Source organism: Gopherus flavomarginatus, chromosome 15 (assembly GCF_025201925.1).
Source record: "Gopherus flavomarginatus isolate rGopFla2 chromosome 15, rGopFla2.mat.asm, whole genome shotgun sequence".
In the NCBI taxonomy this organism is placed as follows: Eukaryota; Metazoa; Chordata; order Testudines; family Testudinidae; genus Gopherus; species Gopherus flavomarginatus.
This window is the reverse complement of record NC_066631.1, coordinates 14,303,922-14,364,748: the sequence shown is the minus strand read 5'-3', so window position 1 is coordinate 14,364,748 and position 60,827 is coordinate 14,303,922. Positions and strand designations below refer to the sequence as shown.

The 60,827-nt window shown below is 49.6% G+C and overlaps 1 protein-coding gene and 6 gene segments (V, D, J or C); all 7 read right to left on the bottom strand.

Moving 5' to 3' along the window:
- Positions 1–18,640: 18,640 nt before the first annotated feature.
- On the bottom strand, positions 18,641–22,611 carry LOC127034973 (immunoglobulin lambda variable 5-37-like). The segment is given in 4 exon segments: positions 18,641–18,645; positions 18,807–19,153; positions 19,277–19,339; positions 22,559–22,611. Coding segments are annotated over 4 exon segments (468 nt in total).
- Positions 22,612–24,815: 2,204 nt separating this feature from the next.
- On the bottom strand, positions 24,816–25,569 carry LOC127034972 (immunoglobulin lambda variable 5-37-like). The segment is given in 3 exon segments: positions 24,816–24,844; positions 25,006–25,359; positions 25,476–25,569. Coding segments are annotated over 3 exon segments (429 nt in total).
- A 6,688-nt stretch (positions 25,570–32,257) lies between these two features.
- LOC127035046 (immunoglobulin lambda variable 5-37-like) lies at positions 32,258–33,030 on the bottom strand. The segment is given in 2 exon segments: positions 32,258–32,805; positions 32,936–33,030. Coding segments are annotated over 2 exon segments (447 nt in total).
- Positions 33,031–36,216: 3,186 nt separating this feature from the next.
- Positions 36,217–36,853, bottom strand: LOC127034971 (immunoglobulin lambda variable 5-37-like). The segment is given in 2 exon segments: positions 36,217–36,641; positions 36,768–36,853. Coding segments are annotated over 2 exon segments (471 nt in total).
- Positions 36,854–38,816: 1,963 nt separating this feature from the next.
- On the bottom strand, positions 38,817–42,169 carry LOC127034970 (uncharacterized). Its single transcript, XM_050924380.1, has 5 exons — positions 42,096–42,169; positions 41,661–41,987; positions 39,808–39,824; positions 39,345–39,444; positions 38,817–39,217 (listed from the first exon to the last, which is right to left on the bottom strand). Exons 1-5 carry the CDS (start codon positions 42,139–42,141, stop codon positions 38,817–38,819), a joined length of 891 nt encoding a protein of 296 aa, XP_050780337.1. The 5' UTR covers positions 42,142–42,169.
- A 6,298-nt stretch (positions 42,170–48,467) lies between these two features.
- LOC127034969 (immunoglobulin lambda variable 7-43-like) lies at positions 48,468–49,082 on the bottom strand. The segment is given in 2 exon segments: positions 48,468–48,907; positions 49,015–49,082. Coding segments are annotated over 2 exon segments (486 nt in total).
- A 7,695-nt stretch (positions 49,083–56,777) lies between these two features.
- LOC127034968 (immunoglobulin lambda variable 8-61-like) lies at positions 56,778–57,440 on the bottom strand. The segment is given in 2 exon segments: positions 56,778–57,193; positions 57,310–57,440. Coding segments are annotated over 2 exon segments (462 nt in total).
- Positions 57,441–60,827: the final 3,387 nt, after the last annotated feature.

Here is a 60,827-nt window from a genome sequence, read left to right as displayed (position 1 = left end):
GGAGAATGTCAATAAGGAAGTGCTATTTGCCCTGTCCCATAACAATTGAACCAGGGGTCACTCAATGAAATTAATAGGCAGCAGATTTAAAAGAAACCTATGTGCGTACTTCTTCACACAACACCCAGTCAGCCTGTGGAATTCGTTGCCAGGGGATGTTGTGAAGGCCAAAAGAATAACCGGGTTTGTAAAAAGAACTAGATAAGTTCATGGAGGACAGGTCCTTCAATGGCTATTAGTCAGGATGGTTGGGGATGTAACCCCAAGCGCTGGGTGTCCCTAAATCTCTGACTGCTGGATGCTAGCACTGGACGAGAGGGGACGGATCACTCAGTAGTTACTTTGTTCTGTTCATTCCGTCTGGCACCGGCCACTGTCGGAAGACAGGCTACTGGATTAGATGGACCATTGGTCTGGCCCAATCTGGCCGTTCTTCTGTTCTGTCCTGGACCCCAGCAGAGAGAGTGTGATGAGAGAACAGGGAAGACTAGGGAAATGCTGAGCAACTGCTGAGAGTGGGGAAATAAGCTCCGCTGCAAAGAACAACTGTTGTGTGATGTGTTACAGGCAAAACCCAAACACTGCAGCTTGTGTGTTTTTGTTCCCCCCACCACAGAACCTGGATGGAGGAAGGGGAGGGAGGAGTTTGTCTCACTTCCCCATCTGACTGAGTCACTGCAACAGACCCTGCTGTGCACCACAGTACAGTAATAATCAGCCTCATCCTCTGCCAGGGCCCCGGCTATGGTTAAATAGCCGGTGTTACTGGACGTATCTTCAGTTCAGCTCAGATCGAATCTGAAATGTTTTACATGCTTTGGAGTGTTGTAAAGTCCGGCTTGGAACAGGTGCAGAGCGAGGAGCTGAACGTGGGCTGCCCCTGGTCTAGGTGAGCCCCATCCCCACCGGGTAAATGAAGCAGTGTCAGGAACAGTAAGAGCAGTACCAGCCCCACCTCTGGCCAGTTTGTGACTGGCCATAACCAGTCGGGTCCAATTTGTGCGTCGCTTCGGTTGGATGGAAACTGCACCTTTTGCTGAATAAATTATTTGTCTGAAACGTTTGGAGCAGCTCTAGTTACTTGGAACCCACTTTGCTTTCGATGCCTCAGGTTGCACCCACAGGGGACCCTCAGCAAACCCTCTTTTGGGGGTGAGATCCCCCTTGGAGCGCTCGATCCCTGCTCTGCCCAACTCCAGTACGGCAGGAGCCCATCAACAACCCTCCAGACGCTCGTTAATGGCATCACTGCCGTGTTTACCCCATTCCCCCGAGGATTCGATTCAAAGAAGAGCAGCTGGTGGGCTACAGAGTAACCTGGCCACCTCCTGAGAGGCAGGGGTGTGTCCCCTCTCCCTTTCCTCAGCACCCCCTGGGATTCTCAGTAGCCATGCCGGCTTGGCCAGGGCAGGAGCCACGCGAGAGCTGTCTGCTGGGGGACTTTCCAGTGCTCAGAATGGGCCTCTCAACTCATTGGAACACAGAGTCTGGAGCCTGTGCCAGGGGAGGGAGGACTCAGCCCATTCCCATCCCAGGGGTTACTACAGAGACAAACTGTGAACCTCGGCTGCCAAGAAGGGTTTGTGGGCAGATGAAATAAGAAGCCTCCATTCCCAGCTCAGAAATGGCCCCTCACGCTGTCACAGAAAGAATGAGAACAAATGATCCCCCGTGTCAACGGGCAGTTTGTGTCTCACTTCCCCATCTGGCTGTGTCACTGTGAGTAGTGATTAATGTTACTACTGTCTTTGTGCCACCGCTCACAGTAATAATCAGCCTCATCCTGTGCCTGGACTCCAGTGATGCTTAACGTGGCCGTGTTCCCGGAGCTGGCCCCAGAGAATCGCTCAGGAATTCCAGAGGGTCTCTCACTATCTTTATATATAATGAGTACCGGGGCACTGCCAGGTTTCTGCTGGTACCAGTGCACATACTGCTTGTCAATCTTTTCTCCTGTGCAGGTGAGTTGAGCATTTTGTCCTAGAGACACAGACACTGAAGGTGGCTGAGTCAGCACGTACTGGGCGAGAGTACCTGCAAGAGGAGGAGAAAACATGGGGATAAAATCATGATGATTAAAGCTCTGGGCCAGAAGCCTGGGGAACCAATGGGAGAAATGTCACTGAAATCAATGTCCCTTTTGATTGAAAGACCGAAATAAGCCCCATTCCTTCCCAGCCCCCTCGCCACACCTGAGCAGTAAGTGAGCAGCGTGAGGAGCAGAGGGACCCAGGCTATGGTGGGAATTGAGACGAGCTCCGCTTCCTGAGGTCTCTGGCTGAAATCCTCCAATTCTCTCTTATATCCCCACAGCTGGAGAATGGCCCCTTCATGCAAATCTGCTCCCTGCTCATTGGCTGCCAGTGCCAAGAGACATACCCCATCCACTTTGGAAGAACAGTGACAGGGTGAGAATTTCTCTCTATATAGACCCATAGTTACTTAGGTAGGACAGAATTGTTTTTCCATTTGCAAGGGGACAATAGAGAGAATCCTGGAGCTGAGGAGCTCCCAGTCTGCACAACCTGCCCCACCATTTAGGTCATGGAAGGGAGAATCTTTAACTGTCTGCACTTGGGGCAACCAAACCAACTGAGGTTTGTTGTCATGGCCCCAACCCACAATCCCTTGCAGTCACATCCCACAGTTCTTTGGATCATAACCAGAAACAGGGCTAGGTTCAGGGTGATCACTGGTGGCATGCTGCCTGGAGTGGATGATGCTGAGAGGGGTGGGGGTTGGGAGGAGTGGAATCTGGGGCGGGGCCATGGTTTAGGGGGTGCTGGCTGGGTCTAGTGGCTCAGATGAGTGAGGAGCAGTGGGGTGCTGAGATGCTGGTAGAGGACTAAGATGGTGCTTCCAGCTGCTTCCTTTTCACCTGTTCTTTGGGTCAGGGTGGCACCATTTGAAGGTGGTGAGGAGCCCGTTAGTCACTGAGTCGTGGGGCCTGCAGGTGGCCAGGGGCCAACTGATCACTTCCTTTGCACACAGGTCCCTGGGGCAGAGCACGGAGTGACAGGGGAAGGGAGGAAGAAGGAGGGGCTGCAGGCGTAGGCAGCCCCAGTGCTTCTCCCCCTCTGCCCTCAGGGTTTGGGGATTTCATCGTGCCCTGAGGGGAGAGCCCCTGCCTTAAAGATCATGGAGTAGGGAGGGTAGACTGGGCTGGATGAGAAGCTCGGCCCCCAGAGCTGAAGACCCTTAGGGGACCTCATATGAACCATACGTCTAAGAGCCGTTAGGGTATGAAAAGCCCCTGAGCCCAGACACGACTCTACTGCAGCAGCTGGTAGCTGGTCACTGTGACCTGCACACCCTATTTCGCGCCCTGCTGCAGCTTGTGGATGATCAGCTCCCCCTGCTAGCTAAACCAGCATATTTAGATTCATAAAAATATTCCCCAAGAGCAGCTTTTGCCTTTTGCATACCCTGGTCTGTGCACAATGGGGCTGTCAGCAAAACCTTCTTTGGGGCACATTGCCCCCCAGCCCCTGAGGGCTCTGTCCCCTCACTGCACATTTCAAATCGGGGGACACATGTTGGTAACCCTTGGGGTTGCTGGAGTATTTCCCCTACTCCCCAGGCTGTCTGACTGTGAAAGAAGAATTGCAGCTGTTGTGGAAACTACTGGGGGGTGGAGCAGGTGGGTAGCCCCTCTCCCTCTTAAGATCCCACTGAGTTGAGCATTGTGAGGGGGATACCAGATGCGGTGAGAACACAAAGCCATTGCACCAGAATCGCTGGTGGGCCAGTTTATGAGTCGAGTTTATTCCTTTAGTTGCAATGAAATTGCTCTGAATTGTCCTTCTTCTCTGGAGCCCCCAGTGTCCTGGAGTGACAAAGGGTGTCACTGAGGCAACATACTTTGACCCCAGGCTGCCTGGAATCAGTGCTGGGTTGAGTGAAGAGGAAATACCTTCCCGCCCCCTGCCCTCCAACCTCCCCCCAAAACAAAACATCCCCTCGCCATCACAAGATGATATAAAATGTTCTTTCATAAGGGGAGGTTTGTGTCTCACTTCCCTGTCTGACTGGGTCACTGTGAGGCTAAGAACTGCTGCTGTGCCACACCTGACAGTGATAATCAGCCTCGTCCTGTGCCTGGACTCCAGTGATGGTTAACGTGGCCATGTTCCCGGAGTTGGACGCAGAGAATCGATCAGGGATTCCGGAGGGTCTCTTGTTATTTTGATAGATAAGCTGTAGGGGCGTGCGGCCCGGTTTCTGCTGGAACCACTGCACATAGTAGTTCCCAATGCTGCTCCCTGAGCAGGTGAGTTGAGCATTTTGCCCTGGAGACACAGACACTGTAGACGGCTGGGTCAGCACGTACTGGGCGAGAGAACCTGCAACAGGAGAAGAGAACAGAGGGGTGTAAAATCAATAATTAGTCATTTGTTGTGAACTTAAAGCTCTTGGCCAGCAGCCTGGAACCACACAGGGAAGAGTCTCTGAAAGCAAAGACCCATTTGACTAAGACAGATAAACCCTCCCCCATGCCGCACCTGAGCAGTAAGTGAGCAGCGTGAGGAGCAGAGGGGCCCAGGCCATGGTGGAAATCTGACGAGCTCGGCTTTCTGAGACAAATGGGTCTTTGGTTGTGACCCTACAATTGTCTCTTAAAACCTCAGAGCTGGAGAATGGATCCTTCATGCAAATCTGCTCCCAGCTCATTGGCGGCTGCTGCCTGTCACACCCCTTCACTGGGGTGGGAAAGGGTTCTTTTGTTTTCCATTTGCAGGGAGAAAATAAAAAGTATCCTGGAGGCAAAGTGCCCTCCATGTGCACAGGCTGCTCCGGCAGGTCCTTCTCGGAGTGCTCTCCCCTGGAATAGGGCAGTCACACTGTATCTGCACCCGACCCCCAACACTAGCTGGTTCTTGCCATGACCCCAACCCACAATCCTTTTCAGTCACATCCCACAATCCTCTGGGGGTCACAACCACAAACCAGGGTTGGTTGGCGGGTGAGGATCTGTGGAGTGGCTGCTGCTGGTGGGGCTCGTGGAATAGCCAGCTGCTGGTGGAGGGAGTTGATCACTGGGGTGAGCACTGCTGGGCTTGGTGGGTGGTTTGAGGCTGGCTGGGTGGGGGAGTTGGTTTGGCTGACTGGGTGGGTGAGCAGAGGAGGTACCAGGGCTGCTCTCACAGGGGGTAGGAGTGGTGCTTCTTCTCCTCTTTCCCCGGCCCTTCTCCTCAGGAGAAAGCCCATTCAGGATGGTGAAGAACTGTGTGTGTGTGGATCAAGCCAGCTCACTGCTCCCACCGTTTCCTGGGTGCTACTCTGTAGCACAGAACAGTGCAGGTGGAGGCAGGGAGGTGTGAGCAGGTGCAGTGCAGGATAGGCAACAGCAGCAGGAGTAGAAAGGAGCTGAGTGTCTCCTTCTCTCTCTTTAGTGGTTGGTTTATTTTGTCACGACCCCCATTCCCCAGCCCAATTTCTCTTTGAGAACCTCGTCTGCAGAGAGGGGAGGTAGAGAACAGGGAACTGGACTCCCCAGCATAATGTCCCCTGGGGTAGTTTATTCATATTTTCGGGAGTGGCAGCAGCTTTGTCCCACTAGACTGGGAATCAGGAGACCTGGGTTCTAATCTTGGCTCTGCTACTGACCTGCTTCATCAGCTTGGGTTGGTCACGTCACCTCTGGGTGCCTCTGCTTCCTCTTCGTCTGTCTCGTCTATTTAGATTCTAAGGTCTTCTTAGCAGAGACTGTCTCTCACTCTGTGTTTGAACAGCACTGAGCATCCTGGGGTGCTGGAGCTTCTAGGCACCACCACAATGCAAATAATACATAATTAGAGCTGGCTGAAAATTTTCCAATGGGCTGTTTTTCGACTGCGAAAGGCTCTTTCATCAAAATGGAAACTTTCCGCAGGAATCTGTGGCTTTGCACCGAAATTCTGTGTAGGAGAAGAATCAAAACAAAACATTTCAAAAATATCAAAACCTTCTGAGTCCACATTTTCCTAACGGGATGGTTTGATTTTTTTGTTTCAAAATGACGTTTTCCTAACTTCATTTTATATTAGCATAGTAAGTCTCAAACATTGAGATAAAAATATATTATTTTGATTTTATTGAAACGAAATATTTCAATTGACCCAAAATGATTTTTTGGGGGGAAATTTTAAAATTCAGTGTTCCATTCTCATTTAGAGCAAAAACACATTTTGAAATTGCAGGGTTATCCATGCATTGGAAAGTCTGGTGCCTGCAGAGCTCCAGCAGTAATCACAGTATTAAGGTGAGAGTTAGTAGTAGAATAAAAAGACCATCATACCCAGAAACCTCTCAGTCCCAAATGTTGTAAGCTAGTACTCTACCGACTGGAGAAATGCACTGCAGGGTTGGTGAACATATTTTGTACTAAAAGTTTTCTCATTGACAAAAAAAGGCTTTTAAAACATTTTTGTGAAAACTTATTGGCATTATCTAACTATTCTGGTTTTTAACATTTTCTGCACTATTAGCGACATTTTTATTGAATCACGCTCAGAATGGTTATCGTTTTTCCAAAAATCCATATTTTCTTACCAAAACCTGTTTGTGCTAACATAAACACCACTGATAGAAATTTAAGCTGCAATGGCTGTGAAAAAATATAGCAGAAAACTTTACCAAAACTTGAAATCTGATCCATTCTGAGCATTACAAAATGGCAACATTTTTGAAACGTAGAGATTTTTTTCAGATCAGCACTTCCCCAACTTCTGCCAAGCTTGTTTGTTCTCCCACTTTCAGCACTTTGTAAACAAAGAGTTCCCTCTAGTGGCCAATGTCAGGCTTCCTGAGATCAGGTGTAAGAACCATCAGGACACAATCATGCGGTGCTCAACTTTTCCAGATTACTGTACCCCTTTCAGGAGTCTGATTTGTCTTGTACACCCCAAGTTTCACCTCACTTAAAAATGACTTGCTTACAAAATCAGACATAAAAATACAAAAGTGTCACAGCCACACTAGTACTGAAACATTGCGGACGTTCTCATTTTGTCTGTATGAAATTTTAGTTTGTACTGACTTTGCTTGTGCTTTTTATGTAGCCTGTTGTAAAACAATATAAATGAGTTGAGGATAGACTCTCAGATCCCTTCCCTGGCCCCAGGCTGTTCCTGAGGGGACTCAAACAAAGACCTGACTCTCCAGTTGGGAATGTTCCCCAGCCATTTATATTTGCGACATTTGGCAGGGCCACTGCCTATCGCCACTGAAGTGCCCCATGCTCAGCAGGAGCCACCTGGCAACACCCTAGCCACAGCAACTGATCTCTTCTTCCTGTGCTGGGTGACCAAGTGAGATACCGCATCACACACAGCTGCACAGGGGCACAGAAAGGGTGACCAGCACCTCACATAGATAGTGGCAGGGGCGGGGGGAACTGACAATCTTCAGTCACTGGCTGACAGCATCAAGGTTCCTCTCCAGCATTTTGTTTAAATGATTGACAATTAACCTGGGAATCCGAGAAACAGAGGCTGTGATGCTGCTCTGATGCCTCTAGTAACATTGGTGAAAGCCCCTTGTGCGTTATCACACCAACTAAACAGTGTGGAGCTGACGTACGTCTCCCAGAACAGGGCTTTGGGCCTTGTCCGTTTCTGAGAGACCCTGGAAATGCTTGTGTGGAGCAGACAAAGGCAGAGCAGGGTGCTGAACTCTGGTGCGTGGGGGATAACGTCACTGTCCTGTTTCCTTTGGTTGCTCAGGAGATGCCGGGTGGAAGAAAGGACAAGCTGTGGCCCCGCAGGAGTAAAATGTTTGGTGTTTATGTTACCAATGTCCTAAAACATCCAGTAGAACTTGTCTGCATACATCCAATGATGCTTCACAGACCATGAGTGGCCAGCCAGAATCCCTATCCCACAGCATCCGTGGGAGCCACAGGAACGTAGTGGAAAGGTGAGGAGTGGAGACATCAACCTCTCAAGCTACTCTTCACATCACTTCAGCCCCACGTCTGGGAAACACTTTGTGGCCTGGAGAATTTAGAGTGAGCACCTCTGGGTGGTCCTAGGGGGGCACTTTTTTACTAATCTAGTATGTAATTCTTTGCAATAAAATAAGCCTAAAACACCACCTTTGGGCACATGTCTGTGCTGTTCAATACCACAGACAATCAACTGGCTACCATAGAAATACCATTAAAACTGAACTCTGCCCCACCTATCCTCTGAATAAAGTGGGGGTAAACATAAAGTGTGAGAAAAGAGCGGGGCCTTGCTCAGTGACTCAACGTCTGCAGGACCAGCAAGTGCAGTGAATGCCAACATTGAAGATCCCTCCCTGAAAATACCTGGCCCTCACCCCTGAAGCTATGGACTGCAATCAGCAGTGAATCTGCTGACCACAGCAGCCACAGCGTGCACAGACAGACAGGCACTTCCATTTAGATCCAGGACCAAAAACAACTGGGCGTTAAAGCGTGTGTTTCAAATGTACCTGAGACGGTTTAGCTTGTCCATGCAGTGCTGGGGAGTCAGCCAGCCAGTCATTCTGAGAAAATCTAACCCACAACAATGTTTGTAGGGAATCTGATTACATTTACTAATACACTCACTGTGGGGCTTGGGAAAAATGGTACAAACTACAGACAGCAGGAGAGTATGCGAAATCCTCATTCCTAACATGATTGCTATTATACCTTCCCCATCCTGCCCAGACCTAAAGGGCATAAAGGAGATAGCAAGCAACTTACAAGATACAACACAGCCACATATATACTCTGCCCAGTGATATCTTTGACTAATGTTTGTACTGTGAATCTGATTTTACTTGTGTTTGCTCAGTTTCAGAGTTAAGATGCCATTGAGATGAATGGGACAGTTCACACCTCCTTAAGGAAGCTTTTGCAAGCTGTTACTTGCAGATATATTTTGGCAACTTTGTACCAAGTCACATTCACCTTTTGGAAGGGCAAGAAAATGTAAATGTACTAAATTAAAATTCAGACGCTGCACAAACAGGTTTACCCGTGAGAAAAATACTGGGATGATGTTTCAGCCCAATTCAGCGAACTTTGAACCCTGAGTACAGACAGAAACCAAACTGCAGGTCATGTACTTCCCAGCCGAGCACAGGCTGCAGGAGTGAGGGGGGAGATTTTTTTCTTGCTTCCACTGCTATACTCCACAGCACAATAATAGCATCATCTCCACCGAGTGCCTTGGAGAGGGCTAAGCACCCAGTGTTACTGGATATGTCTTGGTACCCACAGGCTGAAGCAGAGACTCTGGCAGCACCCCATTTTTTCTCAGCATCTGAGAAGTAACTAAGGCCTTGTCTACACCACAAAGTTGCAGCGCTGGTGAGGGGGTTACAGCGCTGCAACTTAGGAGGTGTACACATCTGCAGCGCTGCAACTCCCTGTTTGCAGCGCTGGCCGTATACCCGGTCGAACCTCGGGTGTAGAGGATCCAGCGCTGGTGATCCAGTGCTGGTCATCAGGTGTAGACACTCACCAGGGTTTTTCTTGACCTCCGTGGAATAAGCAGGTATCCCAGCATACCTGAGGAAGCCTCTCTGGTAATCAAGCAGGTATCCTTCCCCGCGGTTTGCTCTCGCATTCCCCGAACCCCCTCGCAAGCAGGTCTCCTTCCCCGCGGTGTGCTCTCGCGTTCCCCGAACCCCCCTGCAAGCAGGTCTCCTTCCCCGCAGTTTGCTCTCGCGTTCCCCGAACCCCCCTGCAAGCCGCCCAACAGCGCTGCAGTGTGGCCACATCTAACACCACTTGCAGCGCTGGTTGCTGTAAGTGTGGCCACTCTGCAGCGCTGGCCCTATACAGCTGTACTAATACAGCTGTAACAACCAGCGCTGCAAAATTGTAGATGTAGACATACCCTAAGGTATCATGGAGAACCCCCAAGTGCATACTGGGACCAGTATTCACTGTAATCTTTGAAGCTGGTCCCACTGTTCACAGTGCAGGAGGGTTTCACTGTGTTTCCTGGGGACACAGGCAGGGAGGGCATCTGAGTCCTCAGCTCAATCTGAGATGCCAGCCATGTAATGGAAGCACTTCCCAAGTTCTATGCTGATCGTCCATAGCGCCCATAGCTCGTCGCCTAAGAAATGCAGATTCAGGCAGTGTGACATATGTAGAGCAGTGATGAAATTTCAGGTGCATGAGTTGTGCTAGCTGAGATACATACCCTAGACTGTAGAAGTGGCTGGGTAAGTGAGGTAACATCTTTCATTGGCCCATCTGCTGTTGGTGAGAGACAAGCTTTCAAGCTACACACAGCTCTCGACTGAGGAAGAGCTCTATGTAGCATGGAAACTTGTCTCTCCCTCATAGAGAGAAGGTGGTCCAATAAAAGACAGTACCTCGCCCACCTTGTCTCTTTAATATCCTGGGACTGACAGAGCTACACCAACACTGCCTGTAGAAGTGCTGTGAATTCTGTCAATCTCTGCTCATTAACAGAATCTCTGCCTTAAACAGTTTCTAGGGTGATTCTATATGAAAGCCCCCTTCCCCGCCTCTGAAATGAGAGACTCTCCCATATCACAAGAAAGAATGTTAAATGTGGCCTTTGTTAAAGAAGGGATTTGTGTCTCACTTCCCCATCTGACTGTGTCACTGTGCATAGCGTTACTGTCCCACACTAGACAGTAATAATCAGCCTCATCCTGCGCTTGGACTCCAGTGATGGTTAATGTGGCCATGTTACCGGAGTTGGCACCAGAGAATCGATCCGGGATTCCGGAAGGTCTGCTGCTACTATCATATATAACACGTAGTGAAGCACTGCCAGGTTTCTGTTGGAACCAGTACACATGCTTGCTACCAATGTTGTTCCCCGAGCAGGTGAGTTGAGCATTTTGCCCTGGAGACACAGACACTGAGGGCGGCTGAGTCAGCATGTACTGAGCGAGAGACCCTGAAATAGGAAAACAAAATGCATGGGTGAAAAATACCTATTTTGTCATTTGCTGTCGCGTTAAAGCTTTGTGCAGGCAGAGCCCTTTAGAACTAGAGACAGAAATAAACCCTTCCCCTCACAGCACCTGAGCAGTAAGTGAGCAGTGTGAGGAGCAGAGGGGCCCAGGCCATGGTGGGAATCCAGACAAGCTCGGCTTCCTAGGCAAACGGGTCTGTGACTGGAACCCTCTGATTCTCTCTTAAACCCCTAGTGCTGGAGAACGGCCCCTCCATGCAAATCTGCTCCCTGCTGGTTGGTTGCCAATACGTATGATCACCACCCCCTTTTGGAGATCGGTAACGCAGGGAGAGCTTGACTTTATAAATCCCCGTTGTAACTGAGGTAAGAAAGAATTCTTTTGTTTTCCATGTGCAGGGAGACAATAGAGAAAATCCTGGAGCAGAGGAGTTCCCAGTCTGCACAACCTTCTCCACCATTTAGGTCATGGAGGGGAGAGTCTCTAACTGTCTGCACCTCGGGCAATAAAACCAACTGAGGTTTGTTGTCTTGGCCCCAACCCACAATCCCTTGCAGTCACATCCCACAGTTCTTTGGGTCATAACCAGAAACAGGGCTAGGTTCAGGGTGATCACTGGTGAGATGCTGCCTGGAGTGGGTGATGCTGAGAGGGGTGGGGGCTGGGAGGAGTGGAATCTGGGGCGGGGCCATGGTTTGGGGATTGCTGGCTGGGGGTGGTGGCTCGGCTGAGCGGGGAGCAGTGGGGTGCTGGTAGAGGACTAGGATGGTGCTTCCAGATGCTTCCTTGTCACCTGCTCTTTGAGTCAGGGCAGCACCATTTGAAGGTGGTAAGGAGCCCGTTGGTCACTGTGAGTCGTGGGACCTGCAGGTGGCCAGGGGCCAGCTGATCACCCCCTTTACACGCGGGTCCCCTGGGGCAGAGCACGGAGTGACAGGGGAAGGGAGGAAGAAGGAGGGGCTGCAGGCGTAGGCAGCCCCAGTGCTTCTCCCCCTCTGCCCTCAGGGTTTGGGGATTTCATCGTGCCCTGAGGGGAGAGCCTCTGCCCTAGAGATCATGGAGCAGGGAGGGCAGATGGGGCTGGACGAGAAGCTCGGCCCCCAGAGCTGAAGGCCCCTAGGGGACCTCATATGAACCATACGTCTAAAAGCCCCTGAGCCCAGACACGACTCTACTGCAGCAGCTGGTAGCTGGTCACTGTGACCTGCACCCCCCATTCCGCGCCCTGCTGCAGCTTGTGGATGATCAGCTCCCCCTAGTGGTCAAGGTCACACACTTCTGGGTCCTGTTTCTCTGCAGGGCTGTGGAGCAGCATCACTTCACAGTCATTGCAACACACAGGCTGTTCCTTCGCAGCTCGTTCTTCTCTGGGTGTCCAGGCTGATCACCCCATCGCCTTCCTCCCATCTTTGGGGAGATCAGTCATTTCTTCAGACAGCTTGAATTGCCTTGATGAGGTTTCCTCCCAGTTTGTGTCAAAGCCAAAAGTCCAGGAGGAACGGAGCATCTTCAAACCAGCATATTTAGATTCATAAAAATATTCCCTGCAAGCAGCTTTTGCCTTTCTCATACCCCAGTCTGTGCACAATGAGGCTATCAGCAAAAACCTCCTTTGGGCCATGAGCCCCCCCTCCCCACCCAGAGGGCTCTGTCCCCTCACTGCACATTTCAAATTGGGACACATATGTTGGTAACCCTTGGGGTTGTTGGAGGATTTATCCCAATCCCCAGCAGGTTGGACTATGAAGGAGGAATTGCAGCTGTTGTGGAACCTGCTGGGGTTGCGGGGGAGGGGCTAGGTGGGTGGCCCCTCTCCCTTGCCCTGCACTCCGGATTCCTGGGGGTGCTCCGTCAGGACTGTCATTCCTTTACATTCTGATTCATCCCGCTCCATCACCCACCCATGGGCTGGTTTGTATCCAGAATGTCAGGGTCTTGCAGCCCCCTCTTTGCTGCAGGCCCCTGGCGAGATCTCTGGAGCCCTGAATGGGGATGTCACAGGCGGCTGTAACTAGGGCTGCTCCTCTCACTGCCCACGTGGAGGGGATGGTGACCCAGAGACAGTCCCTGTCCTGCAGGAGGAGAGGGAGGGGGGAGACCGGATGCTGTTCACCCAGAGCAAGGATTCCCCCACCCCCAAAGAGAGAGAGACTGAGCAGGTGAAGGGCAGAGGTGTCCGGCAAACCACAGCAGTGACAGTGTGAGGAGGGAAAGAGCAAGGGCCGCACAGAGCTGTGTCTGTTAGAGTCAGATGGAGACATTCTGGGGCCCTACACGTCTGCCTAGCACAGCCCCCTTGGGTTCTGGCCTTGTCCTCACACCACGTCCCTTCTGCTCCTTGGCTTGTCAGGGACAGGGGTCATCCACACAAGAGCGAGCGCCGCCAGTAACTCCATTTGGTGCAGCAGGGGCTTCCCCACTCTCTGGAACCATTTGTTCTGTCACCAGGGCTCCGTTCCGGCAGGGAGAGGCATCAGCACTCACCCAGGCAGGCTGAGGATTCCTTGTGGGGTTATCTGCTGACACATCCCCAGCAGAGCTATGATGGGACAGCCTCAGTAAAGAGCCCCTCAAACAGCCAGGGTGGTGTTGTTAGGAGCTCCCTGAGCTACACTGTTCACAGTTGAGGGTGAATAAGGCCATTCCCACGTCCTGTCACCATTGTTTCAGGCTCTCTGCACATTCAGGCAGACACTGGTTACATTCAAATCACATTTCCAAGTTTTTCTTCACAGGGTTAAAATTTTTGTTTTAAGGAAAGATGAGACTCTGATCTCCTCATTGTACTAAGGAGTCTGGGCCCTTCTGCACGTCCTAGAGAGTATTTGACTTAAACTGGCACTGATGCCACCTTCAGCGTGTGAGGAGTTGAAATTCACTGCAAAGGGCAGCTGTTAGTGTGATGCATTACAGGGGGAGAGCAAATTCTACAAGTTGTTCAGTTCCCCACAGAGCCCAGGCTGCAGGAGGGGATGGGTGACAGGTTTTTGTCTCACTTTCACTTCTGACTGTGTCACAGTGAGGAGCACTCCCACCCTTCCATGCACTACAGTAATAATCAGCCTCATCCTCTGCCAGGACCCCGGAGATGGTCAGATAGGCGACGTTACTGGACGTGTCTTTGGAACCAGAGAAGCGAGCAGGAACCCCAGAGCCCTGGCCCTTGCTGGAATCCGTATAATAATACAGCAGGTATCGTGGAGAATTCCCAGGTTTCTGCTGGTACCAGTGCACATAGTAGTCACTGATGCTGGTCCCACTGCTCATGGTGCAGGAGAATTTCACGGTGTTTCCTGGGGATACGGACACTGAGAGTGGCTGAGTCACCACAGGCTGTGAGCTGGAACCTGGAAAATACGGTAAAAACCTGTCAAACCCTCCCTCTCAGTCCCTGGACACTAGTGATGCAGTTTCTAAATTGGCTTCAGACGCAACTTTAATGAATATTTAACCCATTCCCTGTGTTCTCACCTGTGCACCACGTCCCCAGTAGGACGATGAGGGGAGCCCAGAGCATGGTGAGGGGATTCCAGGCCTTTGGGAGAATAACAGCCAGAGTCACTGAGAATCCTCCACAGCACCTGGCCCTTATATTGAGGTTCCTGAGTGAGGAGCATCCAAGTTTTGCCTCTATGCTAATTTTCTCTCATTTGATTGGTCCCTATGATCACAGGAAAGTGTTCATGTGGGCAGGGAGACCATCCCTTGCTGATGAGCTCCAGCCATGGGAGGTCACTCACCAGCTCAGTGCTATGCCTACAATGACCTCTCTGCTAGACTCTCCTTCTCAGCAGCGAGTTCTCAGGGTTAGGCTACAGCAAAGGTTTCATTTTAACCCTTTGTTTTCCATTGTTGGTAACTACTCAAATCCTTCCCCATTCGGCCTTCTACTTCCCAGCTCTGCCTGCGGGTCCTTTGTTCATTGTCAGCTGGAGCAAACACAACTCAGTAGGTTTTGCAAAAGGGGAGAGTGGAGTAAATACACCTGGCCCATGAGCAAAACAGTCCAAAGACAGAGCAGAGCTAAGAGGGAAATGGGGCAAAAGTGATAACCCACCCATATCGGGGAGCATCTTGCTGGATGTTTGCAGCTTTGTTCTTGGGAACATTGTGGCTAACAGCAACGGTGTCTTCAGGCTGCAGAGGACGCTGCCCAGGATTTCACTTATTCATTAGGAGTTTGTCTAGGGGTGATCGGGTAGTCAGCAGAGCAGGGCCATGGCAGGGCAGCCCTGCTCCAAGAGCCAGGGGGGAAAAGCTCAATATCAGAGCAAAGTATGTTGATGATTATTTACTGTGGAAGAAAAATATGACCCTGACACTCTGATGGGCTTCTCCCAGGGAATCCCTAGAACCCTTTGTTCCGGACATAGGGAATGGGCCTGCCCCACCAGCCACTGAAATCCCCGCAATGCATAGGCAGCAGTGGGGAAGACCAAAATCGAATCATCAAGTAGTCACATCTAATGGGTTAGCTTGTTCGCTATTGGCCTTGAGAGGGAGGGCTCAGTCTGCAAGTAGGGTGACCAGATGTCCCGATTTTATACAGACTCCTGATTTTTGGGACTTTTTCTTATATAGGCTCCTATTACGCCCACTCCCATCCCGATTTTTCACACTTGCTGTCTGGTCACCCTGTCTGCAAGAGATCGTTCTGCACACTGAGAGGTGCTCGCACCATCAGATCTTAGGGCAGAGTTGGAGCCACAGAGGAGAAGGAAGGTAGTTCAGGGGATAGTTTGTGTGTGTTCAATTTGGACAGGTTTCTGCTCAGTGCTGGTTTATGGACAGGCACCTGCTTAGTCTGTATCAGCAGGGAGAAAATGTCATCAGATAATTACTGGAAAGTGTCCCCTTGAAAGACCATCCTGAGAGACTGAGGAATGACACACGGAGAGTGTGTATGTCCTATGGGCTCCTTGTATGGTGATGTCTGACAGCACCTGCTCTCCTCCAGTTCCCACCCGCTTCACCTGCCCCTCTCTGCCCACAAAGAAAGAAGGGAAAGAGGGCAACCTGGGAGGTACCAGGAAAAAAGCATCACTGTTGTGATTGTTGTAGCCCCCCATAGTATCCCTCCCCAGCAGCATGTGGCCAAATGATTCATTACAAACAATACCCAGCGTCTCCTGTTTGGCATGTTATAGCTGAAGAGCTCCCTCTAATGGCCAGCGCTGCACTTGCAGAAGTGATCTCTTGCCCTTGCTAACAGCTTTACCAACATTTCCTATTCTAATTCCAGCTCCCCTGGCCAGCTCGGGACCTTGGTTCCTATTCCTCAGCCCAAATTTGCCTCCTGACAGAATTTTTAAAGTCAGGAGAAGTTGCTCTTCTTCTTAGTAACCTTTGCATTAGCCCAACCATCCTGCTGACCCCCAAACACTGCAGCTGGCCCTGTGCACGTCAGGCAGCCCCATAAGGATGCCAAGAGGGGAGGGGAGTTAGAAAGAAGGTGGGGCCTGCTGCGGACAGGGAAGGCTGGAAGCAGAGGGGAGCTGACTCACAGAGGCCAAATGGGGAGTTGTAGCCTCAGGGTCATGGAGCACTGCTCAGCTTCACTGAGTCCCTTAACCTGTCGCTCCCCATGGCTGCTAGTACTGCATGCACGCTTCTGGCAGCCTCCACAGGTGACATGGGCCAGTGCCATGAAGCAAACAGCTAGCTCCAAGGGTTCAAAAGTTCTGTGTCAGGCTGCTGGAAATAATGAAATGAATAAATGTACACACAGGGGCCCCATTCTATGTGTGTTTGAGTGTTTGAGCCTTTCAGGCATGCTAGGGTCACTTTTTCAACATCTTCTTTGCAATCCCGAGGGCTGGAAACTTTCTTATCTAGTCACTGAACGCTGAGGTGCTCATGGAATCACTGGACTCCAGAATCTGGGGCTTTTAGCAAAACCCCTAATTAGCGCTGGACTCGCTATGGTGTCTGTGATGAAGGGCAATGAAGGTGGAAGTTAAAGGTTGAATCTGGTCCGTGTTCAATGGGAAACAAGTGCAGAGAGCGGTGCCTGGGGATGATGGGCTCTTGGATGCCTGGTGTGCTGAGGAATTGGGCTGGATTTCCCCTACCACCCTGGCTGCTCGGTCAGTATCTCTTTTGTCAGCTCCTCCTCCTTCCCCACTCCTGTTCACTGTGGGAGTCCTACAGGACTCCCTCCTTGTCCTCCTTTTCTCTCTCTGAACCTTATCCTTCAGTATCTCCATCCGCTCACATGGGGTGAGTCTCACTTCTGTGCTGATACATTTCTCCACTCCGGCTGTGACAGGATGGACGCCCCCCATAAGGCGATGGGGTCTCACTGAGCCCACCCTTTCCAGCAGCTTGGGCTTTCACACCCTGTTTTTGCTGTGTTAGGCTCTCAAGCCCTCTATAGCATGCACATATGCATGCACACAGACACACAGTTAGGGCCACACCCAGCTGCAGACACAGACTGAAGTCAGCTCTGTGTGAGAGCATTCACCCAGCACCCGTGTGCACACCCCCTTTGGGGAGTAAGACCAAAATAATATTGTCTTGCACTGTATAGAAAGATTTGCACACCGCAAGCTCATAAAAATTCGCCCTCTCTCAATGTGAGGAGAGATATGCACAGCTTCTTGGTCCTGCAGTTAATAATTGCACAAACTGGGTTTAACAATAAACAAAAACAAGTTTATTAACTATAAATGGCAGATTTTAAGTGATTATAAGGGATAGCAAAGAGAACTAGGCAGATTACTAAGCAAATAAAACAAAACACGCATACTAAGCTTACGATCTTAAAGAGACGGATTTCAAGAAATAATTCCTCACCCTAAGTGTTGTTTTAGGCACGTTGCAGAGTCTCTATAGCTTAGAGTTCCAGTTATTTCTCATGACAGACTAGACTCCTGTCTTAGTCTGGACTCAGCCCTAGCCTGTCCTGCCGCTCAGTTCCTTTGTCTCTTCGGGCACTTTCAGCAGTCTTTCTTCCTGGGCAGGAAGGCAATGGAGATGCGTCTTGTTTGCCTTACTCCCCAGCCTGAAATAAGATTTACATAAGGCAGGAATCTTTTGTTTCTCAGTCTTGACCTCCCCCCTCTTCTTTTAGTGGAAAATTACTAGTCCAAAATGGTGTTTAGTACCAGGTGACAGGACCACCTGATCTAGGAGTCTATCACCTAGGTCCCAGGACACCTCTCAGGAAGGAGTGAAATGACTATCTTCAAAGTCATAGAAATTGGATAATCACATTCAGTCAATTGTAACCTTTCCGGTGATACCTTATAAGACCCATCTGAAATAAGTCTGAGTTATGCCATATCCATATGATAAGCATATTACCCTAAAGAATATGGGATGTAAGGTCACACTGGCCCTGTCTCCTGCTACTGCTTCCTGCATCTGGCATGGTCTCTGTGGTATCGCGCCCTTCAATGGTTTCTCTGGTGTCAGCTCACATTGGCCAAAACTGAGCTCAGAAATCTTCCCTGCCACCCCCCTCAGCCAGTGATGCCAGCCTGAATAGCCATTGGTTTTCTTATCTTTGTGCCTCATGCCCCATTCCGCTCTATACCCGTCCACCTCTCTGCCTCTGATGTGTTTCTGCATCAGAAATCTCAGGGTCTGACTCCATTGTCTTTGCTGGAGGCCTTGGTGAAGATCTGAGAAGGAATTAAATTGTGCTGACACTTGCAGCTGTGATAGGAGTGTTGTTTCTTGCTCCCCATTCTGATAGCAGAGAGGATGCTGACTCTTAGGGAGAAGAAGGTGATAGTCCCTATCCTGCAGAAGGAGAATGAGGAGGGAGCGGGAAATAGCTGTGAATTTCCTGCTCATAAACAGCTGTGTGATTAGTCATAGCCAGAGACAAAACTGTGCAACTGGTGAACTCTGCACACAAGACTCAGGGTGAGGGAGAGGAGGGAAGGGTGTTTTTGTCTCACTTCCCCATGTGTCTGTGTCACTGTGCGGAATAGCAGTGCCACTCTTCCGCACAGCACAGTAATAATCAGCCTCATCTTCTGCCAGGACCCCGGAGATGGTCAAATAGCCGGCGTTACTGGATGTGTCTTTGGAACCAGAGAAACGAGCAGGGACCCCAGAGCCTTGGCCCTTGCTAGACTCTGAATAGTAATACAGCAGGTATCGTGGAGAATTCCCAGGTTTCTGCTGGTACCAGTACACATAGTAGTCACTGATGCTGGTCCCACTGCTCATGGTGCAGGAGAGTGTCACGGTGTTTCCTGGGGACACTGACATTGAGGGTGGCTGAGTCACCACAAGCTGTGAGCTGGAACCTGGAAAATATGGTGGAAATTTACCAACTCTTCCCTGTCCGTGCCCAGCCACTAGTGAATCTGGCTGTGCATTAGCTTCAGCAGCAATTTATTTAACCCACTTCCCCTGTTCTCACCTGTGCACCACGTCCCCAGTAGGAGGATAAGGGGAGCCCAGAGCATGGTGAGGAGATTTTGGGCTGTTGGGAGAAAACAGTCAGATTCACTGAGATGTCCTGACAGACTCTGCCCCTTATATTGATCCTCCTGGACAAGCGGGAGCATCTATGCTCCACCTCTATGCTGGTTTGTTCTTGTCTGATTGGCTCCTACGATCACAGAGAGCCGGGCACATGTGAGGAGGGACCATCCCTTAGGGAGGAGCTTCTGCTCTATAAGGTCCCTAGCTCAGCTCCACTCCAGCAATGGCCGTCAGCAACGATCAAGGTTTCATTTCAACGCTTGCAGTGGAGGCTGCTGGAGTTCAGACTGTGCGACGGTTTCCATTCTAACCCCTTGTTTTCAGTTATTTGTAACTTTCCCAATGCTTCCCCTTTCGGCCTGTCATTTCCCTGCTTTGCCTGAGGGTTCACTGATCACTCACACTGATCAGAAACCAACTCAGCAGTTTCTGGGAAGGAGGAGAGGGCAATAAATACACTTTGCCCAGGATTAACCATTTCTGGAGCCAACTAGGGCAGAGCTAAGGAGGAAATGGGGGGATTCTGCAAAGTTCCATTCTCCCATCTAAGGGCCCACACTAGAGGATCTGGGTTTGTGTCTGGCAATGTACAGTATTAGGAGCTGTTCTCTGCTCACTGGGATGATTTATTTCCATCATCTCCAGGCCACCCATCTGGGCTACATGAGCTTCTGTTTATTCATGAGCAGTTTTAATTGGGCAGAAAATGGAATTCAGAGAACTGAGCGGTGACTCTGCTGCCCCTTGTGCTGAGAGCTAGGACTGAAAATCCCACTGAAGAATGAAGCGTTATTGTCATTGTTGATTACTAAAGACCAGTGAGATGCATCACAGTCTGAGGAGCCTTCTCCACAGAAATTCTCCTGGCTCTTTGCTCTTGGCAATTGGGAAAGTGCTAGAAACATCACCAACGACACAAAACAATGTGGAGTCTCAGCAGCACCAAGACAGACCCTCAAATGTTCATTAGCCATCTTGTGTCTATGTTTGCTGGGGAAGGAAGAGCCCAGCTCTGTCCCATACTACTTTGAGTCCCTTGCCTTCTGGAAGGTTCTGTGCCTGACATATGAAGTTCATTTTTAAGCCACATGACAAAGCCAGTTCCCAGCTGAATAAAGGTATTTGCAAGAGTTCCCCACAATGGAGCTGATCTCACATGCAGATTGGCCACTGGGGGAGGGGAACCTCTCAAATCCTTTCCCCAGCACCCAGATTAAAATAGGTGGGAAATCAAACATGGACATGACGCTCCAGTTGAGAATATTTAGCCTCTGTTTATCTTTTAAAGTTCTTGGATTAAAAAATGGGTGACCAACCAGAGCCCCGTGTAACTCATCTCAACCCTGGAAGGGGAAGTATCTGCTATGAGCAGCACAAACAGTGAGCAGGGGGTGACACTGGCTGACCGAACCATGGCTTATCCCCAACACTTTCTTTACATGCATTATTGGACACAAAGAGCTGAGGATCAGTGCAGAGATCCCCCAACCTTGCCCAGAGGCCTCTAGTTCTTCTGCAAACACCCTGCCGTCACTGAACCAGCTCAGCAATTCTGGAGCTGACCCAGCTTTTACAGCCAGGGCAGATTGAGAGGTTCTGACCGTTGCTGAGTGAGAGGCCAAAGGCACCAAAGGGTTTGGCGTTTGCGGGTGGAGTACGGGAGCAGTGTTCCATTGCCCTGCTTCTGTGCTCATGTTTTACCCTATTAGAGACTATATTGTTTCCGGGCAGATGCTCAGAGGGGAGGGAGGGTATTTTAATTCTTGGAAGTATAGGTTTGAGACATAGAACCCTAGCTTCTCTGAGAGCCCACATCCTCCACTGGCGATGTCAGACCAGACAGAGGCTGGAGCAATGGAGGGAGATGCATAGTTGATTCCTTTATGTTTTTAAGAAGCCGTAAGTGAATTCCCCTGCTTACAAATAGCTCCCACTCCTCTAGCCTCAGTGAGAACTTGCTGTACAGTGAAATCCCCAGTGAGGACAGAGAGTAGGTGACCAGTCGCCTACATGCAGCTGGAAATATTGTGACAGAGGAAATATCTTCCCTTCACACACCGTCTGCTCCACAGAAGGAAGACCCAACAGGACATGGGACATGTTGTCTTTGATGACAAGAGGTCTGTGTCTCACTTCTCCATCTGTCTGTGTTGATTGAAAATATCCTCCTTCACCCACCCAGCCCCACGTGCACGTTCTCCTCTGAATGGAACCCTCCCTGCATCTAAATAGAGTGACATGTTCTCTTGGACAACAAGAGGTTTGTGTCTCACTTCCCCATCTGGCTGGGTCACTGTGAGGCTGAGAACTGCTGCTGTGCCACACCTGACAGTAATAATCAGCCTCATCCTGTGGCTGGACTCCAGTGATGGTTAACGTGGCCATGTTACTGGAGTTGGCACCAGAGAATCGATCAAGGATTCCGGAGGTTCGGCTACTACTCTCATATATAATGAGTAGCAGTGTCATAGTTAGACTCAGGACTCACAATTTGTCAGAACACTCTGTTTTATTAGCAAAGCGCTCTGCTAATACACCCAGATAATGTGAGCACCATGCAAGACTCAAACTATCTTATTTATACAGATAAAAGGGCGTGAACTTAACAAGATAACAAAAGGAAGCAAAATCTGATAAAAAAAACAGGAGTACTTGTGGCACCTTAGAGACTAACAAATTTATTTCAGCATAAGCTTTCGTGGGCTACAGCTCACTTCTTCGGATGCATAGAATGGAACCCACAGACAGGAGATATTTATACATACAGAGAATATGTAAAGGTGGAAGTATGCATACAAACAGGAAGAGTCTAATCAATTGAGATGAGCTCTGAAATTATGAGTCAGGCCGCTGGAAATAATGAAATGAATAAATATACACACGGGTTCGAGCCTTTTGGGCATGCTAGGGTCACTTTTTCAATATCTTCTCTGCAATCTCAAGGCCTGAAAACTTCCTTACCTAGTCACTGAAAGCCGAGGTGCTCATGGAATCACTGGACTCCAGAATCTGGGGTTTTCAGCAAAACCCCTAATTAACACTGGACTCACTATAAAACCGCAAGAGATGGTGACTCTGATGAAGGGCAATGAAGATGGGAACTTAAAGGTTAAATTTGGCCCCTGTTCAATGGGAAACCAGTGCAGAGAGTGGTGGATGGGGATGATGGGCTCTTGGACGCCTGGGGTGCTGAGTAATTGGGCTGGATTTCCCCTACCTCCGTGGCTGTGCTGTCAGCATCTCTTTTGCCAGCTCCTCCTCCTTCCCCATTCCCCTTCTCTGGGTAGTCCCACACGGCTCCCTCCTTGTTCTCTCCTTTTCTCTCTCTGAGCCTTATCCTTCAGTATCTCCATCTGCTCACATGGGGTCAGTATCACCTCTGTGCTGATACATTTCTCCACTCTGGCTGTGACAGGTTGGACCCCCCTCATCCAGGATGTCACCTGAGGTTCTGGGGTCTCACTGAGCCCACCCTTTCCAGCAGCCTGGACTTTCACGCCCTGTTTGTGCTGAGCTAGGCTCTCAAGCCCTCTATAGCACACACACACACACACACACACATACACACATAAACAAAAGGCCACACCCAGCTGCAGACACAGAATGAACTCAGCTCTATGTGAGAGGATTCACCCAGCACTCGTGTGCATGCTCCCTTTGAGAAGTAAACCCAAAGTAATATTGTCTTCCGCTGTATAGAAAAATCAGCACAGCAAAAGCACATAAAAATTCTCTCTCTCCCTCCATGTGAGGTGAGATATGCACAGCTTCTTCCCTGCCCCCAGATAATAATTGCACAAAATTAGTTTAAGAATTAAAAAAAAACAAGTTTATTAACTATAAATGGCAGATTTTAAGTAATTATAAGGAATAGCAAAGAGAACAAGGCAGATTACTAAGAAAATGAAACAAAATGTGCGTACTAAGCTTAAAATCTTAAAGAGACTCGTTTCAAGAAATAATTTCTCACCCTAAGTGTTGTTTAGACAAGTTGCAGAATCTCTATAGCTTAGAGTTCCAGTTATTTCTCATGACAGACTAGACTCCTGTCTTAGTCTGGACTCAGCCCTAGCCTGTCTACCGCTCAGTTCCTTTGTCTCTTCAGGTACTTTCAGCAGTCTTTCTTCTTGGGCAGGAAGACAATGGAGACGAGTCTTGTTTGCCGTACTCCCCAGATATATACAAGTCAGGAATCTTTTGTTTCCCATTCTTGACCTCCCGCCCTCCTTTTAGCGGAAAATTACTAGAAATCCAGGATGGTGTTTAGTGCCAGGTGACAGGACCACCTGACCTAGTAGTGTCAGAGCTAGGTCCAGGACACCTCTCAGGAAGGAGAAAATTACTATCTTCTTCTCTTCAGAGAAATTATTTTTTGTAGTGCTAACAAGGCCAATTCAGTCATGTGACCCATTCCCAATAGTTGACAAGAAGGTGTGAGTATCGACAGAGGGAAAACTATGTTTTGTAGTGACCCAGCCACTCCCAGTCTTTATTCAGGCCTAATTTGATTGTGTCAGGTTTGGAAATTAATTCCAGTTCTGCAGTAATTTTTCCTCTGTGGATATTCACCCCTTTTTGTCAACATGGGCCACATCCAGCTTCATTGAATTGGCTTCGTTAGCACTGACACCCCCCCCCCACAGCTTGGTAAGGCAACTCCCATCTTTTCATGTGCTGTATATTTATACCTGCCTGCTTTTTTTCACTCCATGCATCTGATGAAGTGGGTTATAGCCCACAAAAGCTTATGCCCAAATACATTTGTTAGTCTCTAAGGCACCAAAAGGACTCCTCGTTGTTTTATCTTCGAAGTCTTATTCTTTCTTCTTAATGGCCCATCAAGGCTAATGGCCTGTTGTCTGGTGGTTATCTCCCAAATACACACATAGTTGTAACTGTAACATAGTCAATATTCCTAACTTTAGACACAGACATTAAAAATGCACAGACATTGTATAATCACATTCAGTCAATTGTAACCTTTCGAATGATACCTTACAAGACCCATCTTGCATAAAATATACCTCAGTTATGACATATCCATATGATAAACATATATCCATAAAGACTTATGGGGTGTAACATCACACCAGCCCTGTCTCCTGCTGCTCATTCTTGCATCTGGCATGGTCTCTGCGGTATCCCGCCCTTTAATGGCTCCTCTGGTGTCAGGCTCACACTGGCCAAAACTGAGCTCAGAAATCTTCCCTGCCAACCCCTCTCAGCCAGTCGTGCTGCCTGAATAGCCCTTGGTTTCCTTATCTGTGGTGCCTCATGCCCCATTCCCCTCTATACCCATCCACCCCTCTGCCTCTGATGTGTTTCTGCATCAGAAATCTCAGGGTCTGACTCCATTGTCTTTGCTGGAGGCCTTGGGGAGATCTGAGAAGGGATTAAATTGTGCTGACACTTATGGCTGTGATAGGAGTGTTGTCTCTTGCTCCCCACTCTGATAGCAGAGGGGATGCTGGCTCTTAGGGAGAAGAAGGTGATAATCCCCATCCTGCAGAAGGAGAATGAGGAGGGAGCAGGAAATAGCTGTGAATTTCCTGCTCATAAACCGTTGTGTGATTTGTCACAGCCAGAGACAAAACTGTGCAGAGGGTGAACTTTGCACACAGGGCCCAGGTTGGGGGAGAGGAGCGAAGGGTGTTTTTGTCTCACTTCCCCATCTGTCTGTGTCACTGTGTAGAACAGCAGTGCCACTCTTCCACATAGCACAGTAATAATCAGCTTCATCCTCTGCCAGGGCCCCAGAGATGGTCAGATAGCCAGCGTTACTTGACGTGTCTTTGGAACCAGAGAAGCGAGCCGGGACCCCGGAGCCCTGGCCCTTGTTGGAATCCGAATAGTAATACAGCAGGTATCGTGGAGAATTCCCAGGTTTCTGCTGGTACCAGGACACAATGTAGTCACTGATGCTGGTCCCACTGCTCATGGTGCAGGAGAGTTTCACGGTGTTTCCTGGGGACACTGACACTGAGGGCAGCTGAGTCACCACAGACTGGGAGCTGGAACCTGGAAAAAATGGTAGAAATCTGTCAACCCTCCCTGTCTGTCCCCAGCCACTAGTGAGTCTGGTTGTGCATTGGCTTCAGCAGCAACTTATTTAACCCACTCTCCCCTGTTCTCACCTGTGCACCATGTTCCTAGTAGGACGATGAGGGGAGCCCAGAGCATGGTGAGGAGATTTCGTCCCTTGGGAGAAAACAGCCAGATCCACTGAGAAGGCCTGACAGTTTCTGCCCCTTATATTGATTCTACTGTGGTAGGAGCATCTAAGCTCCACCTTTATTCTAGTTTGTTCTTATTTTATTGGGTCCTTTGATCACATAGAGCTGGGCATGTGGGAGGAGAGACCATCCCTTAGGGAGGAGCTCCTGCTGTGTAAGGTCCCTAGCTCAGCTCCACTCCAGCAATGACCGTCTGCCAGGATCAAGGTTTCATTTCAACGCTCGCAGTGGAGGCTGCTGGAGTTCAGACTGTGCGACAGTTTCCATTCTACCCCCTCGTTTTCAGTCATTTCTAACTTTCCCAATCCTTCCTCTTTCGGCCTGTCGTTTCCCTGCTTCAGGGTTAGGAGGGGGACGTACTCCTCATCTCTGGACACTCATCTGAGAGGTGGCAGATCCCTGTTCAGATCTCTTCTCTTCATGAAGCAGAGAGCGGAAACACAAGCAGGGATGAATACCCGAACTACTGAGCTACATTTTATAAGGGAGGCTGTCTCCTCCCCAGTGGCCTTGTGTGGAGTTCGGTGGCCTGTGAGCACATCCACCAGATCAAGTCCCACAGTCAAGGTAGGCAGGACAGTTTGAGAATCATGCTGGGGCAGAAACACAGGTGCCCGGGGAACTTTTAGAGCAAATATGTTGCTGCCTAGTGAGTTTAGGCACCTACAGTGTTGGGCAACAGCCGAGCAGGGATTTTGTGGGTCACAGTGGTGCCTACAACTGGACCTAGGCACCTACGTCCCTTTGTGGATATGGCTTGGTGTGGACCAAGTGTATCCATTCTTAGCTCCTCTGAAGTCTGGGTTGTGGGCCTGGGGCATGTATGGAACACACTCATTCTCAGTTTGCTCCCAAGCTCAGCATGGCATGTCTGCTGCGTCACTGCTGTCTGCATCACCAATTAAAACTCTGCTGGAGTCCCCTGGGCGGTTTTCTTCATTGTAGAAACAGGGCGGGGAAAGGGGATGCTCTGTTCACCAAATGACCTCCAAATTGTATCCCAGAGGCTATTTCGGGTCTTTCAGAGCACACTAAAATTAAACACGTCATTGGCCAGGAGAGGAAGGGCTGTATCTCAGGAGCCCTTTGACCATGACCCTAAATGGTACCCAAGGCCTTCTCCCAGCATACAAACTTCCAAGCCAATCTGACTCTGTCTGGGAACTGTAGAGCACTTTGAAAGTTCACTTTTAAACAGAAAAGCTACGGCAGCCTCTGTGTGTCTCGCATGCCTGTTGGCATTCCACGTCTTGCTCACAGCCACACTGCTTCATACACCCAAAGTGACAGTCTAACAATGCTTGGATTTTGGGGGTTTGGGTCTGGGTGTTGGTCCGGTCAGGGGAAGGCTGGTGAGATATGATCTATGTGAATACTGCTCATTTCCCGCCCTAGCTTTGTGCAAAAGAAAAATGATTTCTTCCCATCCCAAGAACGAGTGTGAGATATTGGCTGTGGCATGTCAGTAACTTAAGCACCTGCTGTCATTGCTAGGCCTGCTCCCATTACCTACAGCGTGAGCCCTTTGGAGGGCAAAGAGCAGAAACACTCAGACATGGTCACACATCAAAGATGAGATGATAGTCTAGGAGCTAGCCACGCCTTTGCTTGTTGATGGCTTGATAAATTAGGAGCCTTACTTTGAATTTAGGACATGTCCAGGCCTGACCTAAGCACCGAGTTAAGGAAGAACCAAGCAGCAGCTGAATCATGTAGTCCTTGCTCAGTGTCACGAGCAAATTTTGAAGGGAGGTAACTGAAGCCCAACCCAACTGCAGCTTTTTCAGAATCATCAGCCCACGTCTCCCTGGTATCTTTCCTGTACTGTGGAAAAAGGCAAGCAGCTCTGGATAACATGCGCAGGAGTTGTAGATCAAGCTGAATGAGCAAGCATCTCAGAGAGGTGATTAAGAAAAAGTAGAAAGCCTACAAGGAGTGGAAGAAGGGTGGGATTAGCAAGGAAAGCTACCTTAGTGAGGTCAGAACATGTAGGGATAAAGTGAGAAAGGCTAAAAGCCAGGTAGAGTTGGACCTTGCAAAGGGAATTAAAACCAATAGTAAAAGGTTCTATAGCCATATAAATAAGAAGAAAACGAAGAAAGAAGAAGTGGGACCGCTACACACTGAGGATGGAAAGGAGGTTAAGGATAACCTAGGCATGGCCCAATAAGTACTTTGCCTCGGTCTTTAATAAGGCTAATGAGGATCTTAGGGATAATGGAAGGATGACAAACAGGATTGAGGATATGGAGGTGGATATTACCACATCTGAGGTAGAAGCCAAACTTGAACAGCTTAATGGGACAATATTGGAGGGCCCAGATAATCTTCATTCAAGAATATTAAAGGAACTGGTGCATAAAATTGCAAGCCCATTAGCGAGAATTTTTAATGAATCGGTAAACTCAGGGGTTGTACCGTACGACTGGAGAATGGCTAACCCAGTTCCTATCTTTAAGAAAGGGAAAAAAAGTGATCCGAGTAACTATAGGCCTGTTAGTTTGACATCTGTAGTATGTAAGGTCTTGGAAAAAATTTTGAAGGAGAAAGTAATTAAGGACATTGAGGTCAATGGTAATTGGGACAAATTACAACATGGTTTTACTAAAGGTAGATTGTGCCAAACCAACCTGATCTCCTTCTTTGAGAAGGTGACAGATTATTTAGACAAAGGAAATGCAGTAGACTTAATTTACCTCGATTTCAGTAAGGCATTTGACACGGTTCCACGTGGGGAATTATTAGTCAAATTGGAAAAGATAGGGATCAATATGAAAATTGAAAGGTGGATAAGAAACTGGTTAAAGGGGAGACTCCAACGGGTCGTACTGAAGGGTGAACTGTCAGGCTGGAAGGAGGTTACTAGTGGAGTTCCTCAAGGATCGGTTTTGGGGCCAATCTTATTTAACCTTTTTATTACTGACCTTGGCACAAAAAGCAGGAATGTGCTAATAAAGTTTGCGGATGACACAAAGCTGGGGGGTATTGCTAACATGGAGAAGGACCGGGATATCATACAGGAAGATTTGGATGACCTTGTAAACTGGAGCAATAGTACTAGGATGAAAGTTAATAGTGAAAAGTGCAAGGTCATGCACTTAGGGATTAATAATAAGTTTAGATATACATTGGGGACACATCAGCTGGAAGCAACAGAGGAGGAGAAGGACCTCGGAGTATTGGTTGATCATAGGATGACTATGAGCCACCAATGTGATATGGCCTTTAAAAAAGCTAATGTGGTTTTAGGATGCATCAGGTGAGGTATTTCCAGCAAAGATAAGGAGGTGTTAGTACCGTTATATAAAGCACTGGTGAGACCTCACCTGGAATACTGTGTGCAGTTCTGGTCTCCCAAGTTTAAGAAGGATGAATTCAAACTGGAACAGGTTCAGAGACGGGTTACTAGGATGATTCGAGGAATGGAAAACTTGTCGTATGAAAGGAGACTCAAAGAGCTTGGCTTGTTTAGTCTAGCCAAAAGAAGGCTGAGGGGGGATATGCTTGTTCTTTATAAATATATCAGAGGGATTAGTATTAGGGAGGGAGAGGAATTATTTAAGCTTAGTACCAATGTAGACACAAGAACGAATGGGTATAAATTGGACACTAGGAAGTTTAGACTTGAAATTAGACAAAGATTTCTAACCATTAGAGGAGTGAAGTTCTGGAACAGCCTTCCAAGGGGAGTAGTGGGGGCAAAAGACATATCTGGCTTGAAGACTAAGCTTGATAAGTTTATGGAAGGGATGGTATGATGGGATAGCTCAATTTCGGCAATTGATCTTTGATTACTAGCAGAAAAGTATGTCCAGTGGTCGGTGATGGGATGTTGGATGGGGTGGGATCTGAGTTACTGCAGAGAATTCTTTCTTGAGTGCTGGCTGGTGAGTCTTGCCCACATGCTCAGGGTTTAGCTGATCGCCATATTTGGGGTCGGGAAGGAATTTTCCTCCGGGGCAGATTGGCTGAGGCCCTGGAGGTTTTTCGCCTTCCTCTGCAGCGTGGGGCGTGGGTCACTTGCTGGTGGATTCTCTGCAGCTTGAGGTCTTCAAACCACAATTTGAAGACTTCAATAACTCAGACATAAGTTACGGGTTTGTTATAGAAGTGGATGGGTAGGGTTCTGTGGCCTGCTTTGTGCAGGAGGTCAGACTAGATGATCACATTGGTCCCTTCTGACCCTAAAGTCTATGTATCAACAAAACAAATGAGAAACTGCCACCAGCAATGGCCTCTTTCAGCCACCACCTGAAATGTGCAAATTACCAGTCACATATAAAGAATCCTGCAACAGTTCAGCATCTTCAGGTGTCCCCTGTCGCCAACGGATAGGTGATAGCACAGCCCCGGGACATCCTGTTCCTAAAATAATGGGGCTGCCACCTGCTCCAGAACCATCCTCATCTTTGAAACCTGTGGCTGTGAGAGTATCTGCAACAAGGAAGAGCTCTGAGCCCTTTAAATCTTGGCCCCAGCCGGGCTGCTGGAGGTGAAGGGGGGGAGGAAATTTAAAGGGCTCTGGGCTCCCCGCAGCCTTTCTGAGCCCTTTAAATCCCCGCCGAGGAAGCTGGTGAGGCTCTTGCCGGTACACTGTACTGGACCATACTGGTTTACTTTCACCTCTGTATGGGAGAGGAGACCAATGCTTTGGAAAGAAGCTCCTGAGTATAAGTCACTGGTTCAGTTGCACTTCCGTAAGGTTGACTCTGTAAGGGCGAATTTGAGCACTCACAGGGGTGGCTGTTGGAGATTAGACTGTGGGATGGTTTCAATTCTAAACACTTGTTTTCAGTAGTTTATAACTTTCCCAACCCTTCCTCTTTTGACCTGACAGTTCCCAGGTTTGCATGCAGGCTCACACTTGGTTCACGGATTGAGCAAACACAACTCCTGAGTGTCTGAGAATGAGGAGAGTGAAATTGATACACTTTGCCCAGGATTAACAAGTAAAAAGGAAAGCTAGGGGAGTGGGAATGGGAAATTGTAGGGCACAGGGAATCAGCAGATGATACGGGAGGGTGAGGTTTCTGTGGCTAGGGATGCATGTGCTTAGTAGCTGTTCTTTGCCAGCAGCCACAGTTTCTCTGCTCTCCAGGCCACACGGCAGGGCTGCAGGTGTTTTGGCTTCTTCATTAGGGATCTTTATGGGCTGATATTCCACGTGGGAGACTTGGGACTAATGAGGAAACTTGTCTGCTGTCTGGGGGCAGTGGAAGGGCATGGGGATTCTGTGTGATGGGAATCTACCTGCCACATTGCCCACCCACTCAAACCTGAGACCCATCAACACCAGGCCCAATACAGGACAGCCCTGAAGTACCTGCTGATCGGTAAATACATGCTAATTGCTGTCCTGAGGAGGGATGCTTTCCTGGAGTCTGTATATTTCATATTTCAAATGGGCTCCTGATAGGATCCATGTCTGTCTGCACTGACCTTCCTCCTATTCCCTCTCATTGTCCCTAGTCACCCATAATGAAACTAGGGAATGAGGAGGTACCAGGAACAGATGGGAGGTGGGGGTGCTGGAATTCCAGAGTAGACTAGCTGAGAGGAAGCAGGAGCTGTAGGTTGGAAGAGTGCTCTGGGAGTCAGGCGATACAGGTTTGATTCCTAGCCCTGCCACAGACGTGCTAAATGACTATGGCCAAAGTCTAACTTTTTGTGAGCCCAAATTTCCTTATCAATGAAATGAGGCTCCTATCTTATCTAGGGGTTTTATACCACCACCCATCACCACAGCATCTGAGCACCTGCCATGTAAAACTGATAGCAACAATGGAGACCTTAATGGAGTCTCTGATCCTACTCAGGGTAGAAACTCTGCTGGGGGCAGGGTTTGTGGGTTAGATTTTGTAGATTTCATTCATTTACTTTTCTTGTTTGTTTGTTAGGTTTTTGTTCCTCGCTGATTAGTTTTGAGGGGTTACTTTTTACCTTTTGGTTTTTGTTCAGCTGGGATTTGTGGGTAGAAGGGAGTGTCATGGTTATGAATGTCATTCTTGTTGTAAAAAGGCCTTTCTCATAGCCTGCATGGGTATTGTGAACCGTAAGTCAGTAACCTCTGTAGGTATCCTGCAGTTCTTGAAAGGAACTTGCTATGAAATGCAGCTCATTAGTATTTAGTAATAGTACATTCCGTAGTGGGATTTGTAGTAGTCATAAATGTGAGATTTCTTACTATAGATGAAATGCCCCTGTAATCTAGACACACTTCTGGATCTCAGCAGCTTGTAGCAGAAAGGGTCCTTAGAACGAGCTATGGATACTCTCTTATCGTTGACATGTTATAGATCACGAGCTCCTCCTAGTGGTTACATTTCTACCGTCGTTTCTATCACAAATGTTATTACTTAACAGGCAGGTTGTTCCCTGCAGGGCATGTGGGGAGGGGTGGGAAACACAGACCAAGAAGAGCTGTTCTCTTTCAGGCTGGGGAGGAACTGAAACACAAACACAAGAGACTCTCACCTGCTGTGGGGCTGCTTTACAAACTCAGAGCAGGGTCATGGAAAAGTCTGTGAAACCTCGGAACAACCCTAGGCCGGTTAATGGTTGAGAGTGAAATCACTGCAGACTCATGGTGTCCAGACTGGACCAGCTGGAGCCAGTGGCTGAGACTCAGATTCACTTTCAGAGTTTGGGAGTTCACTTGACACCGAACCGAGAAGGAAAAGGTGGAAGAACCTGATACCACCAGCACCAGACCCAACAAACTCCTTACTCCCTGCACAGAGACACAGTGAGCGTCACGCAGTCAAGTCTCTGGTATCAACAGACAATATCACAGCCAGACCCCACCCTCTGCAGCCAGAACAGCTGCCAGCTCAGACCCTGGCCCGGGAGGATGTGATTTCCTTAGGGGATGTTTCTGTCTCACTTCCCCATGTGGGTGTATCACTGTGAGACACTCCCCCACTGCCATACCACACAGCACAGTAATAATCAGCCTCGTCCTCTGCCTGGACATTGGTGATGGTCAAATACCAAATGTTGCTGGAGCTCTCCTTGGACCCTGAGAATCGGTCGGGGACCCCAGAGCCCCTGCTCATGCTGCTATAGTAATAAAGCAGGTGTCGCGGAGGGCTGCCAGGCGTCTGTTGCAGCCAAGTCTGCTCATAGCTCTGCACTGTGACCCCACTGCTCATGGAACAGGAGATTTTCACTGTCTGTCCAGGGGATGCGGCTATGGATGGCGGCTGAGTCAGGACAGGCTGGGCACTGGAGGCTGGGGATACAATGGTAAAAGGTGTTAGCACTTAGAGAGACCCAAGCCTGGTACCTCACCTTGCAGGGGACGAGTTCTGCAGAGTGGGGAACAGGAATTTTTTCATCTTCTCCCCTTCCCCCATTCTCACCTGTGCACCACGTCCCCAACAGGACGATGAGAGGAGCCCAGAGCATGATGAGGAGATTTCAGGCTGTTGGAAAAGTCACAGCCAGATACACTGAACATACACTACAGTGTCTTGGCCTTATATTAACCCTCGAGGATGAGGGAGCTTCCAAGCTCCACCCTTTATGCTAATCCGCTCTCTTCTGCAGGTCTGTGTCACCACCGGGAGATAGCCATAGGGGAGGGGACTGACCTTCCTTGAGTAGCTCCTGGCTTATAAAAGGGCTTTTCAGTTGTGCTCCAGTAGTAACCACAGCTGACTCAAGCATGTGATGGAAGCAGCCTAGCCATTTCCATGAGGAGCTATAAAACCCCATTGCTCTGCTCAAAGTTAAACCTACAGCAGTGAAGGGGCTACAGGTAGGGTGGGAAACCGGGTATATTCTGGCTAAATGATCTGCATGACCAAAGAGTGTCGCAGAACTGAGCCCTGCCAATGCAGAAGGAAAAGATAAGTTCAGGCTTCCCCGCAGGAGATTGGCTTATTAGAATACCTAGATCAGAGTCACCCCACAAGGGGTATTTACCCCCCGAGATTGAAAAGAAAGGCGAGAAAGTTGTTCTCCAGGTGTCCAAGACAGTCACCCTGGTGCCACCAAGGAGGCAGGAAGAGCTGGAGACACGTCATATAGAAGGGATATAATGTCAGAACACAAATAATCCACCCACAAACGGCTTGGGAACCAAGCACACCTGAGTCCCCCCATAACTACCCTCATGGAGCTTTGAGACTGCCCTGCCCAGAAACTTGAGGTGGGGAAACTATTAATTGAATTTTACTCTTTTTCCTCTTCACAAATTAGCCAGAAACCTATTTTGATTGTTACAACATTGGTTGTTATTTAGAATTGTTTAACAGACACTTCCTGTGAGTTTGTTTCAGTTACTAGACGGTCATACGCTATTCACTTTGAATCATTATTCGTGATATCTGACTGCTCCCCTAAGTCACATGGTCTTATTTCTGCATTTCCATTGAATGGCTGCATCATTTATTGGCAGGTGGAAACATCAAAGAGAGTCCAGAATGGCTGAGTGAACACTTTTGACATGAGCCTCTAAGCTAAGACATTCACATGTGTTTTTGTGACACTTTTTCTTTCCCGCTAAAAGAATGCTCCTGGACAAGATATAAAAAGATGTGTCCATCCCAGGCATCAGTGCACCTCGGTGGGAGTTCAGTCAAGTGGAGACTTATGAATAATGAACTGGAATATATGTGCGGCACTACTTGAGATAGCTGTTCTGTGGAGCATGATTTCATTACGCTGCATCAGCAAGGCTTCAGAAGGCATTAGGGTCTGACCCAAAGCCTGCTGGAGTCAATGGGGGTCTTACTGTTGACTTCTGCAGGCTCTGGATCAGGGCCTAAGAGAGGTCTAAGGTGCCATTGTCCCCTGGACTTAGAAAGAGGACAATGATGAAGCTGAAATCTGGATCAAAGTCTGCACTCAGCTTGGTGTGGGTGGGGCAGGTAGAATGATGGATCACTGTCTCTGCTCTGGCCTGGTCTGGCCCTGTTATGCTCCCCGCACACAAAGATACTTTTCGGGCTGAAATGTCTATTATTTAACCTCACCTCAATAAAAAAGCAAGTGGGAGAAACATGAAGAGTCTCTGTGGAGGGTCCAGAGTGGGAGTCTTGCACTGCCACAGCTACAGCCATCATTGTGAACTACCCACCCCCCATTGACCAGCATCGACTCCTGGGGTTTAAAGAGCCAGAGCACAGAACAGGAAATGGAGAAGGTTCCCCTGCTGGGACAGACTCTACTGATGGCTTTGGGAACCCATGAAGGAAATGAGGGTTTCTCTGACTGGGGACACTAGCATTTGGGGCTCTGTATCCTGAGTCTAATGAAACCAGGGCACAATTTGTCCCTGTCAGGATCAACAAGAATAAACCTGAGCTCCCTTGGTCTCTGCCTTACCATCCCCAGGCCAAGGGGAGGATTGGTAAACTCCTGATAGAGGGAGATGAGAGATGGTTTCCATGCAGATAAGACCTAGACAGGTGCTGAACCTAGGATGGCTGGGAATATTTGGAGGCATCTTAAAAATGTAATGGGTCTGTGGCTGGAATTTCTCTTAAACCCCCGGAGCTGGAGAACTGTCCCTTCATGCAGATCTTCTCCCTGCTCATTGACTGCTGCTGGCACCTCCCTTCCATCTCCCTCACCCAGCAGAGCCCTGAGACAGGGGAGGGTCTCAATCATGACTAATTAGGAGATGGGTATTTTGACCACAACCTGTGAGGAAAAGCCAGAGAAATGGCAAAGAGGGGCGCTGACTGCGCAGTCACTGTATTCTACTTTTCACTTCTGTGGAGTGGAATTGGTGTCAATTACGGGGTTAAGGATCCGGAACTCTAAAGAGAATGTTTTCTGTATTACTGTCTTCAAATCCCATTGCTCGAATGTCTTAGCACAGCTCTACACTGCTGAACCCAGAACTTCAGTCCCCACCAGCCTGCAGCCTCACATATGTGCAAACTGCTGCACAGCCGGCATTGTCTCACACTCCACTTCTAGAGATAAAGCGCTCCCCCTAGTGGCTAAAGTCACCAAGTTATGACCGCTACCTGGACTGAAATCATCCTGATTCGTTTCTAAGACTGAGACTCTTTCTTGAGAGGTTTTGCTAGTGAAATCACTGGCTCCTTTTGCTAGATATCAAATGTGTGAGCAAGTCAGAGGAGTCCTCTCTGATGTGCAGTTACCAGGTTCAGTGCAATAAAACAGGAAAGTAATTTGCCTCTATTAATAAACATCTATCCCCTGGCTTTGGAATGCATCTCCCCACAGTGAAAAGGCGGAGAACAATGCTAGATGCCAGCATGGCCCATCAGCTATCCTTGTGTTGCAGGCCTCGCTGGTAACGGACCAAGCTGCTGCCAAGTGAGGGACTCGTTCACTCAGACCAGGGGAGAGCTCAGAGCCATAACAGAACAGGCAGCCAGGAAGGGCAGCCTGTACCCCTTTCTGCGGAGAACACTGGCCTCTGAATCCTCCTCCCTCTTTCCACAGGAGGAGTAATAGGCTCCCTGAGCCACCAGAGATCTTTGTTTCCTTTGCTTTCTCTCTTCATGCCCCTCCCCATTCCAGTAGCCCTTCCTCCCCTCCTGCTCACCTCCCCGCCCCGTACCTGGTTTTCCTACATCAGAGATCTCAGGTGATAGCTGCATGTTGTTTGCTGGAGGAAAGATCATATGAATTTCCTTGTGATGAGCAGCACTATCATATGTTAGGCTGGAGAGAAAACTCTGCAGTTGGTGGATTTTTGCAGGGCCCAGGTTTGGGGAGGGGAAGTTTTTTTCTCACTTCCCCATCTGTCTGTGTCACTGTGACAAGCATTGTTATGCCACACAGCACAGTAATAATCAGCCTCATCCTCTGCCAGGACCCCGGAGATGGTCAAATAGGCGACGTTGCTGGATGTGTCTTTGGAACCAGAAAAGCGAGCAGGGACCCCAGAGCCCTGGCCCTTGCTGGAATCCGTATAGTAATACAGCAGGTATCGTGGAGAATTCCAAGGTTTCTGCTGGTACCAGTACACATAGTAGTCACTGATGCTGGTCCCACTGCTCATGGTGCAGGAGAGTTTCACAGTGTTTCCTGGGGACACTGATATTGAGGGCGGCTGAGTCAGCACAGGCTGTGAGCTAGAACCTGGGAAAAATAATGGAGAAGCCTGTGAACCCCACCGTGTCTGTCCCGGGCTGTTAGTGACACAGTTTACAAACTGGCATCACCTGTATCTTCAATGTGTATTGACCCCGCTCCCGCTGTTCTCACCTGTGCACCACGTCCCCAGCAGGAGGATGAGGGGAGCCCAGAGCATGGTGAGGAGATTTCAGGCCCTTTGTGGATAAAAAGCCAGATCCACTGAGAGTGCCCCACAGAACCTGTCCCTTATATTGATCCTCCTGAGTGTGCAGCATCCAAGCTCCACCCTCTATGCTAATTTGATCTTATATGATTCGCTCTGCTGACCAGAGAGATGGGTACAAGCCGGAGGAAACCATCCCTGGGTGATGAGATCCAGCTGTATAAGGTTGTTATTTCAGTTCTCGTCCCACAGTGACCACACTGCTAGGGTTTGCAAGGCATCCTTACAATGCAGCCATGTCAAACTCAAGGTCATGGCAGACTGCTCAGTGGGGGAAAGGAGTCTCTCAGTTCCCTTCACAAGCACTCAGATTGCTAGCCCTCTGGTAGCCTCCGTGGGCCGCTGCCACGAGGCACTACTGCCAACCCCAAGTGCTCAAACATCAGGAGTCTGCTGCCCAGAAGCAAGAGAGTGGCTTAAAATATTTGTGATTTGATAGGAGAGCTCTCATCCGCCCCTCCCCCTTTTCTCCCTCCGCACCTCACCCTGGGGTGACCCACTGTGCCCACATGGGATCGGTGTCTCCGCTACACTGAGAACTTGCTGACACGCCTCTGCGCTCCAGACCTGGCTCCTGAGCCCACTCTCATCTTGCACAGAATCTCGCTCCTGCATCTCAGCTCTTCGTGGTTCCTGGCTTCAAAGGCTCATGTTGGGCACAACTGAGCTCAGAGATCTTCCCTCCCAGTCGCTCTCCTGTCCCCATTCTCCCATCATCCCATAAATATCATATTAACTCTGGCACTGCCCTGGGGAAAGGTTATGTTCCTGAGGACCCTCCCCTGCAGTTTCAAAGCTTCCTACAGTGTTTCCAGTAGGACTCTCCTAACATTAAGCTCAGAAGCTGTAGATGGGAACCAGGTGTCTGGTTGCTGGTGATGTACGTGCAGAGCAGAATGGGAGCTGGGAAAGCAAAGAACTCAGTCTGCAAGAGATCATCCTGCACACTGAGAGGGGCTTGCACCATCAGATCCTAGGGCCGAGGTGAAGGTCTGTATTTACTTTTGGCTGGTTTCTCCTTAGAGCTGTTTCTTTTACAGGCACCTGCTTGGCCTGTATCAGCAGGGAGCAAATGTCATGAGAGAATTACCAAGAAAGGGACCTCTTGAGATACCCTCATGAGAGCTCAGTGAATGAAATTGGAGTGTGTGTGTTTCAAACAGGCTCCTTGTTTGGTGATGTCTGACTGCACCTGCTCCCCTCCAGTTCTCACCTGCTCCAACTAGCCCTTGCTGCCCACAGAGAAAGAAGGAGAATGGCGGAAATTGTTGTTGTGACTTTAAATCCAACCGAGTCTGTGCCTCACCCCGGCAGGTGTAGTCTGAAAGTTACTGTCTCCTGTTTGGTGTATTGCAGGTGAAGATTTCCCCCTCACGGTTAGAGCTACATGGTCACTTGCACTTACCCCAATCCGCACCTTTATCATAATTTCCAATTCTACTTCCTGCTCCCCCCATTCCAGGACCTTGGCTCAGACACCCAGGCCCAAATTTTCCTCCCTGCGCAGGCTTTTGAAAGTCCCCAGAAGTTGCTGCACATCCACTCAGCCAGCGGGTGTGAGCCTGATGAGCCCTTTGTTTCCCTACCGCGCTCATGTCATGCCCCTTCTTCCCGCTTCCATAGCCATTAACTCCCTTCCCGTCCCCCTGGACACTCCTACATTAGAAATCAGAGGTTCTTCTGACCTCTTTCTCTTTGCAGGAAGGAGTGGCAAGATCTTTGAATGGATCTAGGCCCTGATGTCACTTGAGTCTGTAACTTTAGCTGAATCTCTCCCTCTTCCCATGATGAGAATAGCGATGTTAACTCTTCTCTAGAGGAAGCTGACAGCTCCTCCTGCTGCAGAAGTGTAAAGAGGAGAGAGCAGGTATGAGAAAGTGGATTTTCTTGGGAGGAGCAGTTATTTAGGTGAAGTGTTACACTTCACACCAAACTCTGCACCGTGTGACTTCTGCCTAGGCTCCACAGAGCCTGGTCTGGGGGATGAAAGGGCAGGTTTTTGTCTCACTTCCCCATCTGTCTGTGTCACTGTGACAAGCATTGCTGTGCCACACAGCACAGTAATAATCAGCCTCATCCTCTGCCAGGACACCAGAGATGGTCAAATAGCCGGTGTTACTGGATGTTTCTTTGGAACCTGAGAAGCGCGCAGGGACCCCAGAGCCCTGGTGCTTGTCAGAATCTGACTTGTAATACAGCAGGTATCGTGGAGAATTCCCAGGTTTCTGCTGCAACCAGAACACACGGTAGCCACTGATGCTGGTCCCACTGCTCATGGTGCAGGAGAGTTTCACAGTGTTTCCTGGGGACACTGACTCTGAGGTTGGCTGAGTCAGCACAGGCTGTGAGCTGGAACCTGGAAAAAAATAAGGTAGAAACTTTTCAACCCCTCCTTGTCCATTCCCAGCTTCTAGTGACACAGTTTGTACACTGGCTTCAGCAGTAACATGACTGTGGGTTTAACGTGCTCCCCTTGTTCTCACCTGTGCACCATGTCCCCAGTAGGACGATGAGGGGAGCCCAGAGCATGGTGAGGGGATTTCCGACCTTTGGGAGAAAAACTGATGGATCTATTGAGAATACCTGAACCTATCTGCCTCTTATATTTATCCTCCTGGGGAAGGCGCATGCAAGCCCTGCCTTTATGCTAATCTGCTCTTGTCTGATTAGTCCTTTTCCCCACAGGGAAATGCACGTAGGAGGAGAGAGCATCGTTGGTGGTGATGAGCTCCTGCTGTATAAAGTCACTGGTTCAGAGCCACCCCAACTGTGGCCAGTTCAGCTGAGATCATTTTCTTTCTTCATCCACAGTAGCAACCATGGGAGTTCAGGCTGGGTGACAGTTTCCATTCCAATCCCTTGTTTTCACCAGTTTGTAACTTTCTCCAACCCTCCCCTTTGAGCCTGACATTTCCCAGCTTTGCTAGAGGTTCATTGCTCACTCACAGTTTGAGCCAACACAACTAGAGAATCAAGGAGAATCAAATCAGTACTCATTGCCAATCATGGAACATTTTAAAGTAAAGCTAGTGGAGTGGGCAGGGGAAATTGTAAAGGTTAAGGATGTTGATAAGTCACTTTCTATCCACTTCAGGACCACATGAGAGGGTGAGATTTCTGTGGCTGGGGATGCATGTGCTTAGTAGCTGTTCTTTGCCAGCAGCCATGGTTTCTCTGCTCTCCAGGCCACACGGCAGGGCTACAGGTGTTTTGGCTTCTTCATTAGGGATTTTTATGGGGTGATAATCCTCATGGGAGACTTGGACTAATGAGGAATCTTGTTCACTGTCTGGGGGCAGTGGAAGGACATAGGGATTCTGTATGATGGAAATCTACCTGCCACATTGCACACCCACTCAAACCTGAGACCCATCAACACCAGGCCCGATACAGGACAGCCCTGAAGTACCTGCTGATCAGTAAATATGTGCTAATAGCTGTAGTGAGGAGGGATGCTTTCCTGAATCAGGACCTGAAATGTCAGAAATTGATTTCTAAAGATTTACTTGTTTCCATATTGGTTTGAGGAGGGTGGAACTAGACTCTATCCCATAATGCTCAGAGTCCCCACCTCTCAGGGGGCCCCTAGGGTTTCAGTGGGTTCTGTGCAGTCCTGTAAGCCACACAATGAAGCCAGTCCTGGGCTGGATAAAGGATTTTGCTGATGCTCTTCTAAGTAGTGCTGATCTCCCACGCAGGCGGGGGGTCTGTCAGATCCTTTCTCCGGTGTCCAGACTGCAGCGGGGTGGGGAGGGAATCAAAGCAGGACATTACTGCCTACCAGCAAATATTTACCCTCGTTTACTTCTGCGATGTTCACAATTTCAAAGACTAAATCTGACTCTGCTCTCACCTGGAGGCTGGAGCTCACCCCAGAGGCTCCTTGTCAGGGACTGCTCCCCTCATGGCAGAAGGCAGGGGAGCTCTCCAACATGGTGCACTTCGCAGGATGTTCCACATTTCGGCTGGATCCTGTTCTCTCGTTTGGTCAAGCCATGCATGTTCTGCAGTCCCCGTACCGTCTCCTGCACAGAGCATCCATTAGCCGCAGGGACAGGACCCGTTCCAGGAGCCCGAGTTCTACTCTCCCCTCCACTTGTCGCTCCTTAGAGCTCTGGGCATGTCACAGCCCTTATCACTGACCATTGCTAATATGACAGAGACAGACCCCGGTTCCAGTCACACTGCCTTCATAGGAGGGAGCTGTGGGCTGTCTGCATGTGGGGAAAACTAGGACAGTCCTCCAGCCAGCAAAGCTCAGAGCTCCTAGGTTGAGAGTGGGGATAATTCCACTCTCCTGCCTCTCTGAGGAAGGTTTATCCCATGGGACAGACTGTATAACTTCTCTGTCGGGCCCTGAGGCGAGGGAGGGATGATCTGTGCTTGGAAGTGCATGTCTGGGAAACAGGCCTCAGCCATGACCTTTTGCCAGGGGAGAGCTGACATCACTAGGGGAGATATCTGAGCAGGCAGTTGGTGGGGCAATAACACAGAGCTAGGCAGCAGGGAGGGGCACCAGGTTTTCCTTTCAGTGTTTAAACAGCCTATAGGTGAGGGCACACTGCTTACAAGTATATCCTCCTCCCAGCCCCCTCCTTCCTAAATACTGTCTGGATAAAAGCCCTGCAGTGTAGGGAGTTCTCCATGGGGATAGCGAGCAGGTGACTTGTACTCCATAGTTGGCAGGAAAGGTTTCTGGGTTGACTGGAAACAACCTCCTTTCATGCACCTTCCCCACCTCACATGTTAAAGACAATAACGTGACATGTTCCCTTTGAAATGGGAGGTTTGTGTCTCACTTCCCCATCTGTCTGTGTCACTGTGAGGCTGAGCACTGCTGCTGTCCCACACCTGACAGTAATAATCAGCCTCGTCCTGGGCCTGGACTCCAGTGATGGTTAACGTGGCCGTGTTACCAGAGTTGGCACCAGAGAATCGATCAGGGATTCCGGAGGGTCTGCTGCTATCGCTATATATAACAAGTAGTGGAGCACTGCCAGGTTTCTGTTGGTACCAGTGCACACTCTTGCTACCAATGTTGTTCCCTGAGCAGGTGAGTTGAGCCTTTTGCCCTAGAGACACAGACACTGAAGGCGGCTGGGTCAGCACGTACTGTGCCAGAGAACCTGGGACAGGAGAAAACATTGTGACAAAATAAGTCAGCAACATCGACTTTATCCCCAGTTAACATGATCTGCAGGCAGCTCAGGGGGAAGCTTGCCCTTTTGTAGTACCTGAGAAGTAAGTGAGCAGCGTGAGGAGCAGAGGGACCCAGGCCATGGTGGGAATCCAGACGAGCTCGGCTTCCTGAGGCAAACGGGTCTCAGGCTGGAACCCTCCGATTCTCTCTTAAACCCCCAGTGCTGGAGAACGGTCCCTTCATGCAAATCTGCTCCCTGTTCACTGGCTGCTCAAGCATGTTCACTCACCCATCTGAGAGGGGCAGACACAGGGGCCAGTCTCTAGGCCCAATTCTTCTCTGTTTTTCATCAGTGTAAATCCGGGGTAACTCCACTGACTTTCATGCAGCCGAACTGTTGTACAAACAGTGTAAGTGAGTGGAGAACCAGGGCCTCTCTGCGTAAATTCAAACATTTAACGAAGTTTAAATATCATCCAGAGCCAAAGGCTCCTGCTGAGTCACTGAACCATACAAAGCCCATTGTTCATAGCCATAAAAGGATCCTTTACACATTAGAGTTAGAAATATCTTTTCCACACTGGCACTGCATTGGGGGGTACTTTTATATATCTGAGGACCATCCATTGCACCTTACAAAGTCTTCTGTAGTGTTAGCAAAGGAAGCTCCTGGTCTAATTGTATGGGAGGATAATAACCCATAATCTGGTGTTGGATAGTGTGATGGAGTAGGGGCTTTCTGTGTGGGGAATGGGAGAGCAGGGGAGGACTTTAGGGGATGGACGAGACCGGAGCCTGTAACCTGAGCTAGGTAAGGGAGGGGAAAGGTCAACACCTTTGCCCGGGAAGGGGGACAAAGGAAGGGATTGGCAGGAGGGAAGCAGTTTGAGTTTGGGCTTGGGGCTGTGTGGGCGGAATTCAGGGTATCCTAGCTAGGATCCAAGCACCCTGAAAGCCCAGAAGGACTCGATGGAGGGGTCCTGACTGTGCCTGCAAGCTCTGCTGTAACCTGTGTTCCTGTTGTCCAATAAACCTTCTGTTTTACTGTCTGGCTAAAAGTCACTGTGGGTCCCAGGAAGCAGGGTGCAGGACTGGACTCCCCACACTCTGTGACAGATAGTTACATTCAGGGCAGCTCTGAACACAAAGGGCTGAGTCTGATAATTATGAGCACTTGGAGGGGTGATAATTATGCCATTGGATTGTAGGCTAGAAGAGGAAGGGATGACTCAGGAGGAGTTCTGTTGAGCTTCACTCTGGGTTTTTGCTCAGAGCTCAAGTTCATACCCCTGCTAAGCCTCTCTCAGCTAGTGGAAAAATGTATCAGAGAGCTACCAGCAAAGTAGTCTCCCGAGAGATTACTGCACTGAAGGTATTTCTGTAGTGTTTACAGGTCTATATAAGATACAAGGGAATGAGGAGGTGCCAGCAGAAGGGACAGATCATAGACAGGAAAGCAGAGGTGGGGGTGATGGAACTCCAAAGCAGACTATTTCCGAGGGAGCATGGCCTGCAGGTTGGAAGAGTGCTCTGGCAGTCAGGAGACAAAATTTTGATTAGCAGCTCTGCCACAAACATGCTGAATGACCCTGGCCAAAGTCTAGACATCCCTGAGCCTAGATTTCCCCATCTATAAAATAAGGATCTTATTTTAGGGGTTCAGACTCCTCCCATCACCATCGTATCTGAGCTTTTTCCACAGAAAGTCCCCCATGACCAGCAGCCCTTCCTCCCATTTTGGGGTAAAAACAATGTTTGGGGTTGGGTTTGCGAGTTTGGTTATTTTTAGTTTATTAATTTTCTTTTCGTAGTTGGCTGCTTGGTTAATTTTTGTTTCATGTTAATTTGTTTCAGGGGAGTATTTTTTACTTTTTATTTTTTGGTCAGCTGGGTTTTGTGAAGTAGAAGGAGTGTGTCATGCGTGTCGTTCGTCCTCCAGAAAGGCCTTCGTAATACCTTGCACGGGTGTTGGGAAACTTAAATCTTGATGACCAAAGATCTTGAGGTTCCTGGTGGGAAAGTGCTCTATAATGAAGACCATTAGTACGTTAGTAATAGGACAAGCTTGAGGGGGATTACTTGAAGCTATCAGGGTGAGATTTCGTAGCACAGATGAAAAGCCCTTGTAATCCACACCCACTTCTGTATCTCAGAAGCTTGTAGTAGAAAGGGACTTTTTTACAGCTTTCACATACTGTAGATGAAGAGCTCCCCCTAGTGGTTAACTTTAGTGTGTTCACATATCTGCTCTGACTGTTATCTCTTAACAGATAGTGAGGATCCCTGGGGGTCTGGTACGTGAGAGAGACCAAGAAGATCTGTTTCCTTGCAGGCTGGGGAGGAACTGAAATACAAACACAAGAGACTCTCACCTGCTCTGGGGCTGCTTTACAAACTCAGAGCAGGGTCATGGAAGAGTCTGTGAAACCTCGGAACAACCCTAGGCCAGTTAATGGTTGAGAGTGAAATCACTGCAGACTCGTGGTGTCCAGACTAGACCAGCTGGAGCCAGTGGCTGGGACTCAGATTCACTTTCAGAGTTTGGGAGTTCACTTGACACCGAACCGAGAAGGAAAAGGTGGAAGAACCTGATACCACCAGCACCAGACCCAACGAACTCCTGACTCCCTGCACAGGGACACAGTGAGCGTCACACAGTCAAGTCTCTGGTATCGACAGACGATGTCACAGCCAGACCCCGCCCTCTGCAGCCAGAGCAGCTGCCAGCTCAGACCCTGGCCCGGGAGGATGTGATTTGCTCAGGGGATATTTCTGTCTCACTTCCCCATGTGGGTGTATCACTGTGAGACACTCCCCCACTGCCATACCACACAGCACAGTAATAATCAGCCTCGTCCTCTGCCTGGGCATTGGTGATGGTCAAATACCAAATGTTGCTGGAGCTCTCCTTAGACCCTGAGAATCGGTCGGGGACCCCAGAACCCCTGCTCATGCTGTTATAGTAAGAGAGCAGGTGTCGCGGAGGGCTGCCCGGTGTCTGTTGCTGCCAGGTCTGGGGATAGCTCTGCACCATGACCCCACTGCTCATGGAACAGGAGATTTTCACTGTCTGTCCCAGGGATGCAGCTATGGATGGCAGCTGAGTCAGGACAGGCTGGGTGCTGGAGGCTGGGGATACAATGGTAAAAGGTGTTAGCGCTCAGGGAGACCTGGCCCTGGTATCTCATATTGCAGGCCACTGAACAGGATTCTTTTAATCCTCTCCCTTCCCCCTGTTCTCACCTGTGCACCACGTCCCCAACAGGACGACGAGGGGAGCCCAGAGCATGGTGAGGAGATTTCAGTCTCCTGCAAGAAACCAAGGTGGCCACACTGCAAATGCCTGGCAGTATCTGCTCCTTGTACTGAACCTGCTAAATAAGCAGTATGCAAGCTCCACCCCTTATGCTAATCTCCTCTTCTCTGAGCAGCCATGTGACCACCCAGAGCTGGGCCCATTGGAGGAGACACCGAGTTTTAGTGACAAGCTCCTGGCTTATAAAGGCAGACCCCACAGCTGGCCCAGCTGATGTAGTAGAAGACTCAAGCAGAGATATCTTAATGAGTCATATAATCATGTAGTTCTTTTCTTAATTAGCCCCACAGCTCTGATGATGCTTTAGACACCATTAGCACCCTCATGAACTCTTGTCACATGATGTGTGACCCAAAGAACATAGCAGAACTGATCCAGGCTGGTGCACAGGGAAAACCCAGGGGGAGGCACCCACAGTGGAGATTCACTCATCACAATACCTAGACCCCCCAGTCGCCTCACAGATGATATATTGCCCCAGAGAGTCAAAAGAAAAACCTCAAGGATCCCAGACTGACTGTCACATTGGTGACATAAAGGAGACAGAGCAAAGCAGGAGAAACAGAACAGAGAGGGATTCTGTTGTACAGCAACACAAATAATTATCAACCCATAAACTTCTACAGAGCCACCTGTGCTGAGAAACCTGTTCATTCAATGCATTTATCCCCTTTTTCTCTTCAGAAATCATCCACACAATTGTGGTTCCCATTTGTGTAACAAACACATTCTGTGAACTGAACTATGGGCTTTGCCTGTTCCTTATTGGATTTGTTGTCTGTCTGGTCACCAGGTTTTACTTCTGCTCTTGGACAGAACGGCTGGCAATTTAATAACGAGGAGGGGAGAAATCAAAGAGTTCAACACAACTCTGTGCAGACTTGTACCCTGGACCATCGTGCCAACGCATTCGCAGGAGTGTTTCTGCCATTTCTTTCTTTCAAGCCCCGTCCCTCTCTCCCTCCTCACTAGAGAGATTCATGGAGAAGAAATTGAAAGGCGAATGAATCACATCCAAGCGCATAGATGGGATTTGAGCCCAATGGAAATTAATGAACATCGAAATGCAACATTGCTCCCAGAAACAGCTTCTTGTATGGCACAGGGCATCACACTGTACCAGCAGTGCTCTAGGGCCCACAGGGGTCAATGTGTGGCTTTCTGTTGACTTCAGTGAGCGCTGGAACAGGGCCGAGGAGAGCTCTATGCTGCCATGGCCTCTTGGATTTAGAAAGGAGTACAAGTGCTGAAGCCCTAATCTGGGCCGCAAACTAAATCCTCCCAAATCCATGTGTGAGAGAGAGGACGGGGTAGGGCACTGTCTCAATCTGTTCTGGTTTAGGCCCTGGGATGCTCCCCGCACACACAAAGATCCTTAACGGGCTCAAATGACCTTTATTCAGATGAGGGAAAATGATAAAATGAGGCTGAGAAGCACGAAGAGTCTCCTGGGAAAGTGACCATCGTGCCTAAGGCTGCGACTCTGTCACAGAGGTCCCGGGTTTTGCGACTTTCCACAACCTCCGTGACTTTCGCAGCTGCAATGGCTGGTGTGGCTGATCCCAGGGCCATCAGAGCAGCTACTCCTGGGACCAGTTGCTCGGAAGCCTCATGGCCAGCCGCACTGGGCGCTGCTGGAGCGGCCCCATGGCCGGCCCACCGACCACTGCTCAGGCGGTCCCAGTGTAGCTGGCCCTGGGGAGCACCCAAGCAGTGGTCCTGGGGCTGGCCTGAGCCCAGCTGCACCAGCCACAGCTCGGGCGGCTGGCCCAGAGGGAAAAATCCCAAGCAGCAGTCCCAGGGCAGCTGGCACCAAGCAGCGCCCGAGCAGCAGTCCCAAGAGTGGCCCCGGGAAGCACCCAAGCAGCGGTCCCCAAGGCCTCGGAGCAGGGGAATCTGGGGACAATCAGCCCCCAGAGCCAGTGCAGGGGCTAGCCATTGGCCCCCTGTCCCCCACAATAACAGTGTCTTGGGGTCCCCTAGAGTAGCAGCGCCCGGGTCCCCAGAAGCTGCTAAGTTTTAGTCAGGGGTATTTATATAGTAAAAGTCATGGGCAGGTCATGGGCCATGAATTTTTCTTTATTGCCCATGACCTATCTGTGACTTTTACTAAAAGTACCAATGACTAAATCTTTGCCTTAATCATGAGCTGCCCCACAGTGCCCAGCACAGAGACACTTGGCGTTTACACAGCCAGTGCACAGAACAGTGAATGGGGAGGGGTCTCTCGCAGGGACAGATTCCTCTGATTGCTCTAGGAACCCCTGGAGGGGGTGAGGTTTCTGTGGTTTCAAAGGCCGCGTCTAATGTTACCAGGGAATTGCCTGCTTCATTCCACGGCCATACCAGAGCAGGTGGGAGATCAGAGAAAGAACACGAACCAAGCAGCAGGCAGGGCACAATTTGTCCTTGTCAGGGCTCAACAAGAATAAACCTGAGCTGCCTTTGCTCTGTGACTAGCCCGCTCTACTCCACAGAGAAGTTTGGTAAACAACTGGTGGAGAGAGATGAAAGCTGGTTTCCATGGGGATAAAATCTAGACAGGCCTGGGAAGATTTGGGTTAAAAATTTCATTAAAAATTTCATTAAAAATGCAGCTTCCACTCCCCATCCTCTGGCAGATGCCCATGTGCTATGCAGGAATGAGGAGCACCATCACTTCTAGAGGCTCCTGGCACTAGATGGTTGTTTGTGTCTCACTCTCCCATCTGGTTGTGTCACCATAGGCTTCAGTGCTGTTCTCTGAGCAGGAGAGTTGAGTGTTTTGCTATGGAGACACTGAAGGTGGCTGAGTCAGCACATATTGGGTGAGAGAACCTGAGACAGCAGGAGAAAACGCTGGGTAAAACAGACTCAGCATTGACTTTATCCCCAGTTAACATGATCTGCAGGGAGCTAGGGGAAAAACCAACCCCCTCAGAGCATCTGAGCAGTAAGTGAGCAGCGTGAGGAGCAGAGGGGCCCAGGCCATGGTGCGAATCCAGATGGGCTCGGCTTCCTGAGGCAAACGAGTCTGTGGCTGGGACCTTCCGATTCACTCTTAAACCCCCAGAGCTGGAGAACGGCCCTTTCATGCTCTCTCCTGGGGAGAATAAATGGGCAATGCGTGGAGCAGCGCCCCCCATTGATAGCAAGGGGTGGCTGAAATGTCTAAGGAGGAACAATCGTTATTTCATCAATTGCAGGCAAGAACCAAACTGTGCAGCCAGTGCCGAGCACAGGCTGGAGCAGGGGATGAAGACGGGAGGTTTTTGTCTCACTTCCCCATATGGCTTGATCACTGTGATTTGCACTACGAGTCCACACAGCACAGTAATAGTCAGCCTCATCCTCTTCCTGGACACCGATGATGGTCAGGGCAGCGTCGTTACTGGATATGGACCCAGAGAACCGGGCAGGGATCCCTGAGAGTCTGTTATTAGTGTAGTATATAAACTGCCGAGGAGCAGAGCCAGGTTTCTGCTGGAACCAGCCTGAATAGTTGCCGGTGGTGATGACTCCAGTGCTCAGGCTGCAGGACAGAGCAACAGTCCCTCCTGGGATCACTGATATCGAGGGCTCCTGAGTCACCATGGGCTGTGAACTGACCCCTGAAATCAACATTACAAACTCAGGGCAAGGACTCCAGATCCTCACAAACCTCCTCACCTGCAAGTGCCCTTAATGTTTTTGTCACTGTAGCAAACAATTCCATCACCTGAGCAGTACGTGAGCAGCGTGAGGAGCAGAGGGGCCCAGGCCATGGTGGGAATCCAGATAAGCTCGGCTTCCTGACCCAAACAGGTCTCTGGCTGGGACCCTCTGATCCTCTCTTAAACCCCTAGAGCTGGAGAACGACCCTTTCGTGCAAATCTGCCTGATACTGTTGGTATCTCATATTTAAGCTGAGCCCTGCAGATTGCCTGGGCAGAATTGCTTTCTAAGGTCCCATATGACAGAAGTAAGAAAGACCCCTCTGCTTTATCATTTGAGCGGGGAAGCCAATGTGATCCCAGTGCAGAGAGCTCTGACTGGGAAATGTGCCATCACCCATTTACCTACACGAAACACATGGATTATGATGGGATTTCATAACCCCCCCCGAACCCCTCCCCCCCATAAACTGCACTGAATTAACAGGAACATTTCTGGTCCCAGTAACTCTGGGTAAAGCCATCAACATGCCTCTCCTGTGTGTCCTGTGGCGATGCCCTGGACTGACTGGTTCAGACTCTAGGGGACAGGATTCAGCTCTGGTGACTGACACCTAGGGAAGGAGGTGGAGATGGGACGTGAGGAGGGAAGTTGTTGGGGTCCCAGCTGGAAAAGCTTTTGCTGGGAACTCGTGTTCCTGCTCTGATCTCTGTTCAGATCCCAGCACAGGGACAGGTCAGTGTAGCCCATGAGAATGACACGTGCTGGGTCCCAGAAGAACTTTGAATTAAACTATTCCTGCAAAAATCACTGGGATTTTAGCTTCATACCTGCTCTGAGCACATGCCCCATCGGCACCCACCTGCCTGCTCTTCACCCCTATCTGCCCCTTTCCCCAAACGAGGAAGGAGGTGATGGGGGTGTCTGGAATCTGAAACAGGTTTGGGAAGGGACGGACCCTGGAGTGCAGAGGGCAGGGGGGATGCCTGAGGCTGGTTTTGCACTATTGCAAAGGGGAGATTTCTTTGTATAGATAAACATGCCCGAGAACCGCAGAGATCCCTCTGTACCCCAGCTGTTGGTAGCCTTACGCTCCTCTGGCCTGGACAATGGACATTGTAGATGAAGACCTCTCACTGGTGGGGAAGGTCACATTTACAGCAGTTCCCAGTGGTCAGTCTAAGCTGCAGAACTCAGCGCTTTATAAGAATTGTCTCTATCCCCAACACTGCGTTGTGTGACCAGGATCTCTAGTCCCCTGGGATCTGGGCTCCTGGCAATTTATAACCTTGGTTGGGGAGCACAGACCTGGTGCTCAGGACCTGACAACTGCCCTCACTGCCTGTGGGAAGAAGGAAACTTCTGCCTGATTCTACAGTGATCAGCCTGGGAACCCAAGGGCTGAAGCAGCTGATGGCACCTTCCCTTCCCTCCCAAACTCCTCCCTTCCTGCTGAAACCTGCATTCTACAGGGCTCTGACCTCCCTCCACACTGCACAGCAGACAGCCAGGGGCGCTTGCAAACAGGGGTTGGGCCCTGCTTTGCTGCTTCCTGCTGGGTAACATGGGGCTGAAAGGTTTGTAGCTAAGCTTAGACCCGACTCCCGGAGCTACAGGAGAATGGATCTGTGTTAGCACCACGGGGTCTGTGAGACACCGGGAAAGTTAGCTGGGAAATTCTCAGGTCTCAGGGACAGTGTTTGTGCCACCAGGGTTAGGAGTTGGGGTCTTTGACCCGAGATGGTCTTGAACTGTATACTCAGCTTCCTTATGCCCTGCTGCCCCTGTGTGTGTGTCTCTGAGGGCTGGGCCAGGACTGGGAACCAGAGACCCTGAACTGTCCCAAGAATCCCTGGTTCTTACTTTTGGCAAAGAACAAATGGGATTTTGACATCATCTATTATCTGATACATCCTATATCTGGACATTTCATCCAGGCATGGGAAGGGGGACACACTAAACGATCTGATAGGTCCTTCCTCTAACTTCCAGGCAATTCAGGGTGCTGTCCAGCTGGTGGGGGAAAAGGGAAATGCGTTAGAGGAGACGTGTCTCCTTACTGAAGGAGCATGTGGCCATCTGCTCCCAGTCTGAACTGGTTAGTCGTGGGTCTGTAACTCTGGGATTTATAGGGCAGGAAAAGCTGCTCCTTCTCGAGAGACTGAGCAGAGAGCATAACAGTGGCTGACATCTCCCCTAGGGGGAGTGAATGGGGAGTGGTGCAGCAGCAAACCCTGCTGATGCAAGAGGTGGCTGAAATTCATAAGAAGGCGCAATTAGTTTTTATGTGTTGCAGGCAGGAAGCAAATTGTGCAGCCAGAGCAGAGCCCAGGCAGGAGGAGATGACGAGGGGAAAGTCAGGGGAGGTTTTTGTCTTAAGTTCCCCATCTGGCTGGATCACTGTGATTGTCACTACCACTACTACCCGTATACACAATACAATAATAGTTGGCCTCATCCTCTGCCTGGACATCTGTGATGATCAGGGCAGCGTTGTTGCCGGATATGGACCCAGAGAACCGGGCAGGGATCCCGGAGGATCTGTTATTAGTGTAGTATATAAGCTGTCGAGCAGCAGAGCCTGGTTTCTGCTGGAACCAGCCTGGAGCATTGCCGGTGGTGATGGCTCCAGTGCTCAGGCTGCAGGACAGAGTGACAGTCCTTCCTGGGGTCACTGACATCGAGGGCTCCTGAGTCACCATGGGCTGCGAACTGACCCTTGAAATCAACATTACAAACAGACTCAGCACAAGGACTCCGGATCCTCACCTGCAAGTTCCCTTCATATGTTTGTCACTGAAGCAAACAATTCCCTGACCTGAGCAGTATGTGAGCAGCATGAGGAGCAGAGGGGCCCAGGCCATGGTGGGGAATCCAGATGAGCTCGGCTTCCTGAGGCAAATGTGTCTGTGGCTGGGACCTTCTGATTTTCTCTTAAACCCCCAGAGCTGGAGAACGGCCCCTTCATGTAAATCATCTCCCTTCTCACTGGCTGCTGCTATAGAATTTGTGTGCACCAGGGGGGTTCTCATTCGCGTTCTCTGCCTCCCCACTGCAAACACCTCCTGATCTGAGCGTGTCCTTCCTCCTATTGGTCACTGCTGGCGAGTTACTTTCTGCTAAGCCCTTTTGAGTCTTGTGTTCTTTTCAGCCTTCTCCCATTTGTGTTTTGGGCTAATATTTTGTAGACCCAAGTAAGATGGGGCTTGAACACTTCATATAGAAGGGGGCCAAATACAGGGCAAAGTCGCCATCTGGTGCCCAGTCACAACCGATCTCCGACACCTGAGCTGCAGAAGAGTAGATGGGAAAATCTAAGTACCTCCCAAATCCCATTTTTTTCTTTCCATCTCTGGAGTTTAAGGAGAGATTCATTGTAGTTCCCAGCTACAGACAGCCCAGTTTGTCTTAGGAATGTGGCTGTGTGTTAATATGTCCCTCCAATTCACCTCCCATGCTACTATTTCACATGCAGAGATAGCCTGGACTTGGAAACACCCAGTGACGTGTCAGGTACGTGGCTAGCATGACTGAGGAGTGAAAGTGCTGGGGGTCTTTACTATTCAGTTGCTCTCAATGTAGCTTCTCTGTGTTTTGTGGCTTGATCGTTTTTCAGATTCAGCCTTGGCAATGGGGCATTTCTTATCAGGCCCAGAGGCTGTTCTTTTCCTGCCCTGGCTTTGTGTGCATGAAATGCCTGGGCTCTGGGACCTAACACCCAGCTGTTTGGGCTCTGAATCTCACTTGGTTGGCACTGCAGGATGAGCTGGTATTTAAGGGACAGGACTCCCTCCTCTCATGGCATGTGCTTGGGAATGGGACACTGAAGTGTTTTCTTTGGGATTATCACTGGATCAAAGTACGAGAGTCAGGTTCCATAAAGGGTTTCATCCTTGTCCCATGGACAGTAAATGACAAATGCCCATTGTGTCACTGGGCCCAAGATTTGGCCTTAAATGTGCAGACCCTGATAATCCTTAGTAGTGCCCCTCACTGGTGACTGAAATGTGCCTTGTTAAACCCCAACACATGAACAAGGAAGATTGTTGCATGCAGACACACACACACTGGAGTCAAGCACAATACAGGTTCCTGGAACACAAGGGTTTTGTCAGTTCTCCATCTGCATCACTGTGCAGCACCCCACTCCATGTGTCACAGTAATAACCAGCCTCATTGTCTACTTGGTCGTTGGTGATGGTGGGTTGATGATTGTATTAGCCACATCTTTGGAACCGGAGAAGCCACTGGGGACTCCAGTGCCCTGGTGCTTGGCAGCAGTGGATTTGAACCACAGAAGATATTTTCAACCATTTCCAATTTTTGGCTGGCAACAGGTGGTATGTGTGATCGGGTACCCACTGCTGATGGTGCAGGAGAGTTGAAAAGTGCAGCTAGTCCCTGCTCGAGTTGCTGCCAACAGTTGTTTTTGTCCAATCAGTTCTTGCCCTTGTTTTGCAGCCTTCTCTATTATTGTCTGGCATGAGGCTTTCAACTCCCTCAGCACTCGGTTTGCCTCCTGTAATTGTGTTTCCAGGGCCTGTAATTGACTTGGCATCTCTTGCCCAATTGTCTTGATCTACTGTCCCAGGGTGTTCAGTCTATGCAACTCGGCCTTGCCTCTGGACCCCTGGCCCAAGAGCCCATCTTCAAGTGAGGGTCGTCCTATAGTCAGCTCATCCAAGCAGCACTCATCTTGTAACGGGCTGGGACATAGCATTAGGCCAGTCTCTGCCTACAATTACAGGCCAGGAGAGGTCTCTTACTAGGCTGACCCTCAGCTTGTTCACTTCACCTTGTATTTCTATGTCTAGTTCCACAGCTGGGTACACTCCTGTCACTCCATGTGCACATGAAATGTGCACCAACAAATGCCAACCTAGTCTGACAGCTGGGAGTCTGCACCTGCGAACTAGCACCTGCCCGCCCCTGGAGTCAATCAGTCCTCTCATTTCACAGCCAGCCATGTTAGCAGTGGAGTGCGGTCCCTATCGAGGGAACATCCCAAGCCACAGACAGCTGTGGTTGCAATGCAAATACTCGCACTCCAGGAGTGGACAGCCCTTTCTTAGCCAACCCTCTAACCACACTGGAAACACACAACTGTGTTCTCCTGACTGATTCTTGGGTGCTTGTCCTGTGATAACTGAGATGCTGCTACCTCCTCTAGTCTGTTAGGTACCAGATTGCCTAAGAATTTCTCTCCCCATATGTCCCCCTCGCCATGCTACAGTTGGGGTCTCTGTCACCTTGCTTCCCTCAGAACAGTCCGCTTGAACTAACCCTTTGGTTGGGTGGTTCAGCATTATCAGCTTCCATGTCGGCCTCTGCCCTCGCCATGGCCTCATCAGCAGAAGTCAGTCAAAACCTCCAGACCCAGCTTTGGGCTCCAGTAGGCAAGACGCATAGGAATGGTTCTAAGATTACAGGCTTCACTGCCTTCGTGATGGGTTCCCCTGGGTGCCACGTAGAACTGGGGTACAGCTGAGCCCTGTGTCTCACCATTCACACTGTGACATTGTGATAAGCTGCAAAGCCCTCCAAGCTTGCACTCACACCAGCCTCCACAGGCAGGGACCACACCCAGCTCTATTCATGACTGCTCTGGCCAGCCATTGCATGAACCAGCAACAGAGGAGGCTCCAGCCAAAATACCCTCAGCTCCCCAGCCTAGGACCCCACAGCTCTACTGTCCTGCCCTGGTCAAAAACCCGACCAATATGAATTTATTACAATTACTCAGTTTACCCCTCCCTTCATGTGAAGAGGAATATGCACAAAACCTTTGTTAACTGAGCTGATATTTTACCCAAACAGTTCCCTCAAACCACACTGTTTTAGGTGAAAAATTAATACACTAGATTTATTAACTACAAAAGATAGACTTTAAGTGGTGATAAGTGATAGCAAACCGACCAAAGTAGATTACTTAGCAAATAAACAAAATCCCAATCTAAGTCTTATACAGTCGATAGGATTTGTATCAAGCAGTGTGTCACTGATAGTATAAACAGTCCCTCAAGCGTCCTTCTTCCCTGCCTGGGACCCTCCTTCCCCAGTTCAATCTTTGTTCCTAAGGTGTTTCCAGGGGCTTTGTTTTGGAGAAAGAGAGTCCAGTCGTGATGTCACTTTCCCCTTTTATATCTTCTTCCAACTTGCTGTAAAGTTCTTTACCTGTGACCTGGGTCAAACAGTCTCCACTGTATAGTAGTGCTGTCTCTGAGACATTTCTGTTGTACTCAGTTCCTGGGGTAATCCTTGTGGGTGTGTATTTCCTCAACAGGCCAACAATATTGTTTGGCCTTTTAGTGTTGTACCTGAAAGGCTGCGTGTGGGTGTTCCCAACTGCACATGTTTCAGTAGCACATACACAGCAAAACTTCATAACTTCACATACAATGATAGTTAGGGGGGCAACTTTCTATTTGCAGAAAACCGAACACCCTTGCCCCCTACCTCGCCCCTTTTCTGAGGGCCCACCCACGCTCACTCCATCCCCCATCCCTCCATCACTCACTCACCCCCACCCTCATTCACTTGCTTATTTTTGGGCTGGGGCAGGGGCTTGTGGTGTGACAGGGGGTGAGGGCTCCAGCTCGGGGTGTGGGCTCTGGGGTGGGGCTGGGGTTTGGAGTGCAGGAGGGGGCTCAGGGCTGGGGCAGGGAGTTGGGACATGGGAGTGGGTATGGGGAGCAGGCTCCAGATGGCACTTACCTCAGGCGGCTCCTGGGAAGCAGAGACATCTCCCTCCGGCTCCTAGACAGAGGCACAACCACATGGCTCTGTTCGCTGCCTGTGCCTGCAGGCATTTCCCCTCAACTCACATTGGCCAGTGGGAGCTCTTGAGTTGGCACTGGGAGTGGGGGCAGCACGCAGAGCCTCTGTGGCCATCCCTCCACCTAGGAGTCAGAAGAAGATGTCGCTGCTTCCCAGAAGCCATGTGGAGCCGGGCAGGGAGCCTGACTGTGGCGCCAACTGGACATTTAATGGTCTGGTCACTGGTGCTGACCAGAGCCGCCAGAGTCACTTTTCGACTGGGCGTTCCAGTAAAGAACCGGATGCCTGGCAACCCTATTGCTAGCACATACAACTTAACAGGAGATCCATGTTCAACAGATTAAGACTTTTAGAATGATGCCTCACTAGGCATACTTTGTACAAAACACATCATAATTTATATCACCGTAGTGAATTGGGGTGTGCCGGGGTGTCGCTTTGGGGCACAGTGTCACAGCCTTGTGTCAGGCTCCAGCCATTGTGTTAATACAGCTCAGGAACACTGTGCTGGCCAGGGGCTTGCTGGGCTGCAGGGGCCAGGAGTAGCAGGGGCCATGGAAGCACTAATGAGCTTCTGGAGGGGACCAGGGAAACTGCAAAGCAGCTGGGATGGGGGCAGGGAGCAGGTTCTCGGGAGGAGGAATTTTGATATAATCTATTATCTGCTACACCCTGTATCTGGAGACTTCATCCAGCCCTGGCAACGGGAATGGACTAAAGGATCTCAGAGGTCTTTTTTTTTTTACATTTCCCTTAACTTCCAGGCCATTCAGGGTGTTGTGAAGCTGGCGGGGTAACACAGGAGAACAGTGTTAGGGCAGACGTGTCCCTTTACCCAAGAGCATGCGGCCGTCTGCTCCCAGTTTGAACCAGACTGTGGTGGGCTTGTAGCACAGGGATCTATAAGGCAGGAAAAGCTGCTCCCTTTGCAGAGACCCAGTGCGGCTAACATCTCCCCCAGACAGAGAGAATGGGGAGTGCGTGGAGCATCACCCCCTGCTGAGAGCAAGCGGGGTTGAAATTCGTAAGTAGGAGCAATTCGTGTCTCATCTATTGCAGGCAAGAACCAAACTGTGCAGCCAGTGCAGATCCTACGTTGGAGCAGGGCGTGAAGATAGGAGAGGTTTTTGTCTCAGTTCCCCATCTGGCTGGATCACTGTGATTCACACTACCAGCCAATACAGCACAGTAATAGTCGGCCTCATCCTCTGCCTGGACATCGGTGATGGTCAGGACAGCATTGTTACCGGATATGGACCCAGAGAACCGGGCAGGGATCCCGGTGGGTCTGGTATTGGTGCTGTATATAAGCTGCTGAGGAGCGGAGCCTGGTTTCTGCTGGTACCAGGAGGGATAGTTGCCGGTGGTGATGGCTCCAGTGCTCAGGCTGCAGGACAGAGTGACAGTCCCTCCTGGGGTCACTGACTTTGAGGGCTCTTGAGTCACCACGGGCTGCGAACTGACCCCTGAAATCAACATTACAAACAAACTCAGCACAAGGACTCTGGATCCTCACAGACAACCTTCCTCACCTGCAAGTGTCCTTCATATGTTTTGTCACTAAATCAAACAATTCCCCCACCTGAGCAGTAGGTGAGCAGCGTGAGGAGCAGAGGGGCCCAGGCCATGGTGGGAATCCAGACGAGCTCGGCTTCCTGAGGCAAACGGGTCTGAAGCTGGGACCTTCCGATTCTCTCTTAAACCCCCAGGGCTAGGGAACTGCCCCTTCATGCAAATCTGGCTGATACTGGTGGTATCTCATACCAAAGCTGAGCCCTGAAGATTGGCCAGGCAGAATTGCTCTCTAAAGTCCCACATGACAGAAGAAAGAAAGAACGGTCCTTTCATGCAAATCTGCTCCCTGTTCATTGGCTGCTCACATGTCAAATTTAACCTCAAATTTAGGCTTTATTTTAAATAAGAGAGTTTTTTTTTAAAGAAAGGATCCCCCATACAATTGTACTCTTTCAGTATTATTTCAAGTTAAAATTGAAACAGGTTTCTGCTGTGATTGATTTTAATACAAAGGAGGATACTATAACCTACAACCCTCAATAATGTTTAACACACCTGGATGGTGCTATCACACAGGCTGACAAGTTCTCTCTAGCTGCGCATTAGATTTAGGAGAAGTATTTATTTAGTTATAGGGAATCACATTTTTACAAGCTGAGCAAGTAGCAGAATTAATCTGGTCACTAGTGTGTCTCTCTGACTAAATAATTTCTTAGTTGCAACTGCTGCCTACAGCCTATCTGCCTGGATCCAAACATAAATATTACATGGTGCCAAACACTCTGTAACAACTGTCAGTTAGATTATCCCCAGGGGTAAAACAGGAGAACTCTACAGCTAAAGCAGGACCCTCTATATCTTGAGCCACAGGACTAAGGGGCAGATTTTTAAAGGTGCCTAGTTACATCTTTAGGTGTCTAAATCCCTTTACAAGTCAGATACTAAGTCCTATCCTTGGTATCTGCGCTATGTTCTGGACAGATGGGGAAGCGTGATCCACACTGAATGGAGGGAGATGCTACAGCACCTCCCTGTGGCCTCTTGTCCCTGGCTTGTCTAGCTTGTCCTCTGTCCTCCTGGCCCCTCACAGTGAGAGAGAAACAAACTTGGATCATTCCCGCGGAGTCAGCCTCACTGGGCCAAACCCAGCGGGCAGGCGGCAGGGGATGCCAGTCACAAGTGGGTACAGCTAGGGGTGTTCAGCTCTGAATTTGGTCTTTGGTCTCTGAACGGCCGTTATGGGGCTGCTGGAAGGAGTCGCTAGCATAATGTTAGTGCAGCACATCTGATGTGTAGAGAACAATGGACAAGCTTTGCATAGCTGGGCACACAGATATTTTCTATCACATGCACCTGGAGAGGAGTCACTGCCGCCACCACTGCAGTGCAGCCGGGCCAACTTCCCCCATGCTGCCCCTCATGTGTGGACACACACCCTGGAAACACCTCCCAGAACTAAGTCATTCCCCTCCTGCCACCCTCCCTCCAGCTCTCCTTTGCCATGATGCCTACAAACAAATTGCCGGCAGTGAGGCCATGGGTGTGCTGAGACCCTTCCCGTCCTGCTGCCAGGATTGTCTTATTGCTTCCTTCTGCCACCCACAGGCTGGTCTGTTGTCCCCTGTTGTCTCTTGTCTCATACTGAGATTGTTCGCTCCTTAGCCGGGACCGTCTCTGTGTTCTGTGTTTGTACAAAGCCCAGCACAACGGGGACCTGGGGCATGACCTGTGCTCCCAGGGGCTACAGAAATACAGATATGTAATAATCACAGTGATGCAGCCACCTCTGATGGACATTCCTGGGCAATATTCTGCAGAGATGTTCAGCATTAGATGTAAAGTCAGTTAAGTTACTTGTAATTAAAAAAACCACTTTGCAAATACATATCCAGCAATTACAGTGAGAAGTGGTTCATAAATGTGCAACCTAAGTAAGTACAATGCGGTGCCTCGGACCTGCTGTCTCTCCTCCTCCCCCACCACTCCGTCTGAATGAGGGATCTGAAAGGACGCAGCTGTTCAAACACCACGGTCTGTGCACCAGACTCTTGAGGACAAATGTGTGTTAAACCGTTACTTCATTCCACTAGAAACTATTCACAATACAAATGCAGGATGACAGCGCCCCCTGGTGCCCAGTCAGAACTGAACCACATCACCCATCTGCAGAAGAGTAGGTGAGGAAAATCCAGGTGTATCTCAAATCACATTTTATTCTCTCCAGTCTCTGGAATTTAAGGAGAGATTCATTCCAGCTCCCAGCTTCATGCAGCCCAGTTTTAGCCTTATTAATGTTGCTCCCTTCAGACTCTTGCACAGAGGACAGCTAGTGATCCAGTGAACAGCTGGTGTGTTTTCCCTACAGCTTTCCGTGCGGGGTAGAAAGGGGTCAGTCTATGTAGTTCTCTATTACAAACTGCCCAAGGGACAAATGTCTTCATGGAAACAGAGCCTGCTAGCCAATTCACAGCCTCCTTTTCTAATTTTCTGCATGATATTGAAGGGAAACTCTCTCAGCCTCTTCTATGACAGGGTCATTTTGGGGACTGTTAGAGTGATAGTTACATCCAGATGCTCTTCGTGAAGCTCCTTCCTTCCCCAATTCACAGACGCCTTTGGAAGTCTGTGTGTTGTTGTTATGTGCTAACTCAGCTTGTATTTCACACCTAACATGGATTTTGGCAAATCCCTGATCATTTCCTGATCACTAGCTGGGGCTTTGCACAATGCACTATTTCCTTACTACAGCTTTCAGCTCTTCATGATCTGCAGACCATGAATCTGGGGAAAGGGAGGTGTTGGGCTTAGTTGCCCATCTGAATGTATCATTGGGACACATCAGCACCCTCAGGCACACAACAGGAGTAAGTGGCCTCATCCTCTGGCTGGACATTGGGGATGGTTAAATAGCAAATGGCTCCGGAGCTGGAAACAGTGAATCGATGTGTGACCCCATCTCCTTTGGTGCTGGAGCCGGACCAGGAACCGAGGGGCCTTCCCATCTCTTTGTTGGTACTATCCAACGTCGTAGCCACTGTACTGACTGCTTAGAGTGCAGGAGAGTTTCACAGTGTTTCCCAGGGACACTGAGTCTGCAGGCAGCTGAGTCAGGGTGGGCTGCGAGCTGGCCCCTGGAACAAGAACAGGAACTGATTGATTATCATATTTGGGTTAAGTACAGAAACAGAATCAAAGAGCGAGAAACTGGTAATGAATGAGGGAAACAGAAAAAAAGAGCTTCCTAAAGCACCGTGTGTGTTAAACTCTCCCCCTTATAGTACCTGAGCAGTAAGTGAGCAGCGTGATGAGCAGAAGGGCCCGGGCCATGGTGCGAATCCAGACACGCTCGGCTTCCTGAGGCAAACGGGTCTATGGTTCTGACCCTCTGATTCTCTATTAAACCCCAGTGCTGGAGAATGGCCCCTTCATGCAAATCTGCTCCCTGCTCACTGGCTGCAGGTCTTTTCAAAATTTAACTCCCGAGTTTTAACAAGTACAGAGTATCATGGGAAAGCCATGTTAGTCAGGATCTGTAAAAAGCGATAAAGAGTCCTGTGGCACCTTATAAACTAACATACGTTTTGG

Coding starts and splice junctions, on each gene's coding strand:
- LOC127034970 (XM_050924380.1), bottom strand. CDS start 42,141: ATGGCCTGGGTCCCTCTGCTCCTCACGCTGCTCACTTACTTCTCAG. Junction 41,988..42,095: donor GCTGCTCACTTACTTCTCAG/GTACTACAAAAG, acceptor CTCCTGTCCCAG/GTTCTCTGGCACAGTACGTG. Junction 39,218..39,344: donor ACTGGGGACATGGTGCACAG/GTGAGAACAAGG, acceptor ATTTTTTTCCAG/GTTCCAGCTCACAGCCTGTG.